Source organism: Oenanthe melanoleuca, chromosome 4 (assembly GCF_029582105.1).
Source record: "Oenanthe melanoleuca isolate GR-GAL-2019-014 chromosome 4, OMel1.0, whole genome shotgun sequence".
In the NCBI taxonomy this organism is placed as follows: Eukaryota; Metazoa; Chordata; class Aves; order Passeriformes; family Muscicapidae; genus Oenanthe; species Oenanthe melanoleuca.
Genome location: NC_079337.1, coordinates 48,530,879 through 48,602,967, shown reverse-complemented (window position 1 = coordinate 48,602,967; position 72,089 = coordinate 48,530,879). Strand labels below are relative to the sequence as shown.

At 39.2% G+C, this 72,089-nt stretch overlaps 1 protein-coding gene and 1 long non-coding RNA gene across 2 annotated transcripts; one reads left to right on the top strand and one right to left on the bottom strand.

Annotated features, from left to right (window-relative positions):
- Positions 1-16,082: 16,082 nt before the first annotated feature.
- On the top strand, positions 16,083-68,578 carry NWD2 (NACHT and WD repeat domain containing 2). Its single transcript, XM_056489779.1, has 7 exons — positions 16,083-16,461; positions 37,398-37,486; positions 41,786-41,902; positions 58,619-58,822; positions 60,389-60,533; positions 60,822-61,411; positions 62,947-68,578. Exons 1-7 carry the CDS (start codon positions 16,311-16,313, stop codon positions 66,874-66,876), a joined length of 5,226 nt encoding a protein of 1,741 aa, XP_056345754.1. The 5' UTR covers positions 16,083-16,310; the 3' UTR covers positions 66,877-68,578.
- Positions 37,579-53,482, bottom strand: LOC130252321 (uncharacterized). Its single transcript, XR_008840333.1, has 3 exons — positions 50,821-53,482; positions 38,338-38,448; positions 37,579-38,236 (listed from the first exon to the last, which is right to left on the bottom strand). It is a non-coding gene; the product is annotated as an uncharacterized LOC130252321 (long non-coding RNA).
- Positions 68,579-72,089: the final 3,511 nt, after the last annotated feature.

Here is a 72,089-nt window from a genome sequence, read left to right as displayed (position 1 = left end):
TCCTGAGTTTCTGAAGGCAAAATACCTCCAGGAAATACTATTATAGATCTTTCAGATTTAAACAAGCAAAGAATATATCATTGACTTTCATTCATGACATAACATGTCTGTAAATAAGTTAAATGTTTCTGAGTCTGGACTGTGGAGCTCTTCCTACTCCTGTGCATTTAACCTTCTTCTCCTGCCACAGCCTCATTCCTCCTCCATAACCTTCTCTAACTTGACTTTGCTTGCTACTTTACTTCTATTTTTTCTGTCTTTTTGTGTCTGGCCTTCTCATTGACATCCAAGGAACTGGTACTATCTTATGCTCTCAAAATCCTTTAACTCCAGTTTCTCTCTTTAGCCTTTGTTTCTACTATTATCAGTGACTGTGACTGCTCTGTGAGAAGAATCAAACATACATTTGTGATTCCCCTTCATTTAAAACTTCTCCAAAAGGGCAGTAACCTCTACTACCCTTCTTTCTGTTGTTTTGGCACATTTCTGGAATACATCAAGCAGACATACAACTTTAGTTGGAAAGAGCCATTAATGTTATAGAAAATCACAGACTTCCCATTTGATGAGCACTCAGTGAACATGTGTAAATACCTAAATGCCTGTACAGAAAAAAAGTTGTGCAATGAAAATATCCTCTTCACCAGAACATTAAGTGCAAGCTTATGCTTGGCAGATCTCCTTGTATTTTTTATAGATATTCAAAAAAAAAAAAAAAAAAAAAAAAAAAAAAAAAAAAAAAAAAAACTATCAGGAGATCCTGGATGAAAGTGTTAAAAACTAATTCCAGATAACAGAATCATAGAATCACAGAATCACAGAACAGGTAAGTCACTGGCAGGGGTCACTGGAAGTCATCTGGTGCAATCTCACTGTTCCACCAGGGTCATCCCAGACTACATTACTCAGGACTGTGGGCAAATGGGCTTTGAATGTCTCCACAATCTGTCTAAGCAACCTGTGCCAGTGCTCAGTCACCTGAATTTTAGAGAAGCTCTTCCTTATATTCAGGTGGGATTTCCTGTACATCAGTTTGTGCCCGCTGACTCTTGTCCTATTGTTTGGCACCTCTGAGCTGGGCTCCATCCTCTTGCACCCTCTCTTCTGATTATACACACTGATGAGCTCCCATCTCAGTCATCTCTTCTCAATGCTAATCACAGCCAGCTGCCTCAGCCTTTCCTCACAAGAGAGATGCTCCTGTTCCTTAATCATCTGTGTAGCCCTTCACTACCTCTCAGACTCACTCCAGGAGATCCATGTCCCTCTTGTGCTGAGGAGACCAGAACTGATACAGCACTCCACATGAGCACTCACCAGGCTGAGCAGAGGCATCAAGACCTCATCAAGAAGGAGGATCATAGCAGACACAAACCCTTTAAGAAAACACAGCCAAGCACCTCAAACTTTCTTTGCTGAATGGTTCTCTTTGTGCCTGCTGGCACAGTTGTTCCCACAGCTGTCACACCAAAGGGAAAGGCAGCAGCACACCCCTTCCATTGCTGCTGCAGTCACCTCCCAGGCCTGCAGAGCTTTGTCCGAGATGTGATGTTATCTAGAGCTGGATCCAACTGCTGCTTCCACCCTCTCATTTTACACCGCAGGTTAAATGAACACATTTAACAGCTCCTCTAGAAAACTTTTTCTATGCAAGATAGGACAGCCTGTGATATGACACTTGTTAAATTATGACTAAAAATTAAAGGAAACTAAACTATGCAAAGTGTCAGATGAGACAGTAATCCACAGTTTGTTCAAAAAATGCTGGAATGGATCCTCATTCTCCCTGTAAGAATATGAAATAATATTCTCTATTTAAGCCTGTGACACAGAGTTCCAGAATGCACAATTCAGAAAACAAACAAAAGCTTGGTCATTTAATTTTCTTTAATTATTACTTTTTAATATTTTTTTTTTTGTTTATTTTGGATAATTTTTGGTTTTGTCACCCAGTTTGGTGAAGCTAGTTTTCTGCTCAACATTTTCCACATTTTTTTGCACAGTCCTAAATATTACCAGCCTTCTTTGCAAGTACACAGGGTCCCCTGTGACCACCAGGATGTCTAGGAGGGGAGTCACTCTGTGAAGGCAAGTGTCCAGTGTTCAGCATTCATTCTGCTGAAGGGTGTTTGTTTTTGGAATGCTGCCCAGTTACTTCTGACAAGCTGCTTGTGTAGCAAGCCCAATAATGTGCTGTGACACAATTAAAAATTAGGGGATTTTGCACCAATTTCTATTAATTTAAAAAGTCTGAGTCCAATTGCTTCTTTTGTCCCCAGGAGAAGTGCATCATGAAGTCTACACATAGTGCTGCTCAAACAGTAGATTTTTCCTTTCATTTGGGCAAATAGCCAGGCAATGAAGAATTGCTTATCCCAAAGAACTAATGGCTGCCTCTGTCACCTTTTCCCTTCAATTATTTAGACTTCCTCCACACTTATGCTGGCTTCCTGCTGGCAGCAGTGTGGACTGTGTCTATTAATCATTAACTGTCATTGTGCTTCAAAAGAAGAAAAGTGAAAAGATGGCTTAAGAACAAAAATAGACCTTTCTTTTTTTCTCATGAAAAATAAATGACAGCTGTGTGCTACCTTGATTTACAGTGTCTTCAAATATGTTATCTTTTTTTCTCTTTTTTGACCCAAGGATTAATTAAGTCTGGACAACCGAGAAAATTGGCTGATCCAAGTAAATACATATTCCAGAGCTTCCTTTTTCCTGTCATATCAAGGTCCAGTAGCCTCTGATGAGCTTACAAGACGTTCTTTGCCACCAGCTCCAGGCAAATATCAGGAGAACAGGACCACTTTCTCTGTGTAGCACTGAAAGCTTTGCCATTAAATCAATGGAAAGCTGTCCCTTCCCATGGACCTCCTTCATTGTTTCCCAGGAACCCTCCCAACAGTGTGTGCTCTTTGCCCTCCTGTAACAGACTTAAAAACCATAATTCTTAAACACTGTTAAGATCACCAGAGGACTAAGTGCACTGTAGCAAAGTGTGCAAAGAAGCAATGGCTCATAGAATTCACAGAATTCACAGAATGACTGGGTTGGAAGAGATCTTCAAGATCATCAAGTCCCACCCATACCCTAACACCTCAACTAGACCATGGCACCAAGTGTCACATCCAGTCTTTTTTTTAAACACATCCAGGGATGGTGACTCCACCACCTCCCTGGGCAGACCATTCCAGTACTTTATCACTCTTTCTGTGAAAAACATTTTCCTAATATCCAACCTAATATTCTATCCTAATATCCTATATCATCTGCACCGCCGAAGCCCACTTTTTTCCTAGCAGTACTTCCTCAGTTGTGTGCTGCTTTGGAAGCCACAGGCAGAGCTGAATGTTTGCCTGTACCAGGCCAGACAGAACAAGAGCGTTCTCCAAGCCTTAAAAACACATGAAGTTCATGCCATGTCAGAAAACAGGAAAACACTCCAACATCCACTTCAATACATACTCTCAATTTTGGTTCTTAGAGACTGAAAAGCCAGTATAAGCAGAAAATCACATCAAACTGCTGCTATTCACTGCACACTGATTTTCACTATTTTGAAATACACTACTGCCACATAACTGACCCACTCACTCCAATAAATAATTCACTGTATCTCTCACTCCAGTGCTTTCCTACAGGGTCCAAGAAAACAGAATTTCAGAGAAAATAACGTGTCCATTGAAGAAATGGCCATTTGAGTGTACATAATGAAAATCCCCTTGAGTTGCAGCACATCCTGACTGAGATAGAAGTCAGCCCCAGTTGGAGAGGCAGATGTGATGACTGAAGAGAGCTGAATCTATATGGCCAAAAAAATGTTGTCATTGATCATCTTGGTGAGTCCTGAAAACACAGCAGGACTCTGAAATGTAACAGCTATAAGGTGCCATCTGTTTCTATATTGTTTCAAAATATCCCCAAAGCCCTTAAGAGTACAGCTCTTATACATTTCACTGTGATACATAATTAGGTTTGTGAGTAATAAATTTATGAGATTAAATATTGTGAGACTTTACTATTGTCAGACATTTTCAGTGCTGTTTTCTCTGAACAAGGATGATATTGCTGCAATCTGAAGGCACAGACAATCATTTGCTCAACAGATTATTCAGAGCTGTGCTTTTATCTTGTGAACAGCTCAGCTGCCCATCTTCTTTGGGGGGCTGGAAGCAACCTCTGTGACACTTTCAATATGAAGAATGAAACTTTAACTCATTCCTAAATACAGGTCACACCTATGTCAAGAAACCTCTGTGCTTCTGGTGTCCCAAAGCACTGCCAAACTGCAACCACATCACTTGCCAAGCAGTGCTGCAGAGGTGGACAGACCCAGCAATGCAAACAGCCCCAGCACCTGCTCTGAGCTGCTGATGCTTCTCACCTCAAGGCTGTGTCTTCAAAGAAAAACATTCAATCTTAAAATCTCACTTTTGGTGTTATACCTTAAAACAAAAATTGAAAAAGGAACACAATACAAACATTCCAGGAGGCAATGTTGTGAAAAATTCAAAAGACACTGCTGCTCAAGGGAACCATGAAGTGGAAATCACCAAGGAGGTGCCATGGTAACTTGTAGCACCTATCTGCTCCCAGTGATTCAGTGCCACGAGTTGAATTTAGCAGAGAATGGGGATCAAAATGCCATTTTCCAGGTGAAGAGTTAAATGACATCTTATGCAATTCTGTTATGACTGTACCAAAAGTAGTCCTCTCAAGACTAGTAGACTCAAGTCTATTATCCTGGCCAAATCCTGATTTGGAAAATTAGATATTTTCAATTTTTTAAATTAAGTTCTTTCATTTTAAGTATCACAAGTACTGAAATTTGTGATGGAGATCCAATGCAACCTGGAGGGTCTTATGCTTATGTTTTTCTCATGATTTCTAATGCTTCCATCATTCCTGTGAGGCAAGGGGAAACTAGAGCTTGTACCTCAGGTCCCTCAGAGCTTACTAATGAGGAAATGATGAATATAAACTTACTGCTAAAGCTATTCAGTCATCAGCTGCAGCTTTGACTCCCTAGATTCCACATATCCTCGGAAAGAATTATTTTCTAAGGAAGGAGGCTCTCAGAAACCATAAGGCTGAATGACCTAAATTAGCAATTAAGGATTCAGCAGCAGCCAAAGATGCATCATGATCACCTGGAATTATAGCCTTAAATTTCTCAGATGAGCTGGTCCTAATTAACTTGTTTAGTCATTGCAAACGCTGACAGGCCTTGGAGTTAAATCCTGACACCTTGACCATACCTCATTCAGTAGAAAATTGCATTAGCAAGTTGAAGAGAATACTTAACACATATTTGAGGTGAAGAAAAGCTGAAGGAAAACAATTTTACTTAGCAGTATATTATAATACATCATAACATGTTTTTCAACACCCAGTAACAAACTGAAGCCTGCATACTTAGTAGCTCATATGGCACTACAAAGACACAGAATTACTGTAGGCATGAGAATTTGTGGGGTAAATGCAGTCAGTGCCCTGCCTGGCCTGGAGGGAATCATCTTCCTGACTCAGATTCAATAATTTGTTTAACTGTGTGTGCTTCATCCCTGTCCCAGCTGTGCTCTGTCTCCTCCTGAAATCACCAGGTGTGAGTACTCACATCCTCCAAGGAAGACACTTCTCCCCAACTTTCACATTTTTATGTGCTTTCATGAGCAAATGAATTTGGGGGGAGTGATAAAATGCTTTCAATTGCTTTGATTACTTTTTTTTTTTTTTTTCCTTGACAGAAAAAGAGTAAAAACATCCACCTCAACTGGGACTTAATAATTTGGGATTGGGTTCCCCAAACATGTCTGGACTGTCCCTTCATATCTTCAGGCCTCACTTCTGTCAATAGAAAGCAGCTACAAAAAAACCAATAAAGCAATTTCACATACTCCTACTGGGAGAACAAGCTCTAATTCTGAAGAAGAGGGAATTCATTATTTTTAGATTTTTTTGTGGGTAGTTGGACACCTTAAAGCAAAGCTTTTGCATAGTTGTTTTTTATAAAAGATTTAAAGCCGTCCAACTGGTTTCAGTTGGCATCCAGACAAACAAGAGAAAACCATGTCTCTTGGAAGAGCATCTGCCAACTCTCTTACACAGGAAAACTGAAAAAGGAGTGATTGCACCCATCAGGCAGCTCAGCTGATAGGCAATGTCAAATGGCACGTTCAGCACACTTACCTGCTCACAGAGCACTTGGCAAAGGTTGAGTCAGAGGTTGGTGCCTGCAGTTAAGCAGCCAGTGAGTGTCCAGGCTCTTGTCTCTGCCTGGTGCAGCTCCCATCCAGCCCAAACAGGCAGATTTTCTTCCCAAAAAAAGGAATGCAGAGAAGGGGCTGGCACATCATCTCACCCTAACAGCAACCTTCAATGACTGTAGAGCTAGGACAACATTTTTGCTGTTCCTCATAAGACAAAACATGTCCTGTGAGGAGCAGCTGAGGGAGCTGGCTTTGTTTAGCCTGGAGGAGGCTCAGGGTGAATCTCTGCTCTCACCTGAAAGGAGGTTGTAGTGAGGGGGGGCTGGTCTCTTCCAACATACCTACAGTGAGAGGACCAGAGGAAATGACCTGAGGATGAGACAGGGGAGATTTAGATTAGATATTTTTAAAAACGTTTCAATGTTAGGGTAGTCAGGCACTGGAATAGTTTGCCCATGGATGTGGTGGAGTCACATCCCTGGAGGTGTTCCAGACACATCTGGATCTGGTACTGGGTGATGTGGTTTAGGAGTACAGGAGTAGTGCTGAGTGGATGGTTGGACTTGGTGACCTTAAAGGTCTCTTCCAACCCTGATGATTCTATAATTCTATTTTTGCATCTGCTGGTTTATACACACCTACATTGATGAAAAGACAGACTGATGTAATTCCCTACAATAAGTAATGCATAACTCATGGAAGAGAGTTACTGAATTATTTAAATAGCTTGGCAAATATGATTAACTGCCAAGAATAGACTAAACTATTCTTGCTTCTGTAAAAAAAATAAAATAAAATCATTTTACTGAAGCAATGAACCAAATGAACAATTCTTTTTTGTGGATAAGGATTATTTTGAATTAAAATTCACCCTTGGATGATGATAGTTGTCTTCATGATTCTTCAGCAAATGTTTTTACATTGAGGCTGCCTAAGGGCCTTCACAACACTTCAGAGCACAGCACTGCACAACTGTGGCATGACAATGATTGCAAAACATGTCTGTGAAGACATTTGGTAATAAGGTACTCTGTGCTCCATCAGCTTACAGAAATCACCATTAGCAACAGCAGACTAGACACAGAAATCCACTGCCACCACTTCTGTGCCAGAATAATCAGATTCATGCAAAGAGACTCCCTTTTGGTCTCACTTCTTGCCTCCAATATTAAGTGCATTTTTCTGGACTTGGAAAGGTGGAAGTTTCCTTTTCCTCCAGCACAGCTGCAGTATCAATTTGGGATCCAGATGAAAAATGATAGCATACACTAAATAAGACTTTAAAAAGTGACAGCTGCTTTTCTAAAACCCCTGCAGGTTAAACAAAGCTTAGCAAGTTTTTCTTTTTCCCTTTATTTCATTCTTAGCACTAAGAAGACAAATTAATGTTATTATAATCCTACTCCCCCAGGTCTTCATATGTCTAAAATAAACCTGCTATGTCAATAAATCCCATAAAATCACATTAACAGTGGAGTGTAAATGGCATCATTTTCTATTAGCGCAAACACATCAGAGAGCAGTGATTTTATTTTTCATGTAATGTGCTCAAATAAATAAATATATACACAAAGACACAAATGTAAAATCAGATTGTTAAATTTTATTCACCAGCAACCTTGCAACATGAATATTTTGACTTATGCATCTGAAATTGACTTGACACAGTGCAGTAGGTACGGAAGAAGAAAACACTCAAGAAACCCTGCACAGCAGATGGGCTTTTCTTAACTCAGCTGCACACATGTACACACTCCCTAGGCTCAGCCTCTCCCTAATTTCTGTTTCAGATATGATTCCAAGCTTCCTTGCCACAACAATCTATGCAAAAGCAGTGACACAGAAATTTGGACAGACTCTCAGAGAAACATCTCAGCCTTCTGTCCCTCCTCCTCCTTTTTCCTCCTTACAATCCCCCTCTGGTTTGTATTTGGATTGCATTTCCTCAGAGACAGGGCAATGCCTTTTTTCTTTGTTGGCCATAAGCAACTTCTAGACCCAGAAGCTTTTAGGTCCATCTCAAATTTTCTCATCATATGGGACTTTACCATACTTGTCACCATTACCAGTAGGTATTCTAGAAAACTAAAGGTCCTTTTCACTGTCCTAGGAGTAGGGTCTGTCAGAGGCCACCCACTGCCCTTGGTGAAAGGGAAGAATGAAGTGAAATAGGGAAGTGGGGAGAAGAGAGACTCAAAACAGCTAAGGGAAGTCATGAACCCAGAAAGCACAGGGAGAGATGAACTAAAAGTGAGTGGTTGGCCAAAAAAATGAGGACAAGGCAGGGAAGGGATGGGGAGGAACAGCAGACAGACACTCACGTTGCACAAAAAGAGGACCTGTAGCTGAAGAGGGGAAAAACAGGTATTGGGAAAGAGACAAACACATTGGACAGGAATCTGGGAAAAGTATGAAAGAACTGGTTAAGACAAGCAGAATGGGATAAAGAATGGAGAGTAGAGACCTTCTGGATAAAGCCCCCAGGGAAGCAGATCAAGTATGTGAGAAGACTCAGAGGGTAAGTTAAGGTGGGAAAGTGTGGCTTAATGAGTAAGTTAAAAGCATTTGAGAGCATATTTTGCCTATTTTATTGTAACTACCTTGAAGGGTGATGCAGGACCATAAAATAAAGCAGATTGCAAATTTATTTTTAGCTGAGGTTAGGAATGAGGCAAGGAATTACAGGAAAGAACCACTTTCACAGCTAAGAAAGTGAACATTGCAGAGGGGGAGGGAACGACATTTCATCCTGGCTTCTACTCCAGATTTCCTATTATGCTAATTAAGTAATTTAAATTTTCAGCAGTGGTCATTAACTCTAGGTTCTTCATGTTCTGGGGACCTGACTTGGAAGTCCTAAGGTTGATATACAAAAACACTGAACGCTCTCAGCTACAACCAAAGCTGATAAAAAGTCATGTCGTGTGCTCAGTATCCAATACCAGTTACTCTGAAAAAATTCAGTCCTTGCTGTCTCAGAGAGGGCATCCAAAATTAGTTGATACTTTAGGTTTTAGTTTTCCTGTGCTTCAGTGGAACAAGTTTGCTTCAATAAAGAAACATGAAGCTTTCTCTGGCTTGGGCGTTACTCAGCTTTTGGAAGTGCTTTTATACTAACTAACTTGAGAAATTATATGGGATATTTCACAAATTAAAAACCTGCTCCTAACAGGGCCTTCATGGTGACCTGCAGGCCTGCCTCCAAACACACCCTGACAAAGAGCTGAAAACTTCATTAAATGAATACCCCTTTCTGCACTGAGTTATGAAAAGGGATTGTAAAAGAGAGTACTGGGTCAGTTAATTATAGGTTGCTATAATGCTTATGTGCAACAGAGTAAAATTTAAAGACATATGGGCAAATTTGAATTACTAACATAGAAATCCTATTACTGCATACTCCATGTGAATTTAGTTATCCATATGTTCTTGTGTGTCTTTTGACTGTGTACATGCACCTACACTTGGGGAGTGTACATCTACATCTGTGTGCAAGAGAACTCTAACTCTGCATGAATTAAAAAGGCTTCTTTTAATCTTCCAGTAGAAACTAACACACACACACACAAAAAAATTAATCATGTTATTCTAGGTCTGAAGAACCTTTTAATCAAGCATGAGATGAGATAAAATTATAGATGTGCAGTAGCCACTTACATTAGAGAAAAGGCTGTGTTTGCCTTGCTCAGTTTCAAAGAAAACAAAATTTCCAAAGGAGATTTAAAATGTAAAAAAAAAAAAAAAAAAAATCCACACTAAAAAAACCTAAACAAATGAACAAAAAAAACCCAGGGTGCAGACTTCTTCAATTTCCAGTCCATTGTCAAGCCAGGGGTAAAGGGAGGTTCCAAGCAGGCAGGATTTAGAATAAAATAACTAGAACTTGGAGGTGGAAATGAAGTACAGCCATGCTTACAAAGATACAAACCCAATCAGGTATTAACCTCTCTTTTCCTTGAAATACAAAATAGTCTGTGCATTGTAAGGTGCATAATCACATAGCTTGACAAGTCCTCAAAGCCAGGATTGTTCTTATCCTTCCATATTTGGAAATCTTATTCTAGGCTGGAGTCCTCTCCTTAGCATTTGTGAAAGTGAAGTGATTTGAAAACCTAACACATATCCCATTACTGTATATTCAAAAGCAAAATAGCAAAAGAGAAAATGAAAAAAAAAATCTTTTTGAAATTGTGCAAATAACATGGAGAAGTTAGCAGAATTTTATCACAGGCTCACCCACAAGAAAAAATATATTCCTGGATTAAAAATACAGAAACTCAAACTTGTCCTTGTTTTATGAGACCCCAGTTTAGCAATCTCTTTTGGATGAAGTAGTGTAGGTGTTACAAAGTGTAAGAACATTCCAGCAGGCCAATGTGGGATAATCTGCCTGTCATAAATCTCCTTTTGATGACACAGTGATTGACTAAAGTTGCATAAAGTTCCAAATTCTTATTACTTCTGATGAAACTAGATTGCCTCTTTTTTTTTTTTTTGTAATCAATACACGTTTTTTTTCTTTCTCTTACAGACCTTGATGTGTGGTGAAGGCTGACCTAGCAATGCTTTCAGTGCCTGCCTGTGGATGGCAAACAAACCAACTGTGAACCTAAAGCAAAGCAATATGGTCTCACCTCAGTCCCTGCAGTCACAAATCTCTGCTGCCCCAAGCAGCTCCTCCAAAAAGCAAAGGGCAAAACAACTGTCATTCCAGACAGGCTCTGTTACAGCTTGTTAACCATGTGGTCATGATACTGAAGTCTCCACCGAGTCTATTAGCAAAGCCTGATACAGCAAACTATTCACAGCATGGAACTGATCCATCCCAAAAGTCTAGACGTGTCAGAGCACAAGCAGTGAGGCAAAGGAAGGAAACATTTTTAGCACTCAAAACTGGGTGGAAAATGGAAGCCTACATCAAGCAGTGTTAGCTGAATCCTGAGATGGCTGTGAAAGGTCCACGTAGCAATCCAGTACCCGTGTAAGATTTACTAAGACATGTCTTATTTCTTGCAATCAGTTTCTTGACATAAATATAAACTCAGTAAGTCTCAGCAGCCTGTCACTTCTAATTTGCAAGGCTAATAATAACGAGGGGATTTTTAGTGAAGCATGAATTTTGTGAGCTCTTTAGTCTCAGCACATCTGTCCCTGCTCTCCTGCCAATCCAACCACTTTGGCAAAAGTAATACAGCGAGCACTGTCAAGAAAAAGGAGCAGAGGAGGAGCATATAAAGTTTCTCCACTCAGTTTCAGCAGCAGCAAGCTGAAGCAGAGACAAGCACAAATGGATGGGATGCTCAGACAACCATGGCCACGGCTCCTGTAGTAAGGAGCTTGCTCAGTCTCAGCACATCAGCACCTTGAGGCAAGCGGTGCCTGGGGAATGCACTGAGTCCTCATTAAGCCGCCAAAAACAGGCACAGAGTCACAGGGTCTTGTTCTTGCTTAGAATGTGATTTTATTGCCTCCTTTTGTCTGTCGCTCTAGGCAACTGCCTTCCTCGCCTGCTCGTGAAACTGGGCCAGCTTGCAAGGGAGCAGCAAAGGAGCACTCAGCCTCGAGTCACTGTTCCACCAGATGATGTAACCCTACACAGGAGTATTTTAATTTCTACACAAAAGGTGAGATGCTGGTTAATTTGCTGACCTTAAACCTTGATTTTTGACCTGATCTTAAAACTTCGCCTTCCCAACTCCTGCAAATAGTTACTGATTTGGAATGGAGACAATAGCGAGGTTGCACAAGCAGCCCCTGGCAGAACTAGGCTCTAAATATCCGAGAACTGATGGGTATTTTAGGTATACACCACAGTGCCTGTATTTTCATGCAAAACACTTTACTTGACAGATATAAATAAAACCTCTCAACTATTGTGACCTTGTCACATACTTGGTGTAAGTTTTCCAAAAGTGCCAGCTACAGGAATGGTCTCAAACAGAAGTACTGAGCCTGTCTCCACTGACAGCAGTGAGACTGAAATCGAACTACTACCAAGTGCTTTTGCTCACCCCACAATATATATTGAAGTATTAGAACACATTGAACAAGAACTTAAATTCAGCTTGCAGACAGAGTAAGTGCTTCTCATAGTTAAGTGTGCATCACCACTCTATCTGTAACATATCATTCAGGTTCCCAAGCCCTTCAACATTGTAGATATATCAACTGGTCTATTAAATACTCATTTTTAGACAATCTGACTCCAAAAGCTGGTTTTAATTTGCAAACCCTTATCATGCTGGGCTGAAGCCAAACAACTTGGTGCATTTTTTACTCACTACAATGGATGTGAATCAGGACTACAGAACTGTTCTTCCTACCTTCAGTATCCTACCTTTTCCTGTGGGGCTACTCATGAAATAAAGAACTACTCTATTTGAATTACAGTAGGATCAGGCCATCAGGAATAACTAGACTTCACTAATGTGTTTTACAAGGAATGAATTCTGTAGCTTCATTTAAATGCAACTCAACTTGGAGCAAATAAGGACAGAAGGATAACCAAGAAACATTATGTTAAAAGGGAAAAAAACATACACCAAGTGCATATGTGCAAATATTCCCTGCTGCTATGCAGATTTCTTGTTCTTAAGGATCAAGCCATGCTTATATGAAGTGACTTGCAGAATTATAGATCTGGTTTTACTCCCGTTTGACACAAGGATACTTCCTGCACTGCCTTTAAGGACAGACACTGCAGGTCTGCTCCAAGTACATTAAAGTGAGGGTGAAAGTATGGGGATCATGCCTTCAGGCAATGCTCTCCCATCTTGCACAGGACAAGAACCTCTGCCCAGGCAGGCTCTACATAACTAGTGTGGGGACTCAAATACAGACACTGACACTAACATATCAATTCTAAATGAACAATTTAAAAAACATGTTATTCAATATGAAACAAGGTCTTTTTGATGTATGCTTACAATGAACACAGAAGAACCCCAGACATGATTTTTATTTTGATTTACATAATGCTTTTTATATTGTTTTAACTTTTGGAATTAACAAAATAATTCTTTTTAATTTAAGAAAAGCTACCAACTAATCTCCCAGCTGAGTTCACCCAGAGTACTTTCATATTGATAAAGTCTCAGGTAAAGCAATAAATTAGTTTCTCTGTAGTCATTTCTTTATCCTCTCCATTTCAGCCTCACTGTACTTCATTCCCAGCGTTTTATATTCACAGCTGCTAAAGCTAAGTATATTGAGCCCCAAACACAAACAGATTGAAGCTGGGCAGCAGAAGAGATTACCACTCTGAGGCATCTGTCCATTTCAGCCTTCACAGAGGTGGCAGCTACCGTGACGGGAAGCTGAGTCATGCACAAAGGCAATCCAGTGTACAGATCAAAATAGTAATATAGATCAGCACAGGTTCTGAGCTGCACAGTGGCAGCCTGCAAGCTGCACGGACTACCTGCTTCATATGCAACACAGCTCTGCCTGCCACCAGCACAGTATCAGCCAGGCAGAAACAGACAGGGTGAACAGCTGGAAGCGATGCGCCTGGTCCCATTTCATTCAGCCTGCCTTCAGGAAACAATATATTCTGTTAAAAGCTGATACTGTTGTCAGCACTGTCAAAGACAAAACTTCAAAATAATTCAAATTATGCAAACTCAAGTTTTCAACTTAGAAAAGAATGACTGCCAAAAAGAGTCTTAAAAAAGCACTGCATTTATGGCTGGCATGGTAAAGGGGTTGATCAATGAGCTTCATCTTCCAAAAAAGCTGAGAAAATGATGGTAACACTAAAGCAGCAGCAATATGAAGTGATAGTCTCTGCATCCTTACCAGGAGCTGCTTCCACAAGCAAATTCCTACTTAAGAACTGCCTAGTAGTTTATGCAGGGGAAGCAAAGAGCTGAGAGAGCTGAGAGTTCGTCTCAGCAAAGTATCTAAGATGTAGCTCAGCCCACACTATAAATCATTTCCTTCGTGCACTCATTAACTGTCTGCTGCCTCAAGGAGCTGCTTTTCATCTCTGTATTAGAGAAATTACCTGTTCCTGACACCAGCCAGAAAAAGGCATGCCTAAGCATATTGGCTACACAAAGGTTAAGGGAAGTGCAGATAAGACCAACAGTTTTGTAGGCAAAGACACACATGAAGCCTCATTTCCTAGCGAATTGCATCTCATGACTGTCAGATTTTTAAACCGAATTATACCAAAGCTTCAAGCTTGTCTTAAACAGAGCATCAGAGAATCCAGAGAGGAGATAAATATGCATGTCTACCATGACAGCCTTCAAGTGAGATTAGCTCCTTATTGGACACTGCTGAATCCTACAGGAATACATTTAGATTAAAAGTGGGATTTTTCCAATTCCTAGACATTCAGTTCCCAACAGTCCCACAACCCTTCTGCCCAATGCTGACATTTCAATATTAATGGCTGAAATACATGCTGCATATTTTTCCTTTTTGCACAAAAGCACATTTTCCCCTGAACAGCTATGTTCACAGAACTCAGAGAAATGTTATTTCTTTGAGAGCTAATATCTCAAAATATACCCATTTCATTTGTTTGAAATCAGTCCAAAATTTATGGGGTGCAGAACTAACAACGCAACAGCAAGCAAAGAGCACCAAATTTACTCCCTTAAACTCACATGCAAATACATATGGGATGCAATCCTGCATAAGCTGCATTTCTTTTAAGAAATCAGGATTTTTTTATTTTTTTTTTTTTTAGCAAATCTGCTCATCGGTTCTTAAGGAACCCATCTGGCTGTCACCTTCGTTTCTGAAACAGAGCTGAGCAGTTTGCTTTTGCGTACTTTAGTAGCATTGCCTCCAGGAAAGCCAGCTCAGGCTCCCCTACTGCTGCCACAGTGGCAACTCGTCCGGCTGGGACCACGGCACCGCAGGGGGGAACGCAACCGAGTACAGGTCTTAAATACTGGCTTTAAAAACATAGTAAGGTTGTTCCGTGTACATTGTACATATTGTGTTATATATCTGGAAATACACAAATCACCTTTGTAACAGTTACAGCACATAAAATCTATAAATACCACCCGCGCTAAAGACTTTTGTCCCCAGCCTTTCAAACACGGACAAACACCTGCAGAGTGTTTGACAAACCCCTCTGCCGAAGCCTCCATCCCTCTCCGCAGAAGGGATTCCCACTGCCAGCGGACCCACCCGGCTGTCTGCAGCCCCGTGCCCACCCCTCCCCTGCCCCAGCCCCTCCTCTCCGCCGCGCTGCCATGTCCCTGCCTGCCCGCCCCTCCCGGGGAGGTTTCTAAACTCGCGGCTCGCCCAGGGCCCGCAGGGGCTGGGGCCGCTCCGCACCGCCCCGCGCCGACCCCGCCGCCCTCCTGAATATTTCATCGGCGCTGCCCAACGGGATGCCCCGCCACTGACTGCTGCAAAGGGACCGCATCCCGCCGGCGGCGCGCCTCGCTGCTTCCTGTCTCTTTCATTCTTCAAACCGCAGCTTTTCATTTATTCCGATAAATAAATAACTGATTAAAAACAAAGGAAAGAAAAAAAGCAGCAAGAGCATCTCTCTTTTGTATCTGAGCAGGTGGGACTCCTGTGCAGGAGATTACGGAACACAACACAAGAAGGGCTCTGAACTCTTCCGAGCCTAGAGGATGCGCCGGCAGCGGTCTTCCTATAAAAATCCGATCCCGGGGCTGTGACACACTCGGAGGAGCGAAGGCGCCGTCAGCCTCAGCGGAGGCGTCCCCGCTTTGGACACCGCAAACGCTCGCTGGAGGAGGGCGAACCGGAGCGACTCGCCGGCCGGCCGCGCTCCGGGCTCAGCCTCCCGCGGTGGCCGCGGCCGGCGGGGCGGCCTGGGCTCCGGCTGCCGCCGCGGGGTGCCGCCGCACCCGGCACCGCTCCGCCGCAAACTTTTCTGCCCGCGCCCTCCCGGCCGCCGGCCCCGCAAGGGAGCGGCGCGGGGGGCGGTCGGCGCGTCGTCCCCTCGCTCCCCCGGCTCCGGCCGCACCGCCGCCGCGGGGACAGCCGGCGGCCCCGGGCAGCCCCAGGGTCCGCATGGCCGCTGCCCTTCAGCCGGCGGCGAGAGCTGCTGGCGGCGGCGCGGCGCTCCGGGGGCTGCAGTGAGCCGGCGGCTCGCCCTGCGGGATGTGGCCGGCCGGGGCGGGCGGCAGGCTGCCCTGCCCGCGGGACGCGGCGCTGCGGCGGGCGGCGTTCTCCGGGAACCTCTCTGCGCTGCCGTCCCACCTGGTGCCGAGCGGCAGGAGCGTCCGCGTCTTCATCAGCGCCAACCCCGAAGGTAACCGCGGCTGCCGCGCCCGCCCCGCAGCTCCCCCTGCCGCCCGCAGCGCCCGTCGCTCCCGGGCACCGCGCTCCGCCGCTCCCCTGGCACCGCGCTCCGCCGCTCCCGGGCACCGCGCTCCGCCGCTCCCGGGCACTGCGCTCCGCCGCTCCCCTGGCACCGCGCTCCGCCGCTCCCCTGGCACCGCGCTCCGCCGCTCCCCTGGCACCGCGCTTCGACCCTCCCCTGGCACCGCGCTCCGCCGCTCCCGGGCACCGCGCTCCCCTGGCACCGCGCTCCGCCGCTCCCGGGCACTGCGCTCCGCCGCTCCCGGGCACCGCGCTCCGCCGCTCCCGGGCACCGCGCTCCCCTGGCACCGCGCTCCGCCGCTCCCGGGCACTGCGCTCCGCCGCTCCCGGGCACTGCGCTCCGGCCCTCCCCGCTCCCCGGGCACCGCGCTCCGCCGCTCCCGGGCACTGCGCTCCCCTGGCACCGCGCTCCGGCCCTCCCCGCTCCCCGGGCACCGCGCTCCGCCGCTCCCCGGCCGCGCTCCGCCGCCTTGCTCCCCGGCAGCCCGCTCGGGGCCGCGCCGTGCCCCACACCGGCTCCTGCCCCTCTCCCAGCGCACGGCCGCGGCCCCTCCGTCCGCCCGCCGGGCCGGTGCGCGGCGCAGGGCGAGGCGACCACCGGGTTGTGGGGCGGGCTTTGCCAGGTGTGGGTGTACGGGCTCGCAGGCACAGGTGTACTCCGCTCCTTAAGTTTTATGTCCGTAAATGACACGCCTGAAAGGCAGCGGGGCGCGGGGCATCCTGTCGTTTTTGCGCTGTCGGGCATCTGGAGGGCACACGGGGGTCAGGAGTTACGGAAACGGGCTGCATTCTAGCGAAGGGGAGGCTTTTCACGGGAGGCATGTTTGTAGAGCTCTCCTGGGGGTCTGGTTAATAAGTTTCCGATAGGTTTTACAGCACAATGAAAGCTGGCTGAGACTACAGCTAAGGTGATCCTTTGATCCCGGCTATACTCTGATTCCAAGGAAGCCTGCCTTGAAACCTGCGGTTTTAGCTAAATAAAGTCGGGGTCGTATACCCAGTATCTGAATTAATTAGGCATCCTGCTGTTTAAAGCCTATTTTTAAAATTACCCTTTGATTCGAGGAATTTGCATACATTCAGGAGGTGTCATTCCCACTTGTAAGATAGGAGTTGCTGAAGCATATTCCCACTTGAAGCACGGAAATAATAAATTAAGCATTCACACTTATGACGTTACTTGTCTGTAAAAAAATGAGCCCGCTGTATTCACAATTATCTTTCACACCACCACCCACCACCTTCCCCCAACACTTCTAATTCAACAATACTGTCACCTTTTATGAAAACATCAGAGATCTGAAAATCATGCCTGAAACGACAAAATAGTTTGAACTTTGAAGTGAAAATTGTCTTGGCACGAATACTTACGGGAGTATGAGAAATAGTGCTCACAAGCAAAAAAAAACTGGGCATAGTACTGCTTTGAAGAATTCCCACACCTCCAGCACTTCTTACTCGCTTTCGACACAAGGAAACTCTCAGCTCTCATATTCAACATCCCTGTTTGTTTAAAAAGATTATATTCTTTAAGGAGGGCATGAAGATGTTTGCAGTTTATTGCTGCAATCTAAGCAGAGAGATATAAAAATAGTGATAACTGGGTAAAAAATCTATTTGGCTCTGAAAGAAAATTACTGTGGAGTTTTAGAAGATACATTACTCATTAGAAATGGATTTCTGCCAGCATTGCCTTAACTGGGAAGCTGCTGATGCCTCTGCATGGGATGTGATTGGCATTTAGGGTAGCTTGGTATGTTAGCTAGATATTTGCTAAAACAGAAAACCCACTAAACTAATTCTAAAAGTTGAGATTTAAAGCCATATATATCAATTTCAAGGATTTTACCCCAGAATTGTAATTTGAAAATATCAATTTTAAAAGAATCCCAACACTGAAAGAAAGCAATTCAAACATTTTAGGATTGTTTACATTCTCTTTCTTGTAGTCTCACATGGTCATAATGATTAACACTCCTCGTGCCAAATATTTTATCTGTAATATTGCTTCTTCCAAAAATCATAGTAGAGGAACAAAATTTCAGAGTGGTTACAGGTTTTGTTTATGAACACTTAAGGATTCTAATGACAAGGAACAACCATTGCTATTAGTGATAGCACTGTTATTGAAGTATTAATGACTGAATGTGACTTTTGAAAAAGGAAACGTGGATAAACAAGAAATTGGCCTATGATGAGGTTTAAACATTTAGTAAAGTACTTTGAAATAGAACTATTGTTGGTAAAACTCTTGAAGTTTTTCACGGTGCAAAAATTCTGGATGAAAAGAATTAACCTTTTAACACATTCAACTACAATTTATATTAGCATGACTAAGGCCTCTCCTGTTAATTTTCAGCATATCACCACAGTTTATACCCATTCTTCTTGCTGCAGAGCATTCCTGAAAAGGGCAGTGAGCTCCCAGACTCACAGAGGTAGACTTGAGCTGTGGTGTCAGAGAAGTGTAGGGATTAATCCTGCTGGCAGTAACAAGAAAAATTTATCTACCACTGAAAGTGTACAAACCTAAAAGAAGTTTTCTTGACTTATATTTAGTGTGTAGGGGAGAATTCTGGTAATCAGTGTTTGGTCTGTTCTTTATAAACATACTTTGGCATGACTGAAATACATTATGGTTTTATTATGCAACTAGGAAAGTGCTTATTTGAAAAATTTCTTAACTAGAAATCTCTAAAAAGAACGAGTGGAGACAATGAGCATGGGTAGTAGGAGCAAGATTGCTTCACTTTGAAGTCTTGTTTTCTAGAGGAAATTTTGTAGATTAATGAAACTGTATTTTCCCCTAGTAGTTAGCAGTATTGTCTTCCTCAAGTTGTTGATATCAATTAATCCATCTTCATGTCACTGAAAATGACTGGATCTTTAGAAACATGGAAGTTGCTCTATTATTTGAATACAAATAAATATGTTTTCACATTTCCATAGATATAAGCAGTCAGCAATATTTTGAATATGCATTTAAATGGGCATTTTGGTTGAAGATTTTTATTGGTTTTGGTTTTCTCAATATATTTTCATTACTTTAAAGTGATATGAAAAATAAGTCATATTTGCCTGATGATTGTAATAAGTGCTTTACTGTTTCCTGTAGAAATCTGTGAACTGTCAACAGCAAGTCAATTAATGACAGTTTCTCTGCTACTCAGTAGTGCCTGTGTAGATGCCTGCCATTAACATACAGTTCATGTGAAAAACAACAGGTATAAACTCCCTTATGGTTCCTTTACATGGAACTGTGATATCAGCCCTGTGTAGGTTCCAAGCAGTCCAATGATTCTTGGCACTACTTCAAACAGAAAATTATCTGAGTTGCAAAGTTGGCTGTTTCAAGAAGCTATGTGGTGGTGCAAGGAAGCTCTCATTGAAACTGGTGTACCTAAAATGGAGTTAGAAATTTGTCTTGAAAATGAAATCCAGTGAATTGGAACAAGCAGTCAAAACTCTGAATGTTTTAAATCCTTTTGGTTCTTCTGAAAGTTTGGAAATCAGCCCTTTGCTAGTTTGACTTGAAGTCTTATTGCTTCTATTTGTTAAGACATATCCACTTTTTTTACTCTGAGCTCTTGGAGTTTTGTTGTGAAGGTGCCTTAGTAATCAGTAGAAACAAATGAATGCACTGACAAGGGATGTGTATAAAGCCAAATCCTACACACAGGTGGTTCCACTGCAGACAGGATAATACCTTTATATAGAACATGAGTGCGTCCTGAAACAGGCGGTGTTAGCCAGCCTTATCTCAAAGTGTAACCAGGGCTGCACCTAGCACTTCACACAGCAAGGATGATCCCTTTCCCAGCCACTCTTTCAGCTACACACTGCACTCTCCTCTGAGAAACACCCTTACATATCTCCTAAGTTCCAGCACTGGATTGCTGTTACTGGATTTTGACAGTTCATAGTTTTAGCCATTTTTTTATTAATACCCTCTGTTATACAAACAACTTTGATGAGATCATGAACAAGCTTTGTTTTAACAGCCCTGTTTAATTCCTCATGGTTTCTGTGCCTCCAGTACCCATTTTTTAAAACCATTCAACCAACTACTTGTTTTGCCATGATTAACAATCTTAAGTATGAAGTCCTATGTAGACATGCAGAAATATGAAATGAAGATCTTATTCTATTAGAAGGTACTACTGATACTACCACCACTTTAATGATTATGTTGTACAAGCAATTATAAAACCAACCTGTACAGCTGGAACTTCACCAGCTTCTCCATGGATTGCCAGAGTGAGGCTTCCTTGTCTTATACTATTGAATAACTTTGAGTTTTCTTGATTTATTACTCAGTTTTTCATCTTAGTTTATTTCCATGGGCATGCATCATCCAGAATATTGTATTAATTTGAAAAACAATCAATTCTAGTGAAGTGTGATTAATGCCAAATTTACTTATATTCTCATCATACATAAAGCAAAATTGCCACCAGCAGTTAGTTCTGCTGACTAGAGAAGAATTAAATAATGACTGCAGAAACAGGTCTTACCAATGCTTTCATCTGGACCTGTTGTTGTAGGCTGCTTTGCAGGAGTTACATGTGTTTTTATCTATGTTGATGTACACATGAAAGAAAAAAAGTAATGTGAAATTGTAGTTTAGAACATAATGGAAGATGAAACAGATGAAGAATTATGATTGCTTTAATTACAAAGTTATTGCCATATGTGATAAGAGAAAGGCATAATCTGGCATTCTTAGCATGTTTGAGGTCTACTATACTATTTATACCTGAAATATTGTTTTCCTTAAGGAAAATATAATTGAGGAAATGTTAAAATGGAAAGATTCTCAAAAGCCAGAGCAATGCTTACTTAATGATGGTCCATTCTGACCAGTCCCAAAATACCATATTGTGTCCCTACTTGGATATGTTATATGAAGATCTTTTTATAAAGACAATTTTATATAATCTGAGTGGAATTTATTCCTTAGCTAAAGAAAACCACAGATGTTCAAGTGTATGAAATTGCAAAGGAGGTGTTGCGGAGATGTGGAGACAAATAACTCCAGGACTTTTTTTGTGCTAAGTGTTAGTTCTGGTTACCTAATTTTGTACCTATTTATGGTTTTGTGTGACGCACATCACTTGTAGTGTTTAAGAGTCAAAAACCAAGCTACCACTTGGGGAAAAAAAAAAATTAAAAAAAAAAAAGAGGAGTTCAGTAGTTTTAGAGATAAAGTATCTCAGAGTCTGGGGGAGAAAAATCATTCAAGTACCCAGTTTTGGTGTGAACCTTGATTTGAAATATGTCTTATTTCAGGAGATCCAGAGGTTAGAGATACCGACAGTTTGTTAAGTTGGAAAGAAATCTGCCATTTTCAGTACTTCTGCTTCTATGTATAATTTTCTCTCTTCTCTTGTGCTATGAAACAACTCCACTGTTGGTGGGGTTGAGCAAAAAAGCAAGATCTGACTTTCCTTGAGATTGTATGACCAAGTCTTATGTAGGCTTTAACATTTTTGCAAGGCAAAAACAACCAGTACAAGATGTTTTTTTGCTAAGTAGATCCTCAAGCCTTTGTTCCTGTTATTCTGTAATGCAGATAAACTCAAAAACCTGTAGAAATCTGACAATCTGTATAAAAAGAACTGCTCTTCGTGTCCTCCTGTTCTTCATGTGGGTTATCTGCTTATGTAGCCTGTGAACTGGGCTAAGGATTTGCTCTAAATGTTCCAAATAGGCAAATGGCAACACTGATAACTTTAGTTTCATTTTCCACAAAATTTTCATTCATGTACTCAAAAGATAGGATGTGAATTTGGCAACAATACTATCATCAAGAGGTATTGGGTAGGGGTATTTTAATAAAAGAGCAAGATATGTAATTTGGGTTTGTGGCTTCTTCTTGATATTTAGAAGAAAAATTACCTGAAACTCAGTCATCTTCCTGGTAGCAACACCTGGAGTTATCAGCTTCAAATGGATTAGGTATTTACACTATCTACTTAAACTTTTTACCACACGTCCGTTATTTTTAATATTCAAAATATTAAAATTGTAATTTTCTGTAGTAGTTGTCTGTACACACGTATGCACACATATACATAAATTATATGAAATACTCTAAGCTGTGTAGGATGGTATAAATGGATGTGTGACACTCAAGTCACACTGTCATAGACTATATTCAAACTTGCTGGTAGTGCTCAGTTCTCTTGTGAGAACTGGGTATGTTTGAAGGGTACCACTCAAGGTTGTATTTCTAGCAGTGCTAGATTTTGTTGAATGCTATTGTAAAAGTAAAAGCTTTACAGAGGAGTGTGATTGCTTTTTCATAGTGTTGAAGAAATAATATTAAAACAAAGCAGAACCTGCAATTTATTATTTTTCTTCCTAACTTGGCAAATATTGCTTTATTTCTTCAGATGCTAGACTGTGCCTCGTTCTTGGGGGAGTGGCTTTCTCTGAGTGATGAAGGGGAGCTTCTGGACCCTTGACACAGTTTCTAAGTACAGTGAGGGACAATGAAACAAGTGTGCAAATTCCATGTGATATTAATTTCTCAAATAATGTATTAGGTGATGAACAGCAGTGGTGTTGAATTGGATCCTTATTGTGAATTGCTCCCTCAGCAAGGTATGAGAGCTTTAAATGAGGGACAGCACCAAGCAGGCAGCATCCCAGTGCCTTGTTTTCTGCCTGCTGAAGGGCAGTGGCATGACCTCTCAGCTGAGCAGCAGTCTGCTGAAGCCAGCTGAAGAGGATTTCCAAGGCTGTGTTTCAAGGAGGCCACGTGTATTGTATGGTGGGATTTGTGTAATCACATAAGAGCAGTGTAGTACAAAAGGTACATAACTGCATAGCTTGGCATCCTACCTCTAAGCTTATGCAGCAAAATAATTCCTCTTAAGAAACTTGCATACATGACTGTGTGGGCATGTGTCCACAGATTTGTGAACACGCAAGAGGAAATCCTAATTAGACTTGAAGTTTTGTGTGGAGAATTTTAAAACATATGTCACTTAAAGAAAACTTCAAGGAGTTACTAAACATCTAATTCAAGATATGAGGGCAGTGCACAAAAGGCATTTTTTTCATCTAAAACAAATGAAATTTCTTTGGATCTAGCAGCTGAAAGTATTTTGGGATGTGAAATCCTTTCAGGCTGCAGTTATAATACATTAGTGGTATCTACCTACAGTAATTTAAGGTTTTAATATATTGAAGGTGGTAGATATAAATATAGTATCATAAATAGTCATGTGCATGGATTACAAAGAAATCTGGCAGATTTTAATAGAGGCAGTACTTTTCAAGAAAACTGCTTTATCCCTTTTCTGGAATTTTAATTTAAGAAGAATAATAATAGAATTAGAGAACACAGTTTAATCATGCTCATGTCAGTGCTCCTCTAAAATAAGGCCTGACACTACTGTTATTAATATAGGGTTTGTATCAGAGGTAAGTTTTTACTTACAAAATCTGTAGTCAAAAGGGGAGTAGGGCTACATCACAGGTAGCTGGAAACAAGCAGTGCAGCTGAGTAAATAGTAAGAGAGCCCAAAAGAGTGCAGTGTACCCATGTACCTGCTGCTGTGCTGGGTAAGGGTGACATGTACCAAATGCAACTTTTGTAAGCCACCTCATCACCACCATAATTAAATGGCTCCATCTATCTTTGACCTGGTGTTAAACTCCCTCTACCACCACCTATTACTACCCTCTGTTGGAGATGGGACTGTGCTGGACAGACCTTGGGCCTGAGCAGCTACAGCCATTCTTGTGCAGAATATGCATCTAGAGGAAAAAAGTCACCTTCAGAGACTAGATTTATCAGAGTGCTCCAAATACACTTCCTGCCAGAAGCTGGAAAGACTAGCAAATGGCAGGACCTCCACACTGAACTTATTCCAGAGTCATGGGGTTGTGTGTATCAGTCATGGGGACTGATGAGATAGCTGAACATGCCAGATTTCAAACTCTCAGAGCCTGTCAAATACTCCTGTTCAGTCTGCTCCTAGCATTTCCTGGGGTGACAGAGCTGCAGTCTTCAGTAAAGTAACACTCCTCTGTGTTATGATTAAACCCTTGAAAATATTTATTAATAGAGCCCATTTCACCCTGCTAGCAATGGAATACCTTCATAGTCTCATCTAAGCTTTATGAATCTCCATACTGAAAGAGAAGATAGTTGAGATAATTATAGTATATGTATGATACCTAGCAATGTTACTTGTGAAATTCTTATTTAGTCTCTAACTAATGTTTTACAAAATATTAAGATGAAAGGAGAATTAATGACTAAGAGCCCTATCTGGACACCTTTAGTTTCAGAGTTTAAAATTAAGTTAAATTTAAAATACTAGATTAAGATTACTTTTAAATGATTGAGAACCAATGAATAACCATGTGGGTTAAATACTTTTAGATAAGAGAAGTTATCCATGCTTGCAGAGTTATGCAAATCAGCTGTTCCATACAAGATAATTGAAAAGCAAATGCAGTAAGATCAGGCTTAGTGAGTTAGACCAAAGGAGCCCAATACTCCTCTCTGACCCTGGCAATTTCAGATGTATGATGAAAGAATAATAAATCACAACAGGGACAAAGTGATGAAGATCATGTCTTTGTGCTTAATAACCTGTGAGGCCCTTTGCTTCCATGAATTTGTCCAGTTGCTTTACTAATTAGTCAGTAGTCTTGGTACTTTGGAAAAGGTAGCAGCCTTTCCAAATCTTGAGATGGATTATTGCCCAGTAAAATACCTAGTCCTGCTAACTTTATTGGGAATTTTTTATGAACAAGACCATATGTATTCACCCAAAGAAGAGATCTCAAAAAACAAACATGATAATATCTGTGAAGAAAGAGTACCTAGAAGCAGATCTCCCTAAAAGAGTAACTTTATCCAAAACCATTTTTGTCTATCTGTATATAGAAAAAGAGGTTAACTGTGAAGACCTAATTATCAGAATGTCCTTACTCCTACAGAGTTATTAAAATGGAGCCATAATAAGAAATAAATAAGGAAATTACAGCATTCAGCATTCTAAGGAGAATAAGGTGTGGAGTCTGATCCAAAGGGGTGTTATGCAGGACTCTAATCTAAGGTTTACCTTATTAGCAAGAATTTTTGCACTTAAATATGCCAACATGACACATCTAGAGGATCTTGCTTTACTGTCATAATTAAACATAAATCTTTTATGGCCACTATATAAGTGATTTTCTTGAAATTCTGGAGTCAATATTTTTATGTTTCCATACCTACTACTGTGTAATAAAGGCCCCACAAATTCTAGAAAAGGAGATCAAAAGAAAAATATTTTCTTCCTTGATAATAGTCCTGGTGGGTAGATTCACAGCCTGTACTGTTCTGGCAAGACAAAGTAGTAAGTTCTGAAGAAAATTACTATTTTTCACTCTGTAATATTTCTGATAGCTCAGATATCAGTGAGCAGTAGGTGTTGATCTTTTTATGAGTGATTGCTAGAAAATACTGGGAAAATTATAGAATCATAGTATTATTATTTGATAATGGCCTTGTTTTATCTATATATATACTGTATTGTGTTTAAAAGTGATGAAGAATTATGCAGTGCTCTTGAAACTAGTTATTGAAGCATTTCTGTTTGTGTGATCCCTAATTTGGTACATCAAAACACTAGCAAAATTTGGATCATTATTTACTTTGAAATGCAAGTAATTTCTGACATGGGATTTTAAAGAACTAAGGCATCTGTGATGGGCAAAGTTAGTGCCATTGAGTTCCATGATTTGCCATCTAAAGCAGGTGTGTGTGGCTGTAACAGAGACCCGGGGGACCTTAGACAGATATTTCATTTGTTATTTTTTATTGTGCAAATCACAGACTACAGGGGCTGCAAGGGACCTCTTGAGGCTTTCAGATCTGTCCTCCTGTCTCAAGCAGGAGCAAACATACCTGTGCCATTCCTGACAGGTTATCTCACTCTTCATGAGCTGTCTCCAAACCAGTTAGGAAAATACACAGGAAAGCAGGCTGTACAGGATGCTGCAGTGGTGTGTCTTCAGTAGCACTGTGGTCATGCTTACATGCAACATACAGACACAAAATAAGCTCATTAGTCAATAACATTATCAAAAGTAAAAAATTTCTTGAAAACCTCCTTGTGTAGAATGAGTTTCAGCAACTTTCAGAAACTGGTGTATGTAATTCACAAATTTCTCAAATCCAGTTTCTTCCTCATCATCCTTTTGCCATGTCAGGAACTCAATCTGAGCATCCATAGAAAAGATAGATAATATGAATCAATAAACTCCTGTAAGGATAATTTTATCATGGATGTATGTCCTGCAGTGGTCTGCTTACTTCAGGTGAAGCTTTTCTGGAAATGAGACATTTCTGAAGTGTCTATGATGTTATGGCTCATGTTACTGCTTTTGCTTTGGTGGTTTATTTATGAATGGAAGGAGGAGACACATTTAGAGGATTTCTCTTATTTATCTAGTGATTTGTTGGTCCAATTTCTTTAATGTCAGTCAATGAGTTAAGAATACTTTTCAAAAGAGAACAGGAGACATGTAGAAAACACAGTCCAGATTTTATTCCTCCCCTTTTTTTTAGAAAACAGAGATTAAAATGCAAATAATCTCTTTACACTCTACCTGTTTTAATTAAAAATGTTCTATTTTACACTTTCTATAATCAACCATGTATAATATTATATAATTCTATTAAGCAATTCCATTGCTGGTATATTGTTCCAATGTTAATGCCACAGTCAGCTCCTCACAGTCATTATGTAAATTCAAAATAGTTTCAGACAAAATCTCCAGTTATAGATTCAGTTGACTTTAACCATGTGTAGTGTGGCAGATAAAAGTTTAATTTTTCTCTATTATATGGCCAGGGGACAAGTACCTTTGCAGGCACTGAGAAAGACTGATAGTGTTTGGCAGTACAAAAAAGGGAAATAAAGTCAAGTCCACCCTTTCAGCCAGCTTCTACACTGCCATTGAGACCATGGCATCACAGAAGGTCTTTATCCTCCCTTAAAGGTAATTGTAACTCATTGGGGATTATTATCAGGAAAATAAGAGCAAAGAGTTGGGGAGGATGGCTAAAGTAATTTGAAAGTGCTAATCTGGGAAACATTCTGTAGTTCAGTCATTGATTAATTAAATTCATATGACAATTGGAAGTTTTCTTTAAATATTATTTTCTATATCATACTTGTATAAGGTATTTGTAAGAAATTATCCTTCCTTGTTTCAACTACATCTGCTTCTCCAGGTGACTAGAATATGTGTTGTCCTTTTTCAATTACTAACTCTTCAAGATTGCTAAACTTCAAATTTACTATTACCTTTACATTTTATCAACAAAATGTGGTTAGCAAGCAGAAGAAATTAATAAAACCTAGAGCAAGAAAGCAATAGCTAGGAAAATCAAGGCATCAGAGGAATAATTGACTGATAAAAACAGGTACATTTTAGAATTTATTAAAAATGGCCCTTTCAACTGGATTATATAATCTTCACTAAAAATAATGCTTAGATGAATCATTGGAATTGGAAGGATAAGGAGAACAAGGTCTGATAAATCACTCTTCCTTCACATGTCAATCACTGTTTGCCTCTCAGACATTACATAATCCATCAAAACGAGCCAGCTTTGTAAATTATTTGGCCATGTTCAATGAGTTTCAATGCAGACCCTACCTGGAATTCTCAACTTAAAAACTGTTGCACCACAGGGCCTGTAAGTGGGTGTAATACCTAGCTGAAATTGTCTGTCAGTAAGTGAAGTAGTCCTTTAAAATCAGTTGAGATCCTCTTCTTCAGGCAAGTCATGGTTGAGTTTCTGACATCCCTCCCTCATGTGGTCCCATTATCCTGGGCTTAGTGCCCTCTTGCAGCTGCTCTCCTTTGCTGGGCTTGTCATTTCATTTATTCATCTTTGATAACAGTTTCTACAACAACCATGAGCTATTGTGACTGTTCAGTGATGTTACTAATCCTCTCCATTTAGCATCAAGGAAAGAAATCTGTTGCAAAGAAAACTCCTACTATATATTGATGCAAACTTACTGCACTGATAGCAAGCAGCTCTTATTCTTATGTGGGTGCTTCTGCACACCCAAAAGTGAGACTTTTTCATCTTCTGGCATAAAAGTCTTCATATCTTTCACTTGAAGCCCACACAGTAGGCTGCATTTATCAGTCATGTTTTCCAGTTGTCCCAACCAACCTCACCAGCTTTGCAGTGATCCAAACTGTGGCTGTATTGCACCAAACTTAAGGAAGAATGTTGTACTGGAACTCCATGACTTGTGCACCTAAAGTACAAAATTTAGATAAGGGAAGGGCAACTTTACTCAGGAGCCAACAGTTCTTGCAGAGCTCTTCCACTGTTTTGCAGTACTGCCAGATGCAAAGTCACATAGGAGTGTTTATTGGAATTTCTTCAGAATGAGGTGTATTTAATGGTCCTGTACCAGACTGTACTGTGAAATAAGTGTGTGCTTTTATGAGACTGGCTTTCTTGTGGTGTTTTAGGGCTCTGCTCTGCTTTATGCTTTCTCAAAGCCTACAAATACTACTTCATTCTCTTCCAGCACTTGAACCTGCAGTTAGGAGGAAGAATGTCTGTGACATCCCTTTGCTTTATTGACTGCCACAGCCTCATTGCCTTAAGTGCCTTAGTAACACAGCCTGATGGTTTTTCTTTGGTCTAGGGCTGTGAGAAAAAAAGTAGCAAAGCTACTGCAGTATACACATAACTTAATTGTAAAGGCATTTTCCAGTGTTGTAGGCCTTTTTTGTGCTTTCTGGGAAATTCTGTAAGTTTTTGAAGTGTGAGTTGATATCTCTCAATGAATCAATGGGATTTTTTGCTGATAACTTTGTTACTGCATTGGCCCTTATTTCTGTCCTCTGTTATTCATTTTTCCACAGCTCATTCCGAATTCCTCCTTCAGATTTCACAAGAAGTTTTCCTTTCACATTAATTTTGATCATAGTAGCAAATTCTTGTCCTAACAGGCTTTGTTGTTTTCCAGTGCTTATTTTTCATAACCTTTGATGTTCTGCAGAGAAAATTTTCAGATTTAATTTTGGTGTTTCTTAGTATGTTGTGTCTTCAGTTCTGCTGTCGCATCATTTAATTGTACCACAATAATGGCTTGCAAATTGTCATGTTTTCAGGAGCTTTTCCTAACTTGTCTTATTAAATGAAAGAAATAGATTTTTTGGAATTCTCCCACTTGTGCAGAGAGCTCTCCCCCTGCAGTTCCTGCTGTTTGTGGCATTTGTGTGCAGACGTGTTTGCATTTCTGTGTTTGCCACAAACCCCACTCAGGGGACACAGGGACACCTATGCACCCAAGCTGCAGTCTAGGGAGAATATGCAGGCTTGGGAAAGGATTTCAGGTCAATCTAACTCTTCTTGTTTTATTTAAGAACATCTATGTATGAGGGTGCTGTGTTCCCAATGGGCAATGTGAGGTTAGTTAATTAGGACACATTATGAGATAATATTCTGCTTTGGACTCCTCATCCATATCACCACCACTAGAGTGACACAAGGGTATGTACTGTTTACTGCTTGATTTATTTTGGATTGAGGGATTTCATGCAGACTCTGGAAGTCAGTAAGGTATCAAAATATACAGGCTTTCAATACATGCCAAATGTAGAACTTAATTTAAAATCTACTGAGATTAGCAGGTCTTTCTATTAACTTCACCACCTTTTGGATCCAATTCCAAATTTGTTTCATGTAAGCAAGCTGCACACAAAATAGAACTGTCAGAAACCAACATTTGTTTCAAATTGGGAAGGCAATCATGAATAATGAGAATTTGAATCTTGATATTTGGGTATAGAAACCACATTTCCCCTTCTCTTATATCAGTTTAATGCTGATGTTTCCCCTAAATTCTTCATTTTAACATGGGTCAAGACCTCTCTGATTTTACTAGCCACCTTTTTTTTTTTTTCAATTGTTTGGGTGTTAAACCAATAGGTGGCACTGGTTAAGCGTATTAGAAGTCAAGATGCAGGGTATTTTATAAAATGACACTGTAAAATCTGACCATTATAATTTTTTTAAAAATTTAAAATACATAATTTTAAAAATGTATGTTGCCTATGTTCACCTACTGTTTATGTGCTTTTTTACATTTGTCATCTTACTGATCTGACAACATGGAACACTTCAGAGAAAACCATGCTTCATTTTAAATCAGGTATTGTTTGATTTGGGGCTAAAAAGAAGAGGTAATTGCTGCAACTAGAAGTTTCAGGCTTATAATTACACCCTGCATTTTGAATCTTGCCTAGTTAGGTCTTTTGTTTTGGAAGTGTGTTTGTTTAAGTGTTCTGGTGTAGATCACAAATTTGTAATCACATCCTGTCATTTCTTCCCGCTTGAGAGACACATTTCAGAATTACTTACCATCTTAATGTTATTTTTCATTATTTCTTCTGACTTTCATGACAAGCAGAAATTACTTTGGGCTGAAATGCTTAGTCCAGTCTTGTATTTATGTTTTTTTAAGAACTGAGAAGGTTGAGTCACGTGGACTTTGTGCACATCTCATGAGAGAGCTCCATCCATCAGGTGGAGTGAGGACACACAGCTCTGTTACATCACAGTAAGCTGGAGTGTTTTGCTAATCAGAATTTATTTGGATGGTTACTTATTTGTGGAGTTTAGTTGAATTAGTGAATGGTCTTCAGTGTATCCAGTTTCTTATTTGCCTTCCATACAGCCAGTAGAGACCTCAAGGCTGGCATTGTTATTTGGGAGAATTGACCCAGACCAACCTGTTCCCATTCCTGGGCTACCTAACCTTGCAAAGCTTTGAATGCCAATTCTAATACTCTCTCCTCATAGAAACTCCAAGAGAAACTAATGACAGCAGTGTCTATGGAGTTCATTTTCTAGGAGGGGAAGGGTAGTAGGGAGCTCAAGTATTTTTTTCTCCCCTTTTACCTGTTACATGATTCGAACCCACTTACTGCTTGCAAAATGCTCTGAGATGAAAAGTGCTCTAGAAATGAAAATTACTTCTTATTATGGTATTATTTTCAGAGACAAATTTTCCATAATATTTAGGGACATGTAGCCTCCTAGTATTCGAATTTTTTAGTAGCATGGGTGATGCAGGATCTGTTGTGCATTATCAATGAAAAGGGTGGTATAAAAAGAATTATTCAGTTGAACAGTCATATGAGTCAAGAACATGCTAGCATTAAGAGGCTTGGCAGCCACTTCTTACTTGGCACTGCTGCTAAGTAATTAAAGTGCAGAAATTCTCACTGCAGTTAATAGACAACGGTTATAAAATACCCACTGTTTTTTAATATTGCAATCCATTACAAAAAAAAATCCTGTGGCAAGAATCTGTTCTACCCTTCTATCAAATCTAAGCATTTAGTAGCTCAAGGAAAGCAAATAGCTGGGTATCTTAGTGGACATGCCCTCGGGACTAGATCAGAAGTTCACTGCTCATCCAAGGCTTCCATAGTGGCACAAGAGGCTCCAACATTATGTATTAATAAATGCAATGGTGTGAATTGGGCAGGAGACTATGGCAGCAGAGAAATGGGCTGAAAGAATGAGGTGGAAACCCCCAGCCAGTGTCTGTCCTGACCCACTGCAAAGCTCGAGAACACCAAGAATGGAGGAGGTGATACAGAAATTGTTTCTTCCACGTGTACAAGGAGCTGCTCTTTCTTGGATGACTGCCTGGAGATGACACCTGTAGACAGCTCTGTGACCCCATATGACATTCATTTCTGGGTGCCTTGAACAGCTGCAAGAGCAGCTTTTTTCTTTTTTTTTTTTTTTTTTTTTCTTTTTTTCTGCCTTGGTTCTTCAGCTGCCTGCCTCAACTTGTTATGTCAGTCAACAATTTTCCTGCTGGCTCTTTCAAGCTGGGTATTGCAATGTTCCTCTGTCAGTGAAAGAGTGGCAAGGCAAACACCCTCCCTGCCTAGGATTTTCCTCTGCTTGAGGGCCTTAGCTTGCATCATGCATGGGTATGGTTACTCACAGGTTATTTTTCCATGAATAGATTGTCAGCTCGAATGTGCTGCTCCTTGGAGCGTGGTGGAGTGGGATTCTCTGTCCCCACATTGGCACCTCCCTTGCAACACATGGTAGGAGAATGGAGCTGAGCAATCCTTGTTCAGCTGCATCAAGCCTTGACTGAGTAGTCAATGTGTGACTGCAGCCCACATACATTAAAACAGCCACTCACATCACTGTGTCTGAACTCAGGCCAGTACAGCACCAGCAAAAATATAAACTATTTGGCCTTAGGACAGAATAACTGATGCTTGGAAATGGGCAATTCCAATCAGGCCCATGTTAATTCTTTCTGTTCATTTGCATATACATTTTGAAATTTTCTTCAACAGACTTATTGTTCCATGACTTATTTTATCCCAAAGATTAATGTTTGGCAACTCTTTGTAAATACACATCATCTGTTTACTAACACTAGAGTGAAAAATGTACTTGCTCTATGAAAATAAAAGAAGTGACTTTAATAGCAGAACAGCTTGTGTTTGAAGGTCAGGCTTTGGCATGGGAATAGTTCACGCTGAGAAGCTGCACCTCAGCATTCTCTAATGAAAACTGGCAGTGATTTGACTGAGCTAGAAGCCTTCAGAAATCACACTGCACACAAACAGTTGTGTTTATTGGACAGGAGAAGGGATGTAGATGGGTATGTGACTAATTCAGTTCAGTCCTCAGGATTGCCCTGGGGAGCAGGAGGAGAAGGAGGGTGCACTGACATCCTCAGTGTGTAGGGTGGGCAGGACAGTGTGGTTAAGGAATGGCTTAGGAGGCAGCCAGAGATGGCTCTTGTATGGAAGATGTGCACTCAGCAAGTCACTGTCTTGTGGGTTTGTGTTTGTTTAAATGCTGGAGGCAAGTTAAGGGTTGGGTGAGGTTTTTAAGTTTTCTCTTATGTTTTTTCAGATTGTAGTTTCATTCCCACAGTTTATTGTGAACTATTTGTATTTTTGAGTATCAGAATTAACATTAAGAGGCGTAGAAAGCTCGTCTCACAACTACTGTCTCATGTTTGCTGCTAGAAGAATGTAATTTAGTTAATATGTTCATCTGCAGCAGCAGCCTGGAAGGTGGAATTTGCCTGTGTGATTTTGTTGGGAATTGCCAGCTTCACAGATTTGCTGTCACTTAAAATCAAGTTAGATAAAATTTAATTAAACCAGCTTATCTGCCATCCATACTAATTACCAGGGTTCATCTTAACTAGATACACTTCTGTTTCCTTAAAGTTTCAACACTTATTTCAAATACAGGAATTCTTAAAATTAATTAATATAAGCACCAGACTCAAATTCCAATTAGATAAGCACATTCCATTAGATATGGAGGTAGGAATAAAAACACAAATGGATATGCCAAGGGTCTTACCCCGACCACAGTTGTAGTTGAGGGAATGTTTTATCTATTTCATTTTTAAGATATTACAAAGTAGCTCTACTCCTGCAGTGTGTTGTTTCATTTTCTAAATAAGACTCTACATGTTAAGCTGCAGGGCACAGCACCATGTTCTAAAACTGGAGCCAGAACCACAGGGGTTCTGTGGTATAAATCCTATGGGCATAAACAAAAAGTAGAGAACATGGTTTTATCTATTGTAAACCTCAGGCAAAATATTTCCCATTTATCATTTAATTATGTTTATTCTTAAATTCTGGTTTTTTTCCAATACTTCCTTTTTGTTGTTGTTGTTCCTGCAACTTAACCTATTTTATATCCCTATTAAGATCATTCTGTCTGCTGTCACACTTAAGTAATTGCAAACAAAACTGTGGATTGTTGCTTCCTAAAGAACCAAGCTATAATCATGATTGATTTTCACTTAAAAAGGTAAGAATAATTTTGGTTTATCTCAGTAACTGAGTATTAAGTTGGTTTTCAACAGAGTTTATTCTACTTGATCATGAAGATATGATGCTCTGTGTTTTCATAAACCTGCATGCCAAAATTAACCTGTGTTAAGGCAAAGAAAATAATCTTCTATCACTGGTTGATCTTAGGGTCTCAGTTATTGTGAAGGTAAAAAAATGAAGTATTTCAAATAAAGCAAATTGCACATTTAGCTTTTTTCACAAGGTACAGCAACACCATTTCTTTGGAGCCAAAATAATATTGCTGTGTTGGCATCATACAACCCTCTGACTAATTAGCCTTGTTAGCTGTGTACTACATTCTGCAAGGAAAGGATGACTTAGACACTAAAGTATGACAGAAAATTAATGACTGTGGATCCTAAGGAGGGAGCAACTCATCCATCCCTTTTATGTACTAACACAGGCAGCTCTGAGCTGAGAGTGCTGGTTTTTTCACTCCATTCCTAAATATTTGTAGGATGTGTCTGTATTCAGCCATGTCTGTAAGTGAAGTGAATCTCTTGATCATCACTATCTAGTACACTTTGACTCACATCATAGGGGGTCTTGGTATGCATGAAATGGATTCCTTTTTGATAAAAAACAGGAAGATAACTCCAGGTTCTCACCAAATGCATTCCAAGTGTTTATGAGGGTTGATCTCAGTGTAAAGCAAAATGCTCTGAAAAAACATATGGCATGGGCATTGGGTGCTTGGCACCATCTGTTTTACTCTACAGCTTTGCTCCCACTAGCCCAGACAAGAGCAAGCCTTCCCAGGCAGTGTACAAGCAGCCTGGATAACTAAGCCAAACCTGCAAGTTCTCCTGAGCATTGCTGTAGGTTGCAATGGGTGCTCAGGTCAGGTCACTTGGGCCAACCTCTCTCCTCAAGTGCTGTCAGCAGAAGCATGAACTTGTCTAGTTGAGTCTTGAAGAGCTGCAAGGACAGAGGAGTTTCTCCTGGTGTCCAGCCTGAACTTCCAAGATGTAATATGTTCTGGTTGCCTTTGTTGTACTCTCTGGCATGAAGAGCTTGGCTCCATCCTCTTTGTAAATGCATTAATTGTGGGCTGTATTGGCTCCCTCTTTCACACTTTGCTGGACTAAAGATGCCCAGACCCCTCTGTGTAGCCATGTGCTTTTGGCCTCTATCTCAGCCTCTCCAGCTTCCTCCCCATCCTCCTGATTTGGGATGCCCAGAGCTGGGCACAGTGCTCCTGGTGCAGCCTCTTTGGTGCCAGGGGGAGGAGAGAAATGACTGCCCAAGAGAAGCTGTGGCTGCACTCATCCAAATGCAGCCCAGAGCAGGGTCTCAGTGTACTGACAGTGTTCAGGTTGGGTGTATATGAGCTCTACACTTCAGAGTTAGGATCTCACCTTGCATGGACAGTCACATGGAAAGCTGCTGATGTAGCAAGGACTTTAATGCTTCTTGCACCACTGTCAGAACACATTAGCATAGCATATTGTAAAACATTAAAGCATAAGTACATTGTATAACATTATTCCACTTAGAGAGGATGCTTTCTGAAAGTGTCTCTGACTCCACATCAAAAGTCTGTAAAGGAAGAACTGTGGTAATTCAGATAAATTTAATTAAACCTGACTGCACTTTTGAGCCTTTCGGTATAGACTTTTTTTACCCAGATGAAGATTTCAGGGGAAATAATTCTCTGGATGTTTCTGGATTGCTTTCTGTTCATGAAAATAAGTGGTAATTATGCCACACATTTGGGTAATCTTTCCAAGATACACTGAAATACTGAGAGGAATATTATTAGTTGGTGTAATAAATTAAATTCTATTTCACACTTTCCTAGATTTTTTTTAGATAAAAGCATTATATATCTGTGACCATGATTATATGAACAGACATCTGACTCAGGTATATCAGCTGTGGCTCTGATGGTGGCTCTAAAGCATTGCTAGATTTGCATATATGTCTCTTATTTGCAAAAATATGGGAAATGTCAAATCAATTGTAATCTATTGTTTTGTTTCAGTGCAGTTGCACAGATAATGTGTTACCTGCAGCAGATGTTCTCCAGCATCCATTAATTAACACTTCATTTTTCATCACATGGCACTCAGAGCTAGTGGTTTACAACAGTTAAGTTCTATTTTTGGAAATAACTTAGCAACAGTGCTATCTCTGTATGGTCTCAACTCAAAAATACAGCAAAATCCATCACATATTGTAGTCTTGTGAAAGAGAATAAAATTTATTATCTATACAAAATTTCACTACTAACCAAATTTACTTCATATTTGACCATATGTGCAAGTGGTATGTTTTATATAAATGTGTTTAGATTAACTTGGATGTACTGAACTTAATAATTTTGGTGTCATTGCCATATTCTACTTCACTATCAAAATGTGTCATTTTGCAGGGTAATAATAACATGATATCAGAACTGAATATTTGGTATTATAGGAGGAATCACCTGGGCAAAAGATAAAAATGCTATGCATGATAAATAATGGTTTTAAGATGGTGAAGAAAGTGATATATTTGAGACAATGTTGTTAGCTCATGTTATTGATTTCTTTCTAAGTATTGAGATCTCTTTCATCTTTGGTATATCTCTTTTTTCCAGGTGTCTCTTATTTGTAAAGTTTAGCTTTCTGGAAACTAAATAGAAGTCAAAACAATAAAGAAATTCTGACTGCTGAATTACACAGTGAATTCAGCTCCACTGGATTGTAATACACTGCAACATTAAAGTGTGTATGAAGCATAATTTTGACACATGCAAACACATTTATGTGATTTCATGTGTATTATTACACATGCTGACACTTCCATGTGCTTGTGCAGCACACAATTTCAGGATTACATCTCAAAACTTGATTTTCATTACTGCTCTGTGTGTGTTAAGGGTTCACTTTTGAGTGAAAAAATCTGTATCTCTGACTAAAAGAAGAGTTTATATAAATATTGTTAATAGCATCTTTTTCCACAACACAGATACAATAGCAGAAAGGAGGGCCCTAAGAGAACATGTGTATCCTAAGCTGAGAGAATTCTGCAGAGAAAACTATGGCCTGGAATTTCAGGTAGGTTTTGTTGTGTTGAATCTTTCATTACTTTATCTTGAAACTAACTCTATTTAGAACAGATAACATTTTAAAATACCATTGGAAAAATAGAAAATTATAAAAAATTTATTTCACACACAAAAACTTTATAACCACACACAAAATTGTTGGGGTTGGAAGGGACAACTGTAGCATTCCCATTTCTTCTGAAAGTTAATGTTTTCCTTTCTGCTATGAGAGACACAAACCCATACACATCTTTGGCAAGAGCTAATTGGTAATGAAGAGTTCTATTTGATTTAAAACAGTTCTGTTTGGCATCACTGGCACTTTAAATCAGGCATGTCCTAATTCACAGTCCCTTATATGTCAGCAGGCCTGAACTGTTTCTCTGCTAAGAGAAACAAATACAGCTTGTGATGTAAAAATGTTCTTCAGTTCTCAAAAAATTCTGGCTCTGAATCCACAAGTTTTCCTTGCATACTTAGTGACCCCAAAAATTCATCTCTCCAGAGTGTAGCTTAGTTGGAAACAGCTAATGCCTTTTATGCAACATCCTGTTCCTCCCAATGCATTATTCTTGATGCACATGCAGCTGGTTCTTAATCAAAATAACAAGTTCTTAAATTATGATATTTGGTTTTAATTCCCTGAGTCACAGTGGAGTTGCTGAATCTGCATGGTGATAAATTCCAGTGATTTTTGATTATGGCTATAAAAGAATTTCATCTGAAGGTCCTAGCTCATCAGCTGATTGGGAAGTCCCAGCTGCAGTGGTACATGAAAAGAATAGAGAAAGATATTTAAATAATATTTTTCTTGTATTACTACCATGTGATATTCATAGAAAATATTTCTGTTTCTGTTACCTTTGAGGAGACATCTTGGTGAGGGAAATGTCTCTTCCAAGTAGATCATAGTCCACTGAATTCTTTGTGAGTGGACACGTGCTTTTCTTCAAGCAGATTGTAATGCATTCTCTAGAGGAGAAATAATTAAGTTTACTCTAGCTGATATTCATGGAAGCAAATTATTTTATTATTTAGTTTCAACACCAGGAGCATCTTTATGTGATGTGAGATCTGAAAGACAGCTCAGAAACAGACAGTTCAGAAAACTGCTAGAAAACTATCACATATCTGTGGAAGCAAAGTAGGAAAATGCACAAAAATAACCAGGGAAAAGTAGTAAAGCCTTTTGAAAGAGACTCTGAGGTAGGCTTTATCAAGACTTTTTTTTCTTATTTCAATCCTGATACACTAAATTTCTTTGGTGAGCATGCAAAATCAAGGCTACAGTTTTTAGTGCAGTGCTAAAGTATTATGTAATTTTCAGATACAGGGGTAAATTTATATTTCTCTTTAGAGAGCAGAGCACATAACTTTTCATCCTTATATGTAATCTTCAAACAAGAATTACCTTACTTGTGACTACTGCAAATGCACTATTCAGGACACCCTCTACCTAACAAATCATGACCCAAATGAAAAGCCTTTGACTCAAGCATTACTCTGAGTTTCACTGAGTCACCTGAATTGTTTCAGTTGTTGCAAAGCATGAGATCTGTGAGGTGTCATCAATCTGGTGGGAGCTGTTACTGAGTATAATCACCATGAGTGGAAGCAGAACTGGCTATATTCAGTCACACTATGAATTTATTGGCTTGATGGCCTTTTTTTCATTGTATTGGAAAATATTTCAGAAAATGGTATATTTATTGGCTAAGAAAGCAAATAAGCTGAGATAAAGTCTTCCAGAGTGCATGGTGGTTTTGACCTGAAATGCAGTACTTTTACAGGAGAGGATGGAGAGGTTATAGAAAGTAGTTGTAATAGAGAATTTTGGGAGGATAACCAAACATAGTTAATTAGCAGTGTACACTTTTCTTCTTCAAAACAATCAACTGTTTCACATAATTCTCAACAGGACATATATGCTAGAAGGAGAGTGGAATTGTGCATGAATGAAATTTTTTGTTCTTTTTTATTCTCTGGGAAGTGATAAAAATAAAGTAATTATATCTCCTAAGCAAAATCTGTGAAACTGTAGGATTGATAGGACAAAAGCTGAAGTAAGCAAAAGGAAACACTGAATTATGAATGAAAAGTCTCTTGTTGGGTGACTGGTGTGGAATTGGACTAGACCAGTGTCAGTCTGCTGTGGGTAAGGAGCTCTTTCAGAGGGCACCAGCTTCATATAACCTTGGCAGCCCTACTGAAAGTGTGAGTGAGTGATTGTCACACAGCTTTCCCAAGCATAAGTAAACACATCACTTCAAAATCAGATATAACTGTCTCATTGTTCCATTTCTTTAATTTTGTAAATCCTATTTATTTGTGTTAGCATAATGAGCAACTGATGAGACCTTACTGTGAAATTCTTGGTGTCTTCAGAGGTTTGGTGAAATATTTCCTCTTGCAGGACAAAATTGTATCATGTTAAGATACTGTGCACCAAAACTGTTACCCCACAAAATAACAAACAGCCTCTGAGCCCCCACATTATCTGGTACTCCAGGGAGTTTCCTCTTCACATTTACAGAATTAATGTGATTTCTGAACAGTTAATTAAAATAGAAATTGATTTCACATTTCAGAAGAATCTCAGCAGCACAATAAATCTATTCAACAAGTAATTAAGACATTTTTTACTGTATGCTAAGATTTGTATCTGATGAATTTTATAATGAGAATATTTAAGCTTTATCATACATCATGCAGGTAATCAGACAGATGAATACAGTGTGAAATTCTATAATAAAGTTGTATTAATAAATAATAGAAAGTAGAGAGGAAGAAGAGAACACTTTTTTTCCCAATCAGACTAAAAGGAAAGGACAGAAAAGAAATCTGTGCAAGTGAGGGAAATAGGAAGGTTATTTGAAATGCAGTTTTGTAGAGTAGAAAAATGCACATTCCAGCAGAATTTTGCAATGGAGTTTCTGTAAAAAATAAAGGTATTGGGTGTATTTTCTTGGCAGTGTAAGCTTTACTTACACTGCCAAGAAAATACACTCAATATCTTTATTTATACTCAATGCTTTGCATACCTGGGTTTTTCACTCATCATGAGTCACACAGGACACTACCTGTCATGTTTAGTAACTCCAGCAGACACTGAGATGAGTCACAAACTTTTAAGGCAGAAATAATCAATGAGACTACTGGTAGTGCAATTATACATAGGCATAAATATCTCTAGGATTTGGTCTTAAACTTTGGTGGTAGGAGACATTTCCCAAGAAGATTAATCAGCTGTAAACTGCTGAAATTTAGTTTTACATCAACTCATTATTAGTTCCTATATTAAATCTTAAGGCTAGTTTTATAATTTGTTTGGACAACAGCTAATTTTATTATTGTATTTCTTGCAGAGTGCTTCCACAGAACAAACAATATTAAAAAAAACTGTAATTTTTAATATATTCATGAATTAATACAATTTTGGTTGGTTTTTTAAACTATCCATTTGTAGGGTTTTTTTTTTGTTAAAGTTACATATATGATGTTAAAAATCAGTAGTAAAAGAGAGAAAATAGCCTGTACCATGAGTTTTGTTCCAAAAGTAATTCATACATATGATCACTATATTTTTAAATTTGATTTCCCACTGTAAGAATTCAGCCTTTTAGTTAAAATATATAATGAAATCACAGATCACCACTTAATTTGTTCAAATAAGTATAACATGGATGGTTCTTCCAGGAGTTTGTTTGCAATTAATTAGGGTCACAAAACTGAGTCTGTAGCTAAATATGAAAGGCTGGACAGCAAGCTCTCTGCAATCTCTGCTTCCAAGGTACAAAAATCAGCTAGCAAAGGAAGTATGATAATGTAAAACCATTCCCATTCTACCTTTTGAGCCATGTGCACAGGATGGGTTTATATCCTGTGGATTCAAGTGACACTGGCTGTCAAGCCATGGTCTTGACTGTGATCCACAGTGAGATTCCCATTAATTTTCATGGAGCCAAGATATTTTCAATTCTTTTGTCATTATTCTTACCTATCCATTCTATGCAATCTAGTAGCAAATAAAAGACTACATCAAATCAAGATCTTGTCATGCTAATCTCTGTATGACTATGAAATGAGAGACTGTCCCAGGAGGGATTCTCTGGGAGGGAAAGTAAGAGGCTGGAATTCTCATTTGTATGAGGAAGCCCTGCCAGTCTGTGTAAGGACTGGTGTAGACCTCATTGCTTTTTACCTCACTGAAGAGCAAAGCTGAGTGCACAGGATGTTGGCACAGCTAATTTTTAGTTTGGTTGGTAGAAGGGGAATATGATGAGTGACTGTGTTGCACACTGTTTTGCAGGTCATAGACTTGTACTGGGGAGTTGAAGCAGATGAATGGGACAGCCCTGAGCTGCAGAAGACTCGCATGAAGCTGCTGGAAGATTGCTTGAAAAGTTCTGCAGGTCCATGTTTTGTTGTGGGTATAAAAATAATGTTTTACTTTACAAAAAATATGTAACATTATCTATCCTAACATGCATGATTCAGTAACAAATGTGTGATTTTCTTCTTTCTGAAGTACTTTGTGCTCATTGCTGTGCAAATATTTCCCTGTGCAGCTCTGTAGATTAACAGTGATTACTCAGTATTAGTGGAGAGGAAAGAAGGATCTTTAATGATCAGTCCTCATAGCAAGATGGGTATGACTGTACAACTCTCACAACAGAACTATTGACAATTTAAGGAGGCCACTGTTAATTAATTCTTGGTACCCCTCACACATGCATTTTCAGCTGGCCTAGAAAGACTTACAGAAAACAGCAGCAGCAAAGAACTCTCTGCTCTGATCAGCATTTGCTGTTTCATGTCATAAGCCCAGGACAATTTAGGATGCCTGGCATTAGAGAGTGAAAAGGCTGGAGGTCAGTGACAACCTGAGGAGGCTCTAGTCTATGACATACTGATGCAGCTAATTGTTGTCTCCATGGTCACTTTCTAGACTTCAGTGCAAACCAGTCTTAAGACCATGCCTTCACTATGCCAAATTTTTTTTCCATAATGTATTTGCCAAGAAAATGCTTTACAAAAGGTACTAATTTTTCCCCCTTTGTACCTAAACATACCTAAGTCAACTCTAATTCTTTGCCTTTTTATAAAAAGACAGAGAAAAAACTGCAAGTCCTTGATTATTTTTTTAAGGGAAGAATGTTAAAGATTTTGTGAACTGAAACCACAGAATCCAGTGGGATGGAGGAGATACAAAACACTGCCTGCTGTGAAGGCTGGAGATCACATCTGTCCATGCCAAAGATTAGACAGGGAGCAACCTGCAGCATGTGTCATTCTGTATTTCTATCACACCCCTAAAACCATCTCTCTGGCTCTTACTCCTTCACCTGTTTGCCTCACTTTCTTCTTTACCTTCAGAGCCCTGCAGAGCAAAGATTTTCCATAAGAACCCAGCATGTGGAGTACAGAGAGGGGCTGGGTTTGATGCTGTCATGACACTGTTTTTCACAAGCACACACTGGCCCAGATCTCCAGAGAGTTTTGGGTAGCTTTCATCTTGTGTGACTATATTTAGTTTTCTGGGTTTATTTTTCTACTTTCTATCTTCCCTTTGATGAGCTGGAACAGAAAGGCATGGAGTTTTTCATGCAGCAACACCCAGTGTCCTTAGACATGGATTTGTAAAATCTCTGATAGTGAAGGAAACCTTGTCACATACTATTGCTGCATATTTTAGCAGCTCAGAATCTTGAAGCTTTTAAGAACTGCCTGCCTGATATTGTTACTAAAGTAATCAAGCCAAATCAGAATTTTTAAACAGAATGAAACAGTTAGCAAAGAGGTTGCAGTGAGCCAATGACTTCAATATTTATTTCAGGTTTTCAGAGTATGGGCCAAAGTAGCAGCTCTCCCAGTGGCTAGACTGGCAAAACCTCAGAAATCTGTTTATGCACATTTGTTTTTTTGCTCTGCTGTACCATAGTGGGATGGAGTTTATTTCATTTACAACAAAAATTAAAGATGATTCTACTCCAACAAGCATAATTATTTGTAATTTATAGTAACATAATGAGAAACTGACTTTGGCACTGCAGGCTTTGGGCAACTTGCCATTTCTTGAGAAAGTTCTATAAAATGTGCCACTTCTTTTCAGCTGGTAGGTTTTTTGTTGATTTTTTTTTCTGTTTTTTTTGGGGTTATTTGGGGTTTTTTTTTGTTTTGTTTGTTTGGGGTTTTTTTTTTAGTTATCAATTACCATTTTTGGAATTGAGATACAGATCTGGGATTAAATGGAACTATTCAAAATTAGCTACTTGGTATATATTGATTATAGCAAGTGTTTCTTTATGGCAGTTTTTGCCTGCATTGTAATATTGGATGGAGAGAAAATGAAATTCAGTCCTTCAATTAGTGCAGTGAATAAGTTGGAAGTGCCAAGCTTTTCTCCAAATATGAAGCAACAAAATCAAAAGTCACATATATTCATAAGCACAATGAGGAGACAGTTCTGGAAAAAAAATGCAAAACTAATTTCCTGTGAACACTGACTTTGGGAACGTACAGTTCTTCCCCTAACTGCTGCCTGACTTATCTATTAATACTTTATTCAGTTAAAGGAGAGGGAAGTTGTTTGGATTTTGGTTAGGCTGGGGTTTTTTTATTAGGTTGGGGTTTTTGTTTGGGGTTTTTTCTGCTGTATAAAATCATTACCTATTATATTATCATTTAATCATTTAAATACTCATAGCTTATACTGTAACTAAATACATACCATGCTATTTTTGATAATTTTGATAATTTATGAATATTTTGATAATTTTTGAAGAATTTATGAATGTTTTGATGATTTATGATGACTCATTTATGAGGGGAAATAGTTTTCATACAAATTTTATGCAGAAATCTTGTCTTTGGAATCTACATAGGAAGATTGAAATGCAGTATATTTATTGAATTGTGAACAGTTTAAATTCTACATTCCACAACAATACCAAAGAAAAAAATGCATTCAGTGCATCACTGGAACCTTTACATTTATATACATCCTGCAAATTATAACACACAGGTGCTTTTCCATCTGCATAGCACCACACAGTCTCTGCCTGAACTGTCCTTACATGACTATGTCCTGAAAGACTGTAAAATGAAAAAGACAAATGGAAATTAAATGTCAGTCTGTTGCTTGTAAAGTTTGCTCAATTAATGCTTGGGATTGTAGAAACCTTAAAGATTATCTCCACCTATCATCTAAAGCATCTGGGCCAAAAATAGTAAAAAAATTCTCTACTCACTCTGAACAGAAACTGGAATTTACATGAGCCCTTTCAAATTACTGGCAGCTTGTTCTTACTTTGAACCTGTGAATGGTATCCATCACTAGTTGTCTTCCTTGTTTGCTGATGGAGAACAGATTATCACTTAGAAATATGAGAATCACCAAACATTTTTAATTGGTCTCACCATGTCCTCAAGAGTTGCCACATCTAAACAGATGTAACCTGAGCTCTTGCATCAGCCCTTGTGTGTTCACTGGTCTGCTGAGGTACCCACCGAGTACTTCTGAAGCTCCTCTTTCCACAGACCTACTGGGGATGTGTAAAAGCTCTTTTCTGCACTTTCAGTCCAGGGCAAGGGCAGCAGGAAGCAATGACAGCCTGAATTCAGGAGTAACACATGCTCCCCTTCCTTAACAGTCCCTGGGGAAGCACTAAACTCTTTCAACTTCCATAGACCTAAAGAACCTAGCATTATAAATCTGGAATTCCAGTAGGATTTTAAAAGAATATTAGCAATTTACAATATTTGGCATGTCCTTAAATCCCACTGAAATTAAAGAGGAAGTATAGTAAATTATGGAGTGGAATGTCTCTACTGTTTGTATCTTTGTGTTCCTCAGAATAATGCATGCTTTAATTGTTCCATGAAGTATATTGCTGCACTCTCTGCTTAGCACAAATGGTTGATAATTAATTTTGAGTGCATTCCAGCTCAGAGAAAATTCCAAATTATATTATTCCTGCTCTGCTGGATCTCCTCAACTCCAGTTTTAGTTCTGGTGTTACTTTAAGGTTTATTCCTAATGTAAAAACCAAATACACACAGGTCTGGAATACCTGAGTTACATTTTGCTTTTGCTTTCCTGGGAAAATGGTCACATACTTTGAGTTAGGGACGCAAAAGTCAATCAGGTGTTTCTGTACTGAAACATCCAGTTCAGGGGGAATGCTGTGTACCCAGTGCTCTTGGGGAATTCAACAGAAGTTATCTGTGCTTGGGCATTTCAGTAATTAATTATCCCCAAGGACACAGCTCTATTTATAGTTTTTAAGTGAATGAAGAGAAATACCTGGAGCCAGACATGGCAGAACCGTCCAGTCCACCTCTTCCAGTTGAGTAAATTTCAAGACAGAAATATCAAATTATTACTTTTCTTCTCACTCTGCATCTAATTTAAAAGCCATTAGACTCCCTCTAATATAACTGGGTTTGGGGTCACACCAGGAATGGCTCCACAGAACTTCTTAGCATTGATCTGGAGTAAAGTCCTGTTTTAGATGGACTTGACCAACAGGAAAGATTATTTTGTAAATATCAAAATAGAGCTTTGTATATTTTGAAATCCTTCAAAACAGACAAAATTATCAATTTTAAAGACAAAATATGCAACTTTGCCCCCAACAAGCTTTGGTCTTATTTCACAACCTCCAGACTAAGAAGCAGATGATGTCTCTCCCCTTCCATATAGCTGTGAACAACAGATACACACAGAAAGTGAAATCAAGCATGGGGGGATATTGCATGATTAAGCTATTGTAAGTGAACTCCTTCATCTGCTTTGGGGATGGAATGTATTTTCCTGTGAATCAACTCTGATTCTCTAAACCTTAAATACTTACCCATTTTTTATACTTAGCCCATTGGAAACAAGATTCATCAGACAGCTTTTCCATGTAACACAGAAACTGCATGGGTTTCTATGTGGTCTAAAAATAGCTTGCATTTTCAGTCAGAAGACTGCACATATTTTCTGCTAAGTCACTGTACTTCTTTTTCTTGACAGAAATACAATTTCTGGTGCTGTGTTCCAGAAAGGTTAAGTATTATATTTAATATGAATGACCGTATTAGCAAGAATAAGATTAACATGAAGTCATATTTCCATCATTCTGTGTAATGTGTAGAGGAAGAAATAGGCTGCATGAGATTTATGCAATTTATTTTCTCATGACCCTCAAGGGCTTTACCAAACCATCTTCTGAGGTAATACTATAATCAGTTAAATGTAATGATCTCCCCTGAAAATGAATCTGTAGATCAAAAATCCAGCATCTGCAGAATTCTGCAGAAATTCAATTCTGCAGAAATGAAAGGGATGGAGGGAGTTCTAAACCTTGCAATGCTACTTCTGTATAAAGAAACAGCATACTTTACAATATTTAGCAAGCAACTGGTAATTCAAAGGGAGATATTAATAGTGCTGCTTGCACCTAGTATAAATACCTTTCCTTTTCTCAAATACAGACATCCAGTTCAGAGATTCTGTGGTTCTCCAGTAACAGACCCAGAAAGAAACACCTACCCGAAAAATAACTAGTTCATTTTCAGTCTGATTATTGCTAAATCCAGCTAGCAGTAGCTGGGTCTATTTTTTTCTTTTTTTTTTTTCTTTTCTTTTTTCCTTTTTTTTTTTCTTTTAATAGTAATCAGTATGCATAGTTTCACAGGATCCCTCTTTCTTTAATGAAAGATGCTAATTTAAGGAGTAAAACAAGAAAAAGAGTGCTCTTCATAGGGATACTGTTACACATCCTTAAGTTATTGCCTCTTCTCTTATAAAATACTTGCATTCAGTGCAAGGTGCTTTTTTGTGTCCTGTTAATATGCAATGTAATAAGTTTCTTTCTTCTGTAACTGAAGAAACTGAAATAACTTTTTATTTCATTCCACCTTGGAAAAATGAAGCATAGAATATTTGCTTAGAAAACTAGGGAGACTGCAATTATTGTGAGTAAATTAAATGTTCTTTTCTTGTTAGCTCATTTGCATAGTATAGGAATTACTTTAATGCTTGAAACTGTTTTAAAATGTTTCAGTATAGCAGTGCTAGTCATGGCTGGAGAAACAGTTCATCAGCTGGCCACATGCTTTGGCAGACCATACACTCTGCCTCTCAGTCATACAATTGCATGGCACAGGCAAGACAGTGTTTTCATTCAATTGAAGGGCATATATATTTTTTTGCTATGTTTTTTCCATTTTTATGGACATCTGCTGCAGAATTTTTTAACTTTTGGCTAATGATCTGACCCATTACCTGCAGGCAGTACTTAACATTCAGTGTTTGTGTGGTTACCATTAATTGTAAATCAAATAACTTATGTAAAAATTAGTGTTAGAAAAGTCATGAAGATATCCCAATAGAAAGGCACTATATCATTTTATCCCATCCTTGAAGAAATATGGCAACTGAAAGCTAAGAAAATTCAAAAAGTTGATTTTTTCATCTGTGTTATAAATATAAAACTAATATTGGGTAGTTTTTGAAGAAGAATAGGTTTTGAAATATGGCAGTTGTAAAGACGGTTTTATGAAAAGTTGGATTTATATTTAATACAACTTAGATTCTCAGGAATAGCAATTTCATTGTGATATTTGGTGATGTGAATTGGCTGTAAAGATTTTTGACACACTGAAATTATGCTGGGTTTGATAATCCATAACCTTTGTCAATTGCCTGAAGGGCTTGGTGCTTGCCTCAGTTTTTTCCTTCAGTTCAGTTTCTTTAAAGATACCTTTTTCATTTTTGCATTCCCTCCTTGACTGTTTAGATCATTGCTTTCTTTTCATAGGAAATAGTTCTTCTCATCCTGCAGCTATGCTGTCCTTTCTGTCCTCCTCTGAATTTTTAATTTAATAACCAGTAAAAAGGGTTCTCTCCCTCCAAGGCTATGAAAAGCAGGGAATGCATGCAAATCACATAAGAACATTAAAAAGAGATGGGCACTTCTACATCAGTGTGAAGTTCACTGAGCCATCATACTGGTAGTATTGCTGGGGAAGGAAAATTATATTTTTCTTGTACAAGGAATTTTCTAATAATTTATTTTCATCTTTGAAGGACTAGATTGATAAAGTACTTGTCCAGAGAGTACCAGCTACCAATTGTCCCAAATAACAAAAGCCAATGCCAGCTGGCTTGGGAAGAATAATGATTTGTTACAATTAGCACATAATTATAAAAATCATAAATAAAAGTTATCAAAATCAAGGAACTGGTCAAAATAAATAATATAGGCCATTCCACATGTACTTGCAAAGCTGAATTGATGTTATGTTCTGGTACTTGTTTTGCATACTAGGCTAAAGTCTAAATTATGGGTGCATTGTAATTTGCTAGAACTAATGTCACCCATACTAAGAATTTTTCTGAGAGCCTTCATTTATGTTATATGTAAAACGTTTATTTAACAATGTTTTAGGTGCTTTATTCAACACTACACAGTCATGGGTCATATCAGGCTCTCAGTGACTAAATTACTCTATGAAAGCTGTGAATTTTTTTTTTTTGTTGGCATTTAATTACACAATTCAGTTTTAATTTGTAGACTCAACAATTACCAATCTGTTTAGCTCTAATAAGAAGGGGGGAAAAATAAAAAAATAAATTTGCAGTGAAATGTCATGTCATGTTACAACTAGTTCCAGTATTCCTAAAGTCACGAGGGGTGTTGAAAATTCCAAGACACCATCAGCTATCTCTGCCTCTGATAATATTCATTAATTAACACTTTCTAATACCTTCACAGGGGCTGTGTGTGTTTCTAAGAAGACACAGCTTAATTGTGTTACAAAAAAGCATAAACACATAAATCTGTACGGATATACAGTGATATTTGGATAGGTTTTGCAATTCTAGAAACCCATTCTCAGCTACTGCAACTTTGTAGTTTACTACAGACTAGATGCCTCTGTCAATCCCTTAAGTGTCTTATTCAGCCCTTCTTGCCTTGCTCAAATTCAGCTCACTCTAAGCTCTTTGCCTCTGTTTAACTCATAAATGCAATCTTAAAATGGGAATGTAGAAACTAAGCTGCTTTTCTGAAAAATACAAGAAAGAGCATATTTCACAGAAAATAAAGATATACTTCTTGCATATGAAGTATACCAAAGAGGGCAGTAAGAATGCAGAGGAGTGCCAGGTTTAACTCCAGGTGTCCAAGAGCCAGTGCCCTGTCCTCCCAGCTGACTACACTGATAGGCTCAGAGTATCTTCTTCCTTTCTGACTCCATCATACCTGTGTCCCTGGAGGAGCACAAACTAAGAGAAACTTTTCTCCATTAGCCACACTTCACCTGTGAGATGCAAGACAGGGTTTCAAATCACAATTTTTTCAGGCTTGGATGAATGTTGTGATTATTTTACAAAGTAGGGAAAGTTACACCACCGTGCCTTTCTCTAAAAGACATTGATCTTGCTGTTTCCAAGAAAGGTGCATTCACCCTTTCTCTGTAAGAAGAGTAGTGATTTCCACAGACAGGATTATTGACTTCAGTCTGGGCTATGTGCTACAGTCTTTTATTAAAACTAACCTTTTGATTTGTTTTTCTACCCAGTTTGACTCTTGTCAAGTGTTACAGGACCTGTCAGAGAGTTGACAGAAATCTGGACTGCAGTAGGAATTACCTGATCCTGAGTTTTATGTGAAAGGAAAAATGTACATGCCTGTCAAGAAATCTGCTATGCAATTTCAAAAATAGAGTGAAGTGAGAATAACAATTTGTTTGGAGGAGAATCAGAGTGAGTAAGCACCTCAGATCTTTAGGCAGAGATAGGCAAAATCTCCAGTCCTTCCTCTATGCTATCCTTATTCAGTGACCTCTTCCCTAATTATATCCTTTTTGACTGATTTTCTCACCTGTCTGTGCTCAGGCTGATCAAAGACCCAGCAATGATAAGCAATGAAGGAAAAGGCCACAAAATGAACTAAGCTGGTGCTGCATGATCCTGTAGAAACAGGGAGGTTGTGGAGGAAGACCATTGATTCTCTCTCAGCCAGGAGAAATGAGAGTTCTGATGAAGCAAACTGTATTGGGGAAGTAGGTCATGCATTTCTTCTGAGGAAGCACGTTCTCTCTGTATGATAGACTGGTAGCTCCTACACACTATGTCCTGAGAAATTACTCATCCTTTTTCATATCTTCCTACCAGGGAAAAGCTTTGAGATACAAAAATACTGCACTGTGGGTGAAGTTCAGAGTTGAGGGAATTAGCTTATTTACAACCAGATTTGGCTGCTCTCTTTCCTGAAAGACAGGTCAAGCACCAAGAAACTCCACCATCATTTTCTTCTTTTCTACACCTTCTATGTCAAGAACTGTACTCACAGCAAAAACTTCAGCACTTGCACCTCATCCTTCCAGTCCCAATTGCAGTCAGTTTCCTTACAAAGTAGTTCAACAATCCTTTTTGTTTTTCGTGGAACTGGAACCAAGACCTGTCTCAAGTTTCTGAAACTCATCTAGTCCCCCCAGGGTACTTCTTCAGTGCCTCCAGGGAAAAAGGGAAGAGAGAAATTAGGGCATGGTTCTGTGAAGCAACACACTGCAATATTTCTCAAGCCAAGGAACACAAATATATATCCGGGCAGGTGGAAAAACAATTCTCAGTCCAGAAATGTCTTTATTATGCCTTCAGTTCCTATTCGCTTCAGCAACTTCAATTGTAAAAAAATTGTATTTCTTGTGTTTTCTACAGTCAGCTGAAGTCCTAAAATTAATTCTATTTATTCACAGCTTCAACCTATTGAGAAAAAGCAAATGAAAATGTTTGATGCTGCTCTATGGTATCATTTTTCCCTTAAAAACTAATAAGGACAAACAGTGTAAAATAACAGTTCCATCGCTGCTGATACATAAATACACATCCTTTGCATATCAAAATAGAAATACTCAAAATAAAATGCTTATTTTGCAAGCTATCATTAGCCTCACTCTATGGATAGGCAGTCTGAGTCAGTGGCAAAAGTACCAGGAACTTACAGGTTTCCATACTGAGGTGTAGTAAAGGTGGAAAGAAGATTTAAGAGATCTGCAGCAGCTCTAATGTTCTATCTGATAAGCTGCACTGCCTTACAACTCTTGGCAGAGAAGAAAAATGCTGCTCTAAAAGACACTTTGATGTATACATATCAGAAATCACAGATTATGACATTTTTGTGCTTTTTTCATATTTTTAATTTCTAATAGTAATATTTTTTGGGAAGACTTAATACCAGTGCAACATAACTTTTTTGTTTTGATGGACAAGAAAAGCCATCAAATGTGTTTATTTATTTGGAGGATGTTCTCTGTGTGTTTCTATCATGAGGTCCTTCCACTGTACCTCATTGCAGCTGGAAGCACAATAAAAAGGAGTAGAGGCAGTTTATTTCAGGACAGCTCCTGGGCACCAGCTACTCTGGAAATCCAGCTTCCTAAAACTTGGCTTAGTTTAAGCTCAGTATTACAGCTTTCTTCACCTTGGTCTCAGTTACCAGTACAATGGCTTGGAGTTTGCCCAAGCAATTAATGTGTATATTCCATTGAGATAAATTAAGATAAACATACTTTTCTGGCTTTAGTTCTGATGATTCACTATTGTTTAGCCATTAGCATTTTTGCTTTGAATTTGAAAGGAGGTGGCTATTGTTCCCTTAAGTTATTAAAAAAAAAATTTGAAATAGGACATTCTTTTCTGTTTGTTTTTGGTAGTAAATTATTGGTTTCAAGACCTGAGAGGAAGGCACCCAGCTAATCCTGTTATTTTAATTTTCTTTTTTTTTCCCAAAAAATACCTCAGCCTGCACCTGCACATTTTATCACATAAGCTTTCTACAGGATACTGTTAGAACAGAGTTATCAGATACTTGCAAGAAACCAGAAAGAGCTATAATAGTACTAAATTTCTTAGGATGGGAAGTTAAATAAAAGGCCCTTAAAAACTGGTATCCTGACCATTTGTTTCAGATTTTCAAGATGTAGGTAACTGTATATTTGGTTACATCAGTTAAGCCCACATTTCTGCAGGCAAGAAGGGTAAACATACCAATGTGTTACAATTCTGTGTGCCTTCCTTAACTTGAATGGCTTCCTAGGCAGGTTTGCACCTGCAAATGCACTGTCTTACCACCTTCAAATTAAGTATGAAAGACAATACACAGAATGTAGCCATGCATGTCAAAAGTAAGATTTGAAAATAATGGAGCATTTCTTGCAGTTATTCTGAAGTAATTCTGTTTCCACATGTACAAATATAGCAACTGAAAAAAAATGATGGAGTCAGATTTCAGTAAGTATGCTTTTTAGTAAAAAGGTTTGGATGAAATCTGAGGTCTTTTAAGCCTGGTTCTAAACATAAGTTTTATTTATAAATTTTATTTATAATTTTTAATTTCTAAATCAATATTTTAGGTTTTTTTTTCTTTATGTGTCTCTTTTATCTATAGAAGTCTGATCCACTACGTAGTAACATATGTTTCATCAGCTAACGTGTGCAAACATCCCAGTAAGCAGTAGAGAGAAAAACTTATTTGTCTGAGAAAAAAATGGCTGTTTGACAAAAATATATAGCTTTAAAGGGGAAAAGAAAAGGTTTTATTTCATAAGAAAGATTTTAATACCAAAGGGAGGAAGCCTAGAAGCAAAGGCTGAGGAAGCAGGGAGTTGGGATAAACAGAAGGCAATGAATAGTAAGAGACTGTAGGGGAGAGAGGGATCCAGAGGACTTTATAGCCCTTGTTAGTCATGCAAACTGTGGAAAGATAACATTCATGTTTCTGTTGCAGTTAATATCCAGTTGCTTATACAGTGCTGTGAGACTGCTTGCACAGAAAGGAGCTGCAGTAGCAGGGTCTGATGTGTGGCTGCTTCCCCATCATCAATGCCCTGAAGCCTGATGATCAGGGTTTACACCTGTGACCACAGACCTGTCCCCCTCCCAGTTCAGGGGAGGTTTTGCTGAAGCATGGCATGATCCAGACTGCAATCCCCAGCACTCCTGGGAATGATAGGAGGATACCTCTGGCACATCAGTCATACCAGCCTTTCCCAGCCCCTGAGAACAGATGAACTTTGTAGCCCATGGTGCTTTAAAAGCACTTGAATCCCTCCAATTTTCAGCCCACAGTGTGAAGCACTGAGCACCTCTTCAATAATGTGAGATACTCCTAATGGAGCTGTTCTACTTTGAATAAGTGAACTTAGTTTAGGCTTATATTAATTTAGCAGGCTGAAATGTGAGTCAGGACCTCATCACAAGGGTCAAGGCTTTCCTCCTTCAGTAGTGAGCAGTTTCTGTAAGAAGGATTTTCAGTTTTCTGTTAGAAGGAGAATTAGGCAAAACCAGTTTCCACTCCATGGTTATGACTAACCATTGCATACCTGTCCCAGCTCTGAGCCCCAGTCCAGGCTTAATTCCCTGCACTTAATTCTTGTGTCACATGGGGACAGTAATACTTCCCAATTCCTCATGGATCTTGTAAACCAAATTGTTTAAGGAGTTCTTAGTCCTGTACTAATATAATGAAGTATATTAAGTTAAAAAATTAACTGTGGTTAGATTTAATTTCTTCAAAGATGATTTCTTGAATACTTATTCTCTAAAAAGCTGGCAATCCAGGACTGCTCTGAGAAGAGGCAGAGAGGACACATCTGTGCACTTCAGTGTCACATGTCTTCACAAAGACCAAGAAATAGGACTGATTCCAATTAGCCCAGCAAAAGATTATTGGATCACATCTCTGTTGGCAAAATAGCAAAAAAAATTGTTGCTATTAAGCTGACAAGAACCTGAAACTACTCCATAAAACATTACAAATCTGACTTCTCAAATAGCTTCATTTGCTGATGTCAATATATAATTTTTTAAAAAAAGATTAATTAAACCAATCAGCAATCAATATAATTTTCTGTTCTTTGACAGCTGTTTTTTATTAAAATTACCACCAAATATCTTAGCAGGAATTAAATATATCTAAAATTCCAGCTTGTTCTGGTTTAATATAATGTATGACATCAGAATTTGTTAATATTTTATTGATGATGACTACTTACCATATGACATGCCATGTGAATCCCTCATATCTCAAGATCAAATCTAAATCTTCTTTGTGTCCTTTTGGTCATATTTGTGACTGTGCCCATAATTTTAATCTTTCCACACCAAGAATATTACAATGAAAAATATTTCCCATCTTACAGACAGTAGTTTTTTGACCTTCATTGAATATTGATTTCAGCCTCAGGCTCAGCAAAGCATCCTGATGGAAACCACAATGGATGGGGCTCTGAGTGACCTTGTTGGAAGGTGTCCCTGTCCTAGGCTGTTGGAAGTAGATGATCTTTGAGGTCCCTCCAAACCAAACCCATTCTGTGATTCTGTGGAAGCTAAAAAAGCTCCTGCTGAGGCTGCTCTGTGTTAATTCTTTAAAGTTTTGTTAGACACAAATGGTTCCTGAGGGTTTTATACATTTGTCAGCCTGGTGGTTTTATACAGTTCAATCACCTTCAATCTAATGAGTCCTTAATTTGTTGTTTTACTATTAAAGGAAAATGACTCATCAGGTGGGAGATTTTGGTTCACGAGTCTGCATATAAAGCTGTCTCTTGATATTGAACACAGCATAAACATTGCTGTTCCCTTTAAAAATAATTCCCTATAATAATCAGCAAAATGCTGCAATGTTGTTATCACAAATTGAAGCTTTAGGTTCTTGCTGTAGAGTACTATTACATATTTCAAAAGGATCTGAAATAATGGTAATTCTTATTTACAGACTAAGTATGAAACAACATGAAAATTGTGAGAAATTATATTTACTCTCAACCCTGTTGCTTCATAATTATTTATTTTTGTAAGAAGAAATCTGCATTTACTTGAATGTATAGGGAAATGGAGGTGGGACAGATATTTCCAGAGGCTGATGCAAGCCTTTGACACAGATGCAGTTCAGACAGTGAAGCTCCTGAGGGAAAAGTGCAGTTCAGAGCTTCTCACTGAGGCCTCAAAGGTTTGAGTTGTTTTGTGGTACCCTGATAGATTACAGATAGATGTGAATTTAACCAGAATGACACCAAAAGAGTGAAGGGAGGGAGGTACTTCCAAGCCTCACCTCTAACATGGGAAGATGTAGTTTTCACAGCCTGTACCTGCAAATGCACTGTCATGCAGCCTTAGAAACAAATAGTGTATTAAAAGTCCAGCAAATACATATAGGCTTTTTTTTTATTATTATTTACCAGTGCCACTGCTAATGGAAAACATGCAGTGCATCTAGAGAAGGTGCATTTGGGTGAAGAACTGTTCCCCAGGAACCTGGAGTGTTTGTGTGGCATAACCCAGCACTTGAGCATTAGTTCCTCAGTAGAAAACAGCTGCACTTACTCAGCATGCCTGCTGCTCCCAGCCTGGGGTGTGATACCACAGTCCTTCAGAAAACCAGTGTTTGTCACTTCTGTACTCTCCAGTAAAAGGAGCAGTTTTGTTTCAATGCCTCCATTAAAGGCCAGTAAAACTGGGCTGTAAGTCGAGGCTAGTCTGAAGTTACCAAAAAGCACAGGAGTGACTCCATAAGTAGTTTTCTAACTTGTAACATTTTCTACCAAATTATTCTTCAAATGACCACACAAGTCAGGTATTAATACCAGAGCCTCAGGTAACTTCTGTTAGGGCTCTAGCAGGAACACAGCTGCAGTGCAGTGCCTGGGATGGTTCTGCTCTAAATGATACACCTGCTAAGCACTGTATTTAGGGTTTGCTGGATCATGTCAAAGTTCTTTTTTATTGTGTTTTGCTCAAGTAGTCAGGAGAATAATCCCTCATACAAGATTATTTACATAATGGCTTTTGCTATGACAGATGAGAGGTATTAAAAAAGTCTCATCTTTTCATTTTAAAGTAAAACCAGTCATTATTTAATTATAGTACAGTGGAGAGAGAGCTGCATAAACTGTACCAGAGAAGCAGAAAAGTACCCAGAATAGTTCCAAAACAAACTTAGTTGATTAAATGCAGTGCATTAAAATCAGACATAATAATGTTGACATTTTAGTATTGTTAATGAAGGGCCCAGCTATTGATCTTTGCTTGGGCAACTGTCTATTGAATCTACTGGACTTACATTTAGAAAAAGTGTAGCCTAATGAATTTTAAGTAATAATTTCTATACAAGGTAAAAGCTCCTCAGAGAGCAATTTGTGAGATTTCTATGTCAACCTGAATGTGAAGAGGCTTTCCAATTCAGCATGATAAAAGTTATTAACTTCACTTGAATGAAGAAGGAAAATAATACGATATTTTGTTTAACCTCTGCAGCTTCAGAACTCCAAAATTACCATAGGCTCTATGAATAGATCAGAAGAGTAGAAGCTTCAAAAATTTCCCCAGCTATCTCATTATGTGAAGCAACATAGCCCTCTCTGAGGGGAGCTACTAGCTGGAATGATCACAAATCAAAAATAAATTTAGATTCTAGAAATATTGGATAATTTTATTTCATTAAATTATTGTATCATTCTGGTTGCTGAAACATTCATTCTGTTCTCCTGACTCCTTGATGTAGCCTGAATGGAGCTATGGTGGGATCTGAATGGGCAGCCAGGCAAACTCAACTTTCCCCTAAAGCCTCTCTATTGGAGAATCTTATTACAGGACTTGGATGCTGTGACTTGTCAGAAACTGGATCCTGGGCTGTGTGAACTGTCACAATTCCTACATTCTTTGCTTCTCCTGAGCAGTGGACAGACATTTAGTTGTTGCTGTCCACCAGCTCTTTGTCAGTGCTTCTCTGTGGAGGGTGCCAGCAGAGCCAGCATGGTAGTTCATGAGTTCTCCCTAGTCTGCTCCAGGCAAAAATCAACCAGGTCATTTTACACAGTGTCAAGTGTGGTCTGAGCTAACTGGTTTTCCCTGGAAGGATTAGGAAGTGTTTGTGCACTGCTCTGGGGCTGCAGCATGGCATGGTGAGCCTCTGGAGTACCATGTGCTGGGCTCAGCAGTGTTCTGCTGCTTTGTGCTGTTGGAATCAGTGAGGCAGGATTCATCATCATCATCATCATCATCATCATCATCATCATCATCATCAGTTATTGATTTTTCAGGGTGTTCTTCCACTGGAAGAGTTCAAAACAGCTTCTCATTATGATGAGTGGTTTAAAAATAATGAATATTTAGATATTATTTACAAACATGCTCATTTACATTTTTAGGGCATCACTCTATTTGCATTAGCATTCCTTTACTAAGAGATCTTTCTAATTCAAATCAGGATTCTGATACTGTTGTTGGTTCTTCTCCACGTTAAGTACTCCTTCTCATTAATGCAAGACCTTTGTTGGATACATTTAAAATGAAAGAATTTTTAAAAATCAAATTTTAAATTAAGTAAGAATTCTCACTGACTTCTGTGGACCAAGTATTTAATGCAGAATTGATCTGATGCTTGCAAATTTGAAAAAAATTGTCAAAAGATAACAGTAATTTTCTATAACACAATTGTCTATGAAGTTGTAGGATGTTACAATCATATTTTTACAAAATGTTTACAGATAATAAACTACAGAAATTAATTTCTTTTAAAAGAGCATGTTTAGAGCACCACAACCAGTTTAATCCTCATTTTTTAAAGGAAAATGTCTCCTGTGTGAGTAGAAATTTACTGAGTTGAATCAATTTCTACTCAGTATTTGCTCCCTCCTTGCCTCACTGTTCATTCAGCTACTGGGGCAAAGAGAAGAAGAATAGAAGACAGAAAAGCAGTTTGTGGTTCTGCAACACTGATCCTTGCTGGTATAAGCCACAATTTCAATTTGCTTTTGCATGTGAGGATAATCTCAACCTGTGACTAGTCATTACCATGCTGTGTAGGGCATTTTTTAATTATTTCTTTTGAATGCCTTTGTATTTTTACTACTAGTACCATGAGAGACAATGCATCTAGTTGAAGTTATTTATGTTGTCATAGTAAAATGCAGCTCAGTACACTGCCCTTAACAATAATTCCTGTCACATGGTATCTGTTGCCCTTCCTAGTAATTTCAAGGTCATTACACTACTACCAGATTTACTTTTAGGAAATTCACATCCTGAAGATGCTTTTTGCATAATGAAAAAGAAAAATTTAATCCCTCCTTCTCTGTAAATACATAGGGCCTGTTGGGAGAGAAGTATGGGAACATCCGAATACCGGGGGAAGTTGAGTCAGCAGAGTTTGAAATGATCCTGGATGCTGCTGTAGAGGCCAAGCTAGAGACAAGGATTTTAGAGGAGTGGTACTGCAGGGATGAGAACGCAGTGCCACCAGCATATTACCTCAGACCAAAATCAGAAATGCTGAAGAACTACCAGAATACGGTAAGTCATACTCACCTGCTCACAAGAGTTGTCTCTCTCCATTACAGTGGCAATAGTCCCCAAGGCCAGGCACTTGCTGTTGTCTCTGAATTAGGTTCTACAGCCCTGCCCACACCTGAACCTGAGCTGCTGTGCTGCTCCTTTCCTGTACACGGTGAAGGAGCACCTGCAAACACCAAGGAACGAACTCCTGCCCTGGTGCACTCTGATTGCTAGAGCAAGTGAACTTGGGCCATCTGTTAGGGCTCTGGGACAGCTGTACAGATTTCCCTTCACTGGTGTGGTAACATGGAGAAGTCAGGCTCTTCTGCTTTGTACTGTGCATTTGCTGGATTTCAATTAACAGGACTTGCAGAGGAAATACATGTTTTCCCTTCTATCCCATAGAAGAAAACTCTAACAGTCAAACAAGTGCTTAGCACTGTCCCAAGTCAGGTATCATAGATTTAACTTATTAACTGTATTCTAACATAAGATTTTTGAACACTGTTCATTATAATTTTTAAAGCAGGCATTTGTCTTTAATTGATGATGATAAAAACAGTATCTATTTCTCAGGGCTCAGTTCTACCCTCCTACACATCCAGTATATAACTAAGGAGATATTTTAGTGTACAAAAAATGAAGTCCTTAAAAGAGTTTTCACTTCATTTATTTGGGTTATTTGCTATTAAATCATTGTACTTTTCCTGAAGCTACTGACTAACATGGGACAAAGTAAAAAGCTGTTTATAACTTAAATGACTTAATGTTCATAATTTAAAATAACTTTAAAAAGATGTCCATAACTTAAAGCTGTAACATAGGTGTAACACAGAGTTACATCTCATAAACTTATATGAAAGAAACTAGCAGCTCTGTCAGGAAAGAGTTGCTAGGGAATTTATCCTGGAGTTTCCACACTCCAAGAAAACTGGAGACCCCTGAAATATTTCACCAGCAGTAAATAAAACCTAGCTGCTTTAGAGAAAGCACCAGCATGGCATTTGCAAGATACTGTCTGAAAGGATTAGTGAATTTATATTAGAGTTCCTTTCTGATGACAGTTAAGATTAGTGTTACTATAGCAATGAATGAATGAGCATAATGTCACATATAATCCTGTATTTTTAAAATATGGTAGCTAATATAAGGCACTTAATTACAGGTACCAGGAACCTCATTTTCAGTTTTGAGATCCAAGTTTAAATTATTATCATTATTACGTCTCATTAAAGGAGTGATAATTTTAGCACTATTGCTGCTGCTTTATTATCATTATTTCAGGCTTGGTTATCAAAATACTCTTTCTATAAAGGTGTTATCGGCCTTATTCTTGAAAAATTATGCATTAGCTGCCTACACTAGGGATTTAGAAAATACTCCAAGGAGCTAACTCTCAAAATTCTAAAATGGAATACATTATGATCATCTGCACTATAAAATGTTCACCTTTTATTTATTTTTTGTTTGTATATGTGTTTCTCTATTACCATGTTATTTTTGGCCTTGAATATTAGACTTCTACTTTCTGATATTTTATATGTATGTATTACACCTATTTTTTAACTATGGATTTTTTAAAAGATGGAATCTTCTTCAAATTCTATGAATGAGAACAAATGGCAAGATATATCAGAGGAGATTAAGAAGATTTTTAAGACTGCCGTGAAATTGCTGCATGAGAAAGGAAAAATGAAACACAGCCAAGCAAAGAGATATCTTTCCTCTGGTAACTAACGATTTCTATGTACCCATTTATTGTCTTTTCTGCCAACCACTCCACAAACATGAAAATATATTTTTGTTGGCATTTCTTGTATAATTAAAGAGAGAAAAAAAGGTTTGTTGTGCTTGCTTGAGACTAAAACCCAAAAGCACCCAGCAAATTCTCTGTGTTTGGTTTTTTTTTTGGCTTTTTATAGAGAACAAATGTCTGCCTGTTGGGGGTAGGGCATGTTCTTGAACTGTTTGTAAAGAACAGCTGACAGAGACTCTTGTGTTGTCTTTTCATCCCCAGCTATTGAAGATGAACTTGATTTTGCCTTGGGTAAACAAACACCAGCTTTTCTAAAGAAGTGTGTTTGCTACATCCGGAAAATTGCCAACATTGAGCGTTTCGTTAAAATTCCCGAGATGGGAAAATACATGGACGTGGTGCATAAAGCTGGGAAGTTCCTACGAGATCCTGAAGCCCATGAGAAGCTGATCAAGCTCAGGGATGAATTCATTCCTACCATTGTCGCATCGTCCAATCTGAGAGTGTACACGTCCGTCACCCACTGCGACATGAAGCTGGGTTACTCCCAGGAAGTGGAGAGCCATTACATTGAAGGGCTTGGTAAACAGTTCTACGAAGACATGATTGATATAATCCAAGCTACAGTGCAGCAGAATTTTGACACGGAGACGGACGTGCTGTACGATGAAGTTCTTCAACACTCATCGCTATGTAAAACGTACTCCACCTTTTATGAATATAGATGTGAGGCATTAAACATCGTTCACAAATATGTTCTGCCTAGAAAACTAGGACACATTAACCCTCTTATCATATATGGAGGACCATGCACAGGGAAGACTCTTCTGTTAGCTGAAGCAGCGAAGAAGGTAAATAAGTACCTTACATGCTAAGGTCATGTTGAGAGCATTGCTGTGTGTAAAGTCTAACTTAGTTTAATTCTTTCTTTTCTCAACATCAGATCTATCAGCCCTTGATATATAAAATAAAAATAATAACGTGTATTTGGCATATGATTGTACACATATGCAGAAAAATATTACTTTCCAATAATAACATATCTGTGTCATGTGCTTAGCCAAAACAAATATAGTTTATCAAAGCTCTTAGAAGTCTGATAGGAATCAATATCTTTTGAATTAACAATATATCTTTTAGAATGATCTTTTTGCTTCTTGTTTCTCTGAGGCCGCCCTATGAATCCACAACCATCTAAACATCTTATTCTAGTTTTAGTCTTAAACACAAATTCAGTATGTCTTTCCAAGTCATGCCATCTCATGTTCTCTTTAGAAATTATTCCAGAATTATTCTAATACACTGGTTACAAATCTATAAGTAATAAGCTGCAAAAATGTCCATACTTACTTATCTGGTGTATACTGTTTAAGTCATTGAGCTGAGTACTACAGACAAATGAATGAAACATTTGTGCAAGGCAGGACAAGATGCAGAAAAAGACCAAGCTGGCATCACCAGACCTAATTCTGCAGGTGACAGTCACAACTTCGAGTTCCTGGCAGGGTGGTCAGGGAATTTAGCATGGTGAGCTGGGAAACAGCCATATCAGCCAGAAGGAAATGAAGAAGCGAACAATACTGTTTAAGATGCCTGTATCTACTTCCTGTGGAGTCACATTAGGTGCATATATGAAATTGGGATTTGCAACTCAAGATCTCATTTCATATCTGAGTGCATAAATCAGCCTAAAGACTCTGCTTTTCTTTTAAAATACTATAATAACATAAGGTGAGATTAAGAGATGTAGAACCGAGAGTGTTGGCCTGCACAGACAGGGAAGATTTAAAGAAATTACATTCCTCACTGGCTTGGAGTGCTCTCACCAAAAAAACTTCAAGAGATAGATATGTTTTTCTTTTTGTGGCAGTGTTTTAGATTAAAGGTCACAGGTACACCAAAGTACCTGTAAGTGTAATTCTATGGGCCAAGGATTAAAGTAACTAGCTATTTAAGGGCAGCCTGTACTCTGATCCATGTCCTCTAGAGACATGTCTTTATACTCAGTCAGGATAAATGCTGAACAGCTTTAGGTAGTAGGCTGGTGTGCCTGACCAAGGATAACATTCTGTAGTGTCTAAAGAAGTTTATTTATAAGAGGCTACTTACTTTCAGAGGTGAGACTCAGATTTTGCAAAGAGTACCCTGGAATTTATGGAGTACATTCTAGTCATGTCCCCTTTGATGTAAGCCATTTTGTGCTAAACAAAGATGATACATGATTTTAATTTCATTCAGTGCACCCACCTTGAACTCTGACAGTGAAAGCATTTCTATTCAACCAGTAATATTTTTAAATGTTTTTTCATATATAGACAATCACTATTTATAAACTCTGTTACTGTGCTTCATTGAGATATAAATTAAATTATGCTCTATATTCTAGGCCTATTCCTGGCTGCAAGAAGAGATGGGACCAGATTCTGACCCCGTGGTAGTTATAAGATTTTTGGGATCCACTGAAACAAGTACAGATCTGAAGAATATACTTCAAAGCATTTGTGAACAGCTAGCAGTCAACTATCGCTGCCTCGTACAAAGTTACCCGAAAAAGATTCATGACCTTCGGGACTTGTTCATAAATCTCTTGAATGAGTCTTCATTTCACAGGCCACTGGTGATCATATTTGATGCTTTAGAACAGCTAACAGATAGTGATGATGGTAGGAAGCTCTGGTGGCTTCCCATTCACCTTCCACGTTCAGTACGCATAATTTTGTCAACACTGCCAAACAAGCATGGGATCCTGCAAAAATTGAGGTGCCTTATTCATGAAGAAAGCAACTATATTGAATTGACTGCAAGGGACAGAAAGATGTGTAGTCAAGTACTGAAACATCAGCTGCTGCGAGTTAAAAGGAAAGTAACATCAGGGCAACAGATCTATGTCAATGAGGCATTCTCCAAGTGCACACTGCCTATGTTTGTGAACTTAACCTTCAGAGAGGTCAGGCACTGGAGATCTCATAAGGATGTGGATGAGTCCTCCCTCTCTTTTACCGTCCATGAAAGCATAGAGCAGTTGTTTTGGTCGCTGGAAAACAAGTGTGGGTCAAGACTATTGTCAAGAGCACTTGGCTACATCACTATGTCCAGATCTGGCCTGAGTGAAATGGAACTGGAGGATATTTTAGCCCTTGACAACAGTGTTATGTATGAGCTGAATGAGAGAGTCAGAGAGAGTAACCCACTGAGAATTCCTTATATATACATTGCAAGACTTAAGGAGGGCTTACAGGGGTATTTAATAGAGCGGCAGGTGAAAAATGTAACGCTGCTTCTTTGGGCAAATAGGCACTTGCATCTGATTGCCCAGAAATTGTACCTGCACAATGAAGAAGACTTGCGTGAAATGCACACGGTCATGGCAGAGTATTTCCTTGGTGTTTGGTCAGGTGGACGAAGAAAACCTTTTTACAGCAATGACCAATATCCGAGTGGTTGTCCTGACCGTGGCAGTAAAGGCCTGAACGAGGATGACAAGCACTGCATGGATCAGGCTGCTTTTGACAGGCAGGCACCAGATCAGCCATGGGTCTTTCAGTGTAACCCATTGGAACCTGACATCTTTTTTATTAATCACAGAAAAATGACTGAGCTTATTCATCATTTAACAAGATGTGGAAGAACTGATGATCTTCTGTATGGAGTCATCATGAACTTCAGCTGGCTGTACACCATGATTAGAATAGGGCAGTTTGATAAAGCACTTTCTGACATAGAACTGGCTTACACATACTCTCAGGAGAAGGAGCTGAAATTTCTGGCCAGTACCCTCCGCAGTATAAAGTTCAAAGTAGTAAAATACCCAGGTTCGCTCTCTGCTGAATTGCAGCAGAGACTTCTCCCAGTAGTAAGTTCATTGCCCAAACTCAGACATCTCCTCCTAGAATGTGACAAGGATGGACCCAAGTACTGCTCTATCGTCCCTCTGCATTCCTCCATGGATGTGACTTACAGCCCCGAGCGCCTGCCACTGTCATCCAGCTGCATGCACGTCACCGAGATTTTGCCTACGTTTAATCCCAGCACAATTATTGCTGCTTTAGAAAATGGCTCCATTAGCACTTGGGATGTAGAAACCCGCCAGTTACTAAGGCAAATCACAACAGCTCCATCTGTTATCTTAGGGATGAAGCTTAGTAGCGATGAAAAGTATCTTGTAGTAGCTACAACAAACAACACTCTTTTGATATATGATAACATAAATTCCTGTCTTCTATCTGAGGTGGAAATTAAGGGGTCGAAACACTGTGGACTTGCAGGGGACTCCAGTTTTATAAATGGATTTACGTTATCAGTCAACCATGCGCTTGCTTGGCTGGAGGCCAGTAAAGATGTTACTGTAATAGATCTGCTTTATGGCTGGCCTCTCTATCACTTCCACTGCTGGTACGAGGTGACCTGTGTGCAGTGCTCTCCAGACGGAGTTTACGCATTCTGCGGGCAGTATCTGAACACCGCGACCATTTTCCACTTGGGCAGCGGAGAGAAGCTGACCACCGTGACCTCCGAATTTTCAAGTGGATTTGTGAAATTCCTTCTCATTTTGGACACAGCCCAAGAAATGGTGATGGTGGACAGTGAGGGTAGCCTCTCCGTTTGGAATACAGAGGAAATCGCAAAACCCCAGCTTACAGATGACTTTGACTGCAGAAGAGAAGACAGCGAAGTTGTCAGCATAGAGCTTTCTGAAGACCAAAGTGCAATTCTAATATGTAAGGCTCTCAGCATTGAACTTCTTGACACTCGTGTGTGGAAGGTGGCTGAAAAGTTTAGAGCTAAACACAATGAGCGCTTTATATCTGCTGTGCTGTCCAAAAATGGCAACTGTATAATTGCTTCAATGGAAAATACCTCAGCCATTTTTGTTTGGAGAAGAGATACTGGACAGTGTATGGCAAGCTTACAGGAAATCTCAGGAACTATAGTCAGGCTAATTAAATCAAATCATCATAACATGCTGCTATCCTTATCCACCAGTGGTGTCCTTTCTATCTGGGACATAGACATCATAACTGCTATGTCCAATATTGACAAATCTGGCAAACCCATCCAAAGACTGGTGTTGCCAGCCAGAGGTGAATTAATATACACATTGGATGGATCAGATTCTGTCCATAAGTGGAACTTCAGCACTGGATTTATTGAAGCTGTGTTCAAGCATGAAGGTATTGTTGAAAACTGTGTGCTGACCTCTTCTGGAGAGATAATGATTACATCAGATGATAAATGCAGCCAGTACGTATGGCACACGGTTAGTGGTGAAAATATATTTCGCATTAACGGGCAAAAGATCTCAGAGCTGATGATTACTCATAATGATCAGTTTGTAGTCTCTCTCTGCGAGCAGAATGCATCTAGAGTTTGGCGACTGGCTACAGGACATAGGGTTTGCAATATTTTAGTTGCCTTACAGAATGCATTTATAACAACTGCAAATACATTTGTAGTTGGAATGGCAAAGAACAAAGTGCTGGCAGTGAGTCTCTGGACAGGCAGTATAACAAAGAAGTTTTGCTGCGATGATGGTGCAAGCATTGTGGATATTAAGTTGATACCAGACTGCCCAGATATTATAGTATTTATAACATCTACCGAAACTGTGAACATCTGGAGCCTCACAGAGGAGGTCATCTGCAGACGTGTACAGTTGCCTACCAATTTCTTAAAAAAACTGGAAGACTTTGAAATATCTCCAAACGGGAAGCTAGGAATTATAACCCGTGGTGATGAGAACATCAACGTGCTTGATCTGTACAGCGGAAAACTCCGCGTGGTTCACGCCCCGGGTGTCATCTGGCGGCAGAGGCTGTCCCGGGACGGCCGCTACCTGGTGTACATTTGCTGCCGTGGGGAAGAAGATGATGACAATGGTGCAGTCTCTAGTTTAATTGTAATGAGGCTAGCAGATGGCAAAAACATCGGTGCCTGTTCTCTTTATAAAACTCCCACTTTTCTTGCACTCTCACAGAGACATTTAAACATTATTATTGGATTTGATGATGGAAGTATAGGCACTTACACTGTAGTGGATCGAGTTGATGCTGCGCTGAAAATCAAAATTGCTACTTCAAACAGCCGCCAGATTTTCAACAACGCAACACAAGTGATTAGGCCAAAGTGTCACAATTACAGCTTCAAAGTGACTGCAGACTGCATTTGGAGGGAATCAACAGAAGTATTTGCAAGGGATAGCCCCATTACAGTTACAGAGGCTGAGGTGAGTGAAGCAACACCAACCAAAAGACACAGCTACTGCTATGAGAAAGTGTGCTCAGCCATAGATTGCAGAGGTTTTGCATCTGACAACTGAGTAAACATCTGGACGAGCTTATCTGAGTAGTACACTTGCTTAGGTGTGTCTTCTGAATTAATGTAAAAATCAGTGTGTTACTTGGAAGACAGACAGAAACAGCAGAGGGCAGACCAGCTGTTTTTTCCTGTCTTACATTTCTATAAACATAAAAGCAAACATAAAGCAAGTGGGCTGCAGGGTTTTTTTTTAATTTTGGAATATAAGGTTTAGTCCAGAATTTCACCAGGGCCTTGATTAAAAATTTCTAGCAATACTATCAAAATTGTTACGCTATTACAGAAGTTAGGTGATCATATCTGTGGTTGACAGACTGTTTTAACTAGAACTAAAGCTCTAAGTGACTGGTGAGAAGTCAGACCACTATTTTATATTCCAAGTCACCTAGATGGATCTATAGCTAACACTCAACTTTATACCCACTTGCAAAAATGTGTTTTTTCTCCTTGATGGTGCAATGACAAGAGGTCACCTGCCAACCTGGAACACTTGATACATTCCATCATCATTTTAAAAATACCTACTTTTATTTTTCGTTTTTAAATGGGATTAATCTTTGGGCTGGAAGGAGTAGGTGCCAGTCAGCTGCTAACATGTCAGCACGTGAGGCAACAAGTATTTGTTCACCTTAATGAACAGAATGAAAGCTTTTTTTTTAAATTGCATGCAGGGATTTCAGGTTTCTGTATTGTGATAAAAATTATAAAAGTCCTGAGTTCTAAAGGAAGTATAGGGATTAGGGTTTTATTTTTGGTTTGGGGAAATGTTTCCTCTTCATAGTGTGTATTAGTACAGGTCATAATGAAAATTTTTCAAAGAGAAGGGGCGTTACTGACAAACACTTAAAGACATTTATTTCCTTATGTTAAAAGGTTGATGTCCATTTTGTTGTAAGAAAGTCTAAAGTATCTCCTATGTCTCCAAAGTAATCCTGGTAGTTTTCAGACATGCCATGTATTAGTCCTTACAATATTTGCCTTAGTATTGTTTCTGTTCTTTCCCATGATAAGTACAGATCAAATGACCAAACACTCTGGGACTGTTTGTGTATCTGCTGAAATATTCCACTAAATGTAAAGGCTGTCCAGAGGTCCTTTCCTAGTCCAGTTTGTAATGGGTTTTTCTTACTTTCACATACAAGCTTCACTTTCTGCTTTAGAAACTGTTCTGAGCCTTTTGTACAGTTTTACCAGTTTCAAGGCAGAAATTGTGAAATGATGACAAATACTGTAAAAATTTGCATTTTCCTAAGTAAAAATATTTACTGGACAACATCTGAAAGGATAAGAAAATTTTTCCCTACTTACATATCTTAAAGAGGGCACACCCATGGAAATATTTTCAAATTATTTAAACAGAATAATCTTACTTTTAAAATCAGAATTCTATGTCACAAATTTCAAAGAAATGAATGCCAAGCTAGAACTTAATGTAGTGTGTGAATGTTCAATGTACAAGCCAATATAGTATATTAAGTGACTTGAATGATTTTTCCTAACTGGTTTGCAACTAATAGATCATATTGAATGTTTTTATGTAAACTTTGTATTGTTGGGAAAACCTACCCAATCAGAGATTTATATTTTCATAAATGTCAAATTTAGTTAAATTTTGTTACAGAGTTGTTAAATTAGAAATCTATTGCAGTCTTCAAACAAATATACAGTCTTGTGTATGCATTGTTTGTACTAATAAACTATGGAAGCAGACTTGTGTGTGTCCCTTAATTTCATGGAAATTGCACTCTGGCAGAGGGACATGTGGCCTTCACAAAAAAATTTTTTTAAGGACAGTATTGATAAGGAAAAATTCCCGTATTTTTCCCATTGCAGCTAACTAAATCAAGCACTTGAAATACAATGAGATTTGCAAAAAGAAAAGAAAAAAAGAAAAAATCAAACAAAAACAACAAAAAATATGCCATGCTTAGATGATGTTTATGACTAGATTGCGTACTGACAGTATGCAAATCAACAGACACAAAGGCTTTTGTGACCAACCCAGTAAAAATCACAAAAAAAAAGGACCTGAAACCCCACTCCCATTCAGACCTGTGAAGCTATGGGAAGAGGCACCACAGTTCCCAGGACCCTGTCCCTATGCTGTGTAACACTGGAAAGTTAGTTCTTTCATTATCTTGGAAGGGTAAAATACATCTTCTATCTGCCAGGAGAGTAGCTGATTTTGGGTAGTAATGGAGTATAATGTAATCATAGAACCACAGAATATTCTGAGTTGGAAGGGGCCCCCAGGGATCATCAAGTCCAACTCAGCCTTGCACAGGACACCCCCAAGAATCACCCCTTGTGCCTAACCTATCTCACTCAGCTTTCTGAATCAATTTCTCAGGGGTCAGACTCCCCACACTGAGCCTATACAGCAGACACAGGGTCCTGAATGGCTTCAGGCTGCTGATACTTGCTACTGCAAGAGTGATTGCTCCACAACCCTTCACAAATCTGTCCCAAGTATGTGTATCCAGTGGTACTGAGATAAAATATTTTCTCCAATAATAAGCCATCCAAATACCAAGTGCTGTTCTACCCCTACATAGGAATAGTGCAATTTACTTTTGGTTAAGAAGCATTATTTGCATCTCTAGAGCAAAGCTTTCATTTACCTTTTAGATAAAGCACAAGCTCAGATGGGGTCTGTATTTTCTGACACAGAAGATTCTAGGAATAGGCTGTAGCTGCAGGAAAGCTTTAACAGGGAATTAGCCGGAAATTCTTTGGCAGACAAAGGTAAGCCAGAGGTCAGCTAGAAAAAATATTTTTATCAGTCATTTCCTTTGCACCACAGCTGGGGAATGCATGGCCCGTGACTTCATTTCAAACAGCCTGTGGCCATTTGACTTTTTTCACGTTACTACCAGATAACATCAAAATGTGGGTTAACATGTAGCCTGGAAAAGTTTGCATTCAGAAAGTGTTCAGGTTTCAGTGGCTCCCAGCCCTGATTTCTCCATGATGCACACTCAAGCCCTTTACCTCTGGAAACAGAAGTTTTAGCCATTTTGCAATGAGAATTTCAAGCAAATATTGATTGCTAAATGGTGTTGATATCAGAGGTGACTATTTCAGCTTAAAATCCTGAGAGTTTGCTTTTTGTCAAAAACTATAAATGTGTCTGTATCATAAAATGGGTCCCGTGGGGCACTTCCATAAAGCTGTTAACAACAATCTGCATTGTTTCATTTTGTTGATTAAAGATTTAAAAATACCTGCTTTAATATAAATATAAGACTGCAGAAGGACAGACTTCTGAAAACTGTTTTTACTTCTTCTAATACTTTTTATTTATAATCTATTTTTATTTCTTCTTCATACTTTTTAAAGCATTTTTTAATATAAGCATAAAATTGATCATGTAGTCTTCCAAGTGTGGACTACAGCCTCTGAATAGGTTTCATTAACAAGGGTTGGTTACTGAGAATCAATATAAAGTATTTATGCTACAAATATAACCTACTTCTTGTTCTTGTAGCTTGTAGTGGACATTACTCGGTATCTCTTCCTAGATCACCACATGGCTGCAGGGAGACCAGTGAGCTGCATTTTTTCCTGTGATATGCCTTTCCAGCCTATGGTTACAGAACACCTTTCCTTGCATTTTGGAGGTAGTCTCCTGACTTTTGTGACATGAACTGATGCTCTCAGTGTGGGTCTAATTCATAATCTCAAGTCTCAATTTCAAAAGGAAGGTCAAAGGCTGCAGGAATAGTCATCATGGTCTTTCCCAAGGCAGGATGAGGCATTTTGTCATGTGTTTCTCCAGAAGAGGCAGTTTGAACCATCACCCTTCTGTGAAAAAGGGTCCTTCACTATGAAGAACAAGACACACAGTGCTCAATTCACTTGAAAACAGAGGCCAATAAGCAGAAGAGTGTGAGGGAATGTTTCCAGTCCAGCACAACATACTCTTAAAATCACACATTTCCCCAGGTGACTGTTAAAATCTGCCCCAGCCCAGCTCTTCTCCCTGCCTCTGCCATCCTGTCCCCCAGACCTATGCTGTCTGTTTTCCAGGGTGGGTGAAGCTCCCATCCTGACTCAGCCAAGCCCCTGATGTGTTCCCAGCCATGGGTACACTCTCCATTTGCAGTACCATCTCACTTGTCTCCTCTGCACCCTCAGAGGGAATATACAAAAATGGATTTAAGGCATGTTCACATGTTCCCACTGTCAGAGCTTTCACCACATAATATTGTATAAATAAAATCATCTGCCTCCTCTCCTACTACATCTCAGATTACACATGCATTTCAGTGCATGTGAGAAAGCTTCTAAACTAAAATAGACCTAGTTAGCATATTTAAAGTGAAACACACAGAATTGTAAGGTGAGAGATGAAGCAAAAATCCAGATATGCTGTAGCACAGATGGAAGCAGAACATCCCCAAAGCAAGCTTGCTGCCACTTGTCTACATCATGCCATTGCTTGCTAGTAAATTGCCCAGCACTTCCCACTGTAATATCACATTGACAATAGCATATGAAGTCATAAAGTTAGCCTTTTAGGCTGCAATTTTTCGAGGCAGCCTTCTATCTCAGCAGGAACATTCTCCAGATAGCCTCAGCCAAAACAGTCGACTAAGGTACAAGAATGAGATTAGAGGGAAAATAGGATTTCTGAACTCTGAATATCTCAACTACTTTTCCTTTGAAAAAGTGTGACACCCGTGTTTTTGAACAAGCACTACGGATTGGTGAGACAAGTGATCATTTCCTGCAGGACACGTCTGTGAAAACCTGTCAGACAATCAACCCAAAAAGATCCCAGCAGTTCGCACATACTCACAGAAAGCGAAAGCTTTCAGAGGCACAGCATGGCTTGGATTGCAGGGGACGGGACAGAATTCCTCTACTAGGACAGAAATACCGGGTGTTGGTTCGAGAAATCTCAAACACAAGTCTGTGGAACAACAAAAAACACAGCAGGCATGGAAGGGGTCTGAAAAGGATGCCAAGCATCAGGAAAAAAATATTTTAAATGTACCAAAGACCTGTTGCAGAGCCTTGCAGCACGCTAGCTCACAGCCTGCAAGTGATGCTTGGTCTTCACATTGACATAGTCGTGTGCTGAAAATCACAATATCCAAAGCAGCTTTTATTGATTTATTTGCTGGCTCCTGCGAATCTGAGTCCCTGCTCCCGGCACGGGCTCTGCTGGCACGGGTTTGACAGGCTCGGCTCGGCTCAGCTCACTGAAGG

Excerpts from the sequence above, each read along its gene's own strand:
- NWD2 (XM_056489779.1), top strand. The coding sequence starts at position 16,311 with ATGTGGCCGGCCGGGGCGGGCGGCAGGCTGCCCTGCCCGCGGGACGCG. Across the intron at positions 60,534-60,821 it reads AAAGAGATATCTTTCCTCTG|CTATTGAAGATGAACTTGAT; the intron begins GTAACTAACGAT and ends TTTCATCCCCAG. Across the intron at positions 61,412-62,946 it reads TAGCTGAAGCAGCGAAGAAG|GCCTATTCCTGGCTGCAAGA; the intron begins GTAAATAAGTAC and ends TCTATATTCTAG.